The 72089-nt window shown below is 45.1% G+C and overlaps 1 protein-coding gene across 2 annotated transcripts; it reads right to left on the reverse strand.

The window, feature by feature from the left end:
* Positions 1–5207: 5207 nt before the first annotated feature.
* Positions 5208–49639, reverse strand: SYT16 (synaptotagmin 16). 2 transcript variants are annotated; one of them, XM_074149445.1, is made up of 6 exons: positions 49081–49639; positions 32757–32963; positions 25947–26203; positions 21214–21657; positions 20609–20798; positions 5208–5521 (listed from the first exon to the last, which is right to left on the reverse strand). In XM_074149445.1, the coding sequence occupies exons 1-6, from the start codon at positions 49637–49639 to the stop codon at positions 5208–5210; spliced, it is 1971 nt and encodes a 656-aa protein (XP_074005546.1). The 2 variants fall into 2 exon arrangements, with proteins under 2 accessions (XP_074005546.1, XP_074005547.1); XM_074149446.1 differs by lacking the exon at positions 32757–32963.
* Between the last annotated feature and the right edge of the window lie 22450 nt (positions 49640–72089).

A 72089-nucleotide genomic window follows, 5' to 3' on the forward strand; every position in this document is an offset into this window, starting at 1 on the left:
CCCAGCCAACAAGCTCCAGGAGCGGACTAGAGGGCAGGGAGGAAAGGTCTTGATAATGAGCACCATAACTTTAAGATGACCCCTCCAAGAGTCAGCTCCCCTTGAGCCCAGGGAGAATGCAATAGTGAAGGCAATATTCTCTGCTCAGGCTCCATCTCCACCTTTCATGGTGAAGGGCAGAAGGCTGCTGAGAGTCAGAGAGATGAAGTGCAGCGATCATACAGATTTAAGATGTTGATAAATACGGGAGTGGAAAGCTATCTGGGCAGGCATGCCAGCTCCAGGGTCATCACCAGCTTCAACGGAAGGAGAAAACGAGCTGCCACCAGAGGAAACGCCTGCTTCTCTGCCAAGCTGCCACCTTAGGCTTTATGCTGGAGAAATGATCAATAGCAGCTGGCAGCCTTTGGTTCTGTGCGTCCAAGAACATCTGAAGACATTCATGACTGACGACCAGTCAACTATGTAAAGCACTAAATAACTTATCGGGATCTGCAGTTGCTAAAAACATATGCACGTATTGTCCGTGGGCCTCAGGGGCTACACATCCCACCTCACCCTGCGAGGGAAACGCAGACAAGCCACAGTGGCCGGAGTGAGCAGGTGCCCTGGGTTGAGAGACACAGGACTAACTTTTCTTCTAATGCTGGGGAAAATTACACTTTTAGAAGACTCTAATGTCCGAATTTGTGAAAATATTTACTTTATAGCCAGCCGGGCTCTGTGGGATTCAAGGTTTTAGTGTTTTCCAGCCTTGCCAGGGGCAGGGACAAGGAGGAGCAAGGCCTGGGCATTTGACCCAGGCTGGCCAACAGGAGTATTTCATACCATGAACGTCACATCCAATATAAATTAGAAAAGTTTACTGCGTAGCTCTCTCCCCGATGGCGGTGGGTCCAGACAACTCCTTGCCCCGGTGCCGGAGCCCTGAGCCCTTCCCTTCCTCCTGAAGCCATTGCGCTCCCAGTGTCCCACATTTGCTGTCCCTGCTGGGAGTGCACAGCTTCCTGTATATCTTATATCTGTATCGGGGTTAATACTGGTTCTTTAGTATTATTGTTAATTATTTAGTCTTAGTCCATTAAATCTATTTATATTTCAACCCTTGTGTTTCTTTGTGTTCCCCGATTCCCCTTTCCGGGTGGGGAGGGGTCATCGGGTGATAGAATAATTGTCTAACGACAATAGATTGTTATGGGTTCTCTCAAACCATAACAGCAGGCCAAGCAGGGTCCAGGTAATTAAAGACACTGGTAAAAAGGAAACCCAAACAAACCAAAGGACACAGCAGATCATCCAGTTAGAGCCTTTACAAACGAGCACCTCAGTAAGCCATAGCTGTGGCTCAGTGGGGTAAAAGAGGTACTAATTTCTGTGGGCATCAGTTGAAAGTCAGCATTATTACAGGGAGTATAAACGCGGTGAGATCATTCTGTTCTGTTGTCGATACACATTAAAAACAGAAAATAAAAATAACAGCACAGAGCCTAGCAGGACTGGGACGTGCTGGTTGGAGAGAGACCAAGGAAGGAACAGACTGCAACGAGCTGAACGACGCTGTATGAGATACAGAGATGTATCCAGACAACCTGCCCACAATATTCTGGGCTTATGCCAGTGCAGTTAGCTCCTTCCCACACAATGGTTTTGTGGGTTTTCAGACTCCCCCTCCCCCCCCCCCCCAAGAGAAGAAAATTCAAATAAACTACAAGGGGACTCCAGACAGTGGTGTCAAAAGGGGATGAATTATCTTAGAAAACGTGAGTGTCTTAGGAAACCTCCAAGCATCAGGATTTGCAAGCATCCAAGCACTCCCAGAACCAGGTTGGCCATTGCTTTCCAGCTCGCTGAACTCCTCATGGCCCTCCCATGATTCTTCTCTGTTCCTGGAGCCCCACAGAAGCAGAGATGGGGCATCAGCATCCATGTGGATGGAGGCCAGCAGAGCACAGGGCCCAAGTCTGCTGACAACCACTGAGAGCTAAGTATGAGTCAAGATTCCCAAGGGATGGAAATTTTTCTGGAATTTAGTCTTGTCAGCCACCTCCACAGGAAACAAGGGGTTAAAGCAGTGACTGAAAGGGCAGTGGTATTTACATAACAACAACCATGAGCTCAAGCCCAGCCTGTATCAACATTAGCAATGACTAATTCAATCTTCATTGAATTCAATTCAATGGGAAGAATTAGGGGAACACTGGAATACAGGGGAGCTGCTGCAAAACCTTCATTTCACAGACAGTTGATACTGAACAGAAAAATAAACCACAAAAGCAACAAAAATCCCAAAGTACAGCTAGCAAGTATGAACACCCCCAGCACTGTGTTCATCCCAAGATTCCTAAATTCCTCCATTGCTTCAGGAGGAACTTAATGAACCTCACAAACGCATTGCTCAAGGCAAGGATGTCTCAACAGCTTCAGCAGCAGCTCCAAAACCCCAATGCTCCCCTTGCCTCATCCCTTTTCCCTTCTCTCCAAATTTCTCGTAAAACATCAGGCCAAAATGCTGTTGTGAGGGTGCAGCAACCTGCTTCCATTTGTGAGCAAAGTTTTAACTTAGAGTTAGTTAAAAAGCTATTTTCACTTGCTTTCCTCTGTCTCCCAATACTCTACACAGAAACTATATATTAGAATTCAATTCCCTTAATGCTGTTTCTTCAGAAAAGATCTTGATGTCAAAATGGCATGGAAGTCCAAAAGCTGTTTACTGCATTATCTCCAGGTTCACCACTGAAACATATTATCAACTTATACTTTTCCTTAGCTAATCATTAAGCGTAAGCAACACTTTGCAAGTCCAAGAAGATATGAAGAGAATCTCAACAGGTTTATTATACATACACATCCCAGATAATAAAATAACTTACAAACACTTGTATATACATTTTAAGCAGTTCAGGAAACAAGATGCAGAGATTGGAAAACAACTGGAATCAGCAAATGCACCTTTTGAATCGGGCTGTTTCCTCTACTTTTTTTCCAGAAGAAAATTACATGATAAAAAAACCCCAAACATTTCTATTCTTCTGGTTACCACTCAAATGCTCATTTTCTCTTGCATTGGTAGTATATCAGCATTAACAGTGCAGTCAAAAACGTATTTGTTTGCTGAGCTGTATTTGGGTTTGCTCATGCTTTGTGATACAAGCCCCAGAAGTGCAAAGCAGGTATTATACCATCTTATCTAGGCAATGGAGGACAACCCTCCTGCATAGGATACTCACCAGTCTCACCAGAAAAATGATGCTCAGACAGGTAAGTTATAAGAATATATAAAACCACGGCCTGTAGGATAATTTGTCTCACCTCTACCAGAAGTCCTTCCACACGCAGATTACTCTGTCTGCCTCATGAGGACAGACAAAGCCTGTGTGTATCACACCAAGTGATAACCGGCATGCATCACGCTATTGCCCTGCAGCGCCTGGCCAGCCTGGAGGTGATGCAAACCAGCACCGAGGCTCAATTTTGGTCAAACAGCCAGTGCCAAAATTTGCATTAGTTAGATTCGCACAGCACCGTTGAAGGGAAGGAGATGGTTGTGGTGCAGTAGGAGGCAGAATTTGGTGCCAGGTCTCAGTAAATGACAAAACCAAAACATGCAGTGATTCAGTACAGACAAACCTTTTCAGCAAAATATTTCCTGTGTCTTGCTATCATCAGCAGGAATGGAGAAATGCCAGTCCTCCCCTAGAGAGCACAGAGAACGGGAGATTGGGCAGCTGACAGTATTTGAAGATATTTGAAGATCTCAGCACCTTACTACCTACATACCATCACTACACTAGAGGATGAACATCCTCTGCTGTGGCACACAGCATGGCAACAGCTAACAACCACTGAACTTTCAATAGTCAGGTAGCAGACTAAGACGTGTCCCCTTAACCATTGTCTCCATGACTTCAACTCACAGAAACCGGAAAAAAGATTAAAATGGAAAATGACAATACAGTCTGAAAAGTAACCACATAGAAGTGCCATCACCAGCAAGCCCGCCCCTTGCATTGTTTTCAGTTAGAGGCAGGAAGCATAATCGTAATACTTTTCTTGGGCATTAGCTCAGCAGAGCCAGAGGGGTCCTCTGGATCCTATTCCTTGCCTGCAGGAGAGCTCGCTCTGAAGATGAGACGACATGGTCTGGCATCCTCTACTGCTCAGCGTGCCAAAAACAGTCCACTTTCAGACCCCAAGAAGATATTACAGGGTAGCACATTTGAAGGAGAGCCCTCGGCAAACTGAGGTGTGCTCAACTGAATCGCAGAGAAATCATGGACCTGAAGCCTTCCTGTGTGACGCTGACAGAAACGCTCTTCTGTTTTTTAAAACTGAGGTTCATTCAAAGTAACACATGGGCAAAACAGTGATGCAGAAAAGAGCGATTCAGGCACAAAGGTGGATGTGCAGCTCGTTCTGGTCTTTTTTGGTACTCATGATGACAGAAGCCATGAACTTCAAGTAAGCATTTAAACATGCATTGCACAACTGCAATATAAAACTGATTCTAGTTATCTCTCGTGGAAACCTATGGCAATGCAGGCTAACAAGTGTACAGGATGCCTAATTAAAAATACTGCTAGTGTTTAGTCCTAATATCAGTTGTTAGTACAGGAGAACAGTAGTAATACGTCTAGGCACTTAAAAGTTGACAGAGAATTCAAGAGTGCTTTCCCATGCTTCCTGAAAAATGTATCATCCAGTCTACAGTGGTATCAAATGCTTATTTCTAGGACTTAGGAACACAATAATAAGAGGGAGAGAATGTGATCTGCATGCAGGTTAGCCTTTCTGTGAGCTATCTGCGTGTCAAGAATATTTGCAAAATTCATTATTATAAAAAAGGGGAGAGAGGGAAAAGAGAGTTTACTCCAGAAGAAACCAGCATCAAAATGATTAAGTCTATGACAAAATGAACAGGACAATGACCAAGGAAAAGATTTTGTAGGTATTCCCATTGCTTCTCCCTAGGGTTAATTATTTGGATGTAGAAAATGCAAGACAACCTGGAAAGACAAGAACTAAACTTGCTTCCCAGGCCTTGCCACCTCTAATAGCCATGACTGCTGACACTGAAAAGGTGAAAGGTGAAGGTGAAAGTGTAGGTGCACTGTCAGAGCATGGTGCTTGCCATGGAATAGCTGTTTTATGCTGACTGAGAACAAGGGAAGACAGCCCGTAGTCCCAGGACCTGCAGGCTGCCATGTCCACTAGGACTCCAGCAGTGTGTGCCACCTGCAGACCTGTGTCCCCTTTGACTCCTTCATTTCCTGCCAATGACTTTGCTCTTCTTCTCCGCTGCTGTTCTGACCCATAGAAATCCAGCCGATCATCTCTTTGCGCTTCATGCTGCGTCTGTTGTATATGGAGATCATTAGCGTGACATCAGAGAGCTGGAAGAGGGCAACCTGGAAGATGAAAGTCTCCTTGTAGACAGGGTTGGGCTGTCCTTGACGGATGGAGGTCTTGCAGCGAGACATCTCCTGGCCTACAGAGTTGAGCAGGCAGAGCTTTCCGTAGGTGTCTAGGACAATAAGAAAGAAAACAATATGTTTGCCACAGGACACAGACAAAATGAAAGCCCCAGGTAGTGAAAAACACCCAAAACACCTCCAAGTGCAGCAGCTTTGTCCACAGTGAATAACAGAGTGGGGCTGGACTGTTCTCCTTAGTAAAATCCATGGGATGAGAAGCAGCAGGTGAAAGCACCTCTTAGATTTCCTCATGTTCAGCTGGGGAGAAGAAAGGAAAGAAACTGATGCATGTTTCAGCCCTACTCTCTTGGGAAGAGCAGGAAATCTGGTTCTCAAGCTTGGCAAGCCTGTCTTAAGACCAACAGAAACTATGAGCAACTCTATGGATTCTCCACACGTAATGGTGTGTCTGCACCTTCCTTTCCTCTCCCTCATAACCGCTTCATTTGGAGCTGTCTTACCAGGGCTTCCCTTGGCTGCATTTGCCTCTCCACCACTTTCCTTTGGAAGAATGTTTCTATGACCTATTATTTGAGATAGCAAATGAAAAGGGTCCTGAAAAAGAAGGAAAGGAAACCTGCATACACAGTGAAATTGTTTGATCTTGCATGATAGTTTCAAGGCTTTTTTCCACATTCTCATCTTACTTTTTTGGTGAGCTCAAGGTCAATTTTGTTCACTATTTAAGTCAATACCGCCTAGTAGATAGATGGAAGGGATGGTCCAAGTCAGTGGTCCTGTAAACCCACCCTTAAAACTCCTGCTGCCTCCTGTATTAATCAGTTCACCTCTGTTATGTGGTCCCTAATACTGTGTGTGGTCTCAGGCAGTGCTCTGTGGTCCCAATGGTCCACAGACCTAGCTCAAATTTTCACCTCATTCCGCACGTGATGATAACAGATCACTTGGCTTGAAAAGTCCCCTCCTAACCCCTTTTATAATCTGTCCCCGGGTTTCTGCAAGTGAGTATTATTTCAGAGTGTGCTGAAGATAGGAAATAAACAACAAGCCTCCGTCTCTTGTCTACAGCATGTCTATCCTCTTCTGTTCCCGTTTGATGTGCTATTTTACGCACTTATCTACTGAGCAACACAAGGTGTGAAATTACACTTCAGGTGTGAAAACACTTCTGCATCTCCAAAGCAAGGCTCTCCACTCCTCTCAAACTGTTCCACTGAAAAAGCTGTCAGGAGACTGACAATCGAGGAGCAAATTGTGAGCCTGCACAGCTGTACAGCTACCGAGTTACCGTGGGGAAAGTTCAGTCCGATCATTAGCTGGGGGTGCTAGCTTGGCTCCCAGCTGGAGACAAAGTAGACCTTGCCAACAAAGAACCACTCGTTAGACAGAAAAGCAGATCTCCGATATGAAATAGCCTCCTGGTTGTATCTGGGAAGGAAAGAACTGCTTTATCAAGAGGTGGACTAATTCCCACAGTAACATTCAATTTTGGTGGCTGTTGAGGGACTGAACTCAGCAGCAACTTCAGACCCATCAGAAACACAATAGCCCAAAAGAGGACTCTCTTCTGGCTCGCCTCAATGCCAAACCACACAGGATAACTACCAGACACGATCTCTTACAGTACTCATAGAGATGTCACTTTGCTTTGTGCTGCCAGACCATAACGTGCGCTGAAGCATTCCTCATGTGGAAGTCCTTGTTGCTGGTCTGAGGCTGCAGGGAACTCCCTGGAAATAAAAATAGCTGGGCAGTAGGGGTTTTATGGATTTTTTTTTATGTGTTCACCCTCTTTTTTGTGAGGAGAGGATTTCAAAATACTGAAAAATCTCCACCAGGCTGATTTTTAAATACAAAAAAGGGGCTAATTTGTACAATTCCCTGTTCAAATTTTAGAATTTTTCTTTGTTTCAAATTGAAAGCTTACATTTTCTACGTAATTTCAGTGCATTTTCCAAACCAATTCCATTTACAGGCAGAAAGTTGAAGGGGCTTCTTTCTGCTGACATACAAGAGAGGTGAATGCTGAAACCCAAGAATTCATGGAGATGAGACCCTCTCTATTTGCTCCTGGGTCAATACCTCCATTTTTCTCTAGATATGTCCCTGGCATCGTATCACTTTCCCCACTACCCTCTGTGTTTTGCTGAGGGTGAGGGTGTTTGATGGGGGTCACAGTAGGGGCTGGGAATGGTCAGCAAGGGCAGAGCTTTTGTATGGAGCAGCACTGGAAAGGTCCTGCCCCTGGACCCCTGGCAGCTCCTGGGAGGGTTTCCCCAGCTGTGCCATGGCAGGGGACGGGCTGAGTAGAGAAGCAGGATGCAGCCAAGGACAAGGACTGCTACAAACACCTCGCTGCTATCCCATTTGAGCATGGCAATGTGCACCTAACAGCAAACAAAGTACTTTTTTAGCTTGTCTTCCCATGCTACTTCAAGGAAAGGTCACCCACGTATGCCTGTACCAGGTTTTCTGAAGAGATGGGAAGAGAACTGAGGTCTAGATTTTCCTCTCAGTAAATCTTGCTATCATCCTTCCTCCCGATTGCTGCCAGTATTGACAGCTCAGGTGCGATTCATCACACCTAACCACAGGTATGTATGTTTAAGCAGTCCCCTACAGAGACAATCAACTTATAGTCAATACCATCAAAGCAGCATATGACATAATTCAACAAAGATCAAGTAGACAATGTCACTATTACAGATGATTTAGATTTGAACACTAAAGCAAGTGCCACAGCTAAAACACCTCATAGGGTGCTGTTTCATAGAATCATAGAATGGTTAGAGTTAGAAGGGCCTTAAAGACCATGTAGTTCCAACCCCTCTGCCATGGGCAGGGACACCTCCCACTAGACCAGGGTGCTCCAAGCCCCCTCCAACCTGGCCTTGAACCCCTCCAGGGATGGGGCATCCACAGCTTCTCTGGGCAACCTGGGCCAGGGTCTCACCACCCTCACAGTAAAGAATTTCTTCCTAATATCTAATCTAAATCTCCCCTCTTTTCAGTTTAAAACTGTTACCCCTTGTCCTAGTGCTACACTCCCTGATAAAGAGTCCCTCCCCATCTCTCCTGTAGCCCCCTTCAGGTACTGGAAGGCTGCTACAAGGTCTCCCTGGAGCCTTCTCTTCTCAGCCCCAACTCTCTCAGCCTGTCCTCATAGGAGAGGTGCTCCAGCCTCTGATCATCTTCATGGCCTCCTCTGGACCCGTTCCAACATTTCAGGATGTCCCAGTTAATTTTCCAGGCAATGAATGGATTCATTCCTTGCAGTCATAAACTCTAAGATATCACATCCCCAACTGAGGCCTCAACTTTTGAAAGCAAGAAGTGATGTAGCTGGCTTTAAACAAAACCAAGCATCACACGACCAATGACTTAAATCCAACAGAGGTCAACGTCAGAAAATTAGATTTTTTCTTTAGTATACTGTACAGATCTGCTACATAATTCTGCACCAAAGCCCTATAAAAAAGCCCCAAAGTCTATATAGTACCAAAGTCAGTGGGGATTCTGCAGGTATCATCTGGATTAGGCAAGAATGTGCAGGATGGAAGGAGCCTACACGTTGGGCAGAGCTAATACCAGGAGCCCTATTCATCCCCATGTAAGCACAGGCACAAAACAGTGCAAGTGACAACTAAACCAGGCTGCTAATTCTTCTCAAATGTATTCCACTGGGTGTATTTTACCAGCCGAAAGCATCAAACTTGCCTGAACAGAAATAAAAGAGTAGGTGTGGATAATATATTTAGCATCTGAAATTTGCTTTGCAGAGCTGGTATGTATGAGGCTGAGCTGTTATCCTGCTTCACTAAGCTACATTTTAAGATTGTGGTTTGCCCTTACTGCATTGTGTTCCTTGCAGCATCTTTTTAGGTGTCTTATCAGGAAACACTTCCTAGTTCTCCTTGTCCAGGCTGGAGCTCTGAGATGAAAAGCTCTCGCCTCCGGTTGGCTTTGCCAAAGAAAATCCATCCCCAGATACAAGGTGAAATTAGTGGAACTACAGCAAGGATGAACTTGAATATTTACTGAGGAATGTATGCGTGAGAGCATCTATTCATTAGGAAGGCAAACATTTTCCAGCTAATTACATGCTCAGATTCCGTAATGGCCTCATTACTGTGGTATCTCAGCACTTTACGCTCTTCAGTGTATTTACTTTCATGCCACCTCTGTCAAGCACAAAAGGAGAAGAGAAATTAAGGCTTACATTCTTTAAAATGTCTAAGCACTCACCTTCTATTTAGGCACCTATCTCACTGACATGAAGAAGGGCAAGATCTCTTAATATCTGGGAGTGTCTGAGGCTGCAGCTTGCCCACGGTTACACAAAAGTCTGTTAAGAAGCAAGAACAAAGTCTTATTTTGCCAAGACCAATTTTAGCACTGCATCCACCAAGCTCTCTGTTCCATATAGGCTCTGGAACAGAAGTTGTTGCTACGGATCATTTTTACTCTAAACTCATCTTTCATCTCTGGTATGAGTGGATTGAACAATGTGCACGTATACATAAAAGATCAACACCTCTGCATTCAATACCAGAGTGAAAAGCACTAAATGAAGGAATGCTGCAAGAAGACAGACACATTTTGGGCTGGTACTGTATGATCTTACTCGAAGCTTGGCCAAACCTCTCCTCGTGCAGACTGCTCTGCCTCCACCAACACTGGCCCAACCATAAAACACTTCTCGAGAGCTCATCTGCAAAGGCAATCAGTTTATCTGCAGTTCTTCTAATGACCCATTTCTGTCATCATCCTTCTAAGGGAACTAACTGATAATGACAACTCAGGGGAATAATCAACCATAATTTATATGTTCTCGGTTTTGGACCATAGTGTGCATTCTGCTTTCAGTTACCCTGAGCTCCACCATTACTAATAAAGCTGACTCATGAACAAAAACACTGCAATACAAAAGCGTCCAACCCCCTCCTTGAATTTATATTTAAAAAGGAAATAGAAAACTGAAGACTTCTGACTGCTGGGATCTGTGGACTGTAGGGTACGACACAGCGCTGTACGGACCTTCCCACCATCACTCCGGGCAAGCCAGCTCATTTCCCAAAGTGGTGTAACCATGTCAGCGTGCTGCAAACCAGACCAATAACACCCGTGGTGAAATAAAGACTTGGGCCTAGAGCTTAACTTTCTTATCATAGAATCATAGAATCGTCTAGATTGGAAGGGACCTTTAAGATCATCTAGTCCAACCATCAACCTAACTCTGATAAAACAAACAAACAAACAAACAAAAACAAAACCAAAATAAAAGAACCCCCCACATTACTATACTATGTCTCTAAGCACCATGTCAACCCGTTTTTTTAATACCTCCAGGGATGGTGCCTCAATCCCTTCCCTAGGCAGCCTATTCCAATGCTTAATAACCCTTTCATTGCAAAAATTTTTCCTAATATCCAATCTGAACCTCCCCTGGCACAACTTGAGGCCGTTTCCTCTTGTCCCATCGCCTGTGACTTGGGAGAAGAGACCGACCCCCCCTGGCTACACCCTCCTTTCAGGGAGTTGTAGAGAGCGAGAAGGTCTCCCCTCAGCCTCCTTTTCTCCAGGCTGAACACCCCCAGCTCCCTCAGCCTCTCCTCATAAGACTTGTGCTCCAGACCCCTCACCAGCTTCATTGCCCTTCTCTGGACCCGCTCCAGCCCCTCAATGTCTTTTTTGTGGTAGGGGGCCCAAAACTGGACACAGCAGTTGAGGTGGGGCCTCACCAGTGCCCAGTACAGGAGGATGATCACCTCCCGAGTCCTACTCACCATGCTGTTCCTGATACAGGCCGGGATGCTGTTGGCCTTCTTGGCCACCTGGGCACACTGCTGGCTTCACCCAGCTTCACTCAGCTGGCATGCCCACACTCCTAGCCTACATAATAAATGGCGGCATTGTGTGGCAAAGCAGCCCCAGAGCTCAACTCTGTGCTACTCTGTACCATGCAGCTCCACACGATGTCTTAGTTTGAGACCCAGAAGACTGCTGCTCCGTTAGTCATGGTTTCGCCTCCCCATTGCCAGCAGTCTGGCTTCACCATGGCTTCACCTCCCCATTGCCAGCAGTGTGCCCAGGTGGCCAAGAAAGCCAATGGCATCCTGGCTTGCATTAGAAATAGTGTGACCAGCAGAAGTAGGGAGGTGATTGACCCCCTGTACTCAGCACTGGTGAGGACACACCTGGAGGATCGTGTCCAGTTTTGGGCACCTCAATATAAGAGAGATATCGAGGTGCTGGAGCGGGCGCAGAAGAGGGCAACAAAGCTGTGAAGGGCCTGGAGAATAAGTCTTATGAAGGGCAATTGAGGGAGCTGGGACTGTTCAGTTTGAGGAAGAGGCGGCTGAGGGGAGACCTCATCACTCTCTACAACTACTTGAAAGGACATTGTAGAGAGGTTGGTGCTGGTCTCTTCTCACAGGTCATCAGCGACAGAACAAGAGGGAATGGCTTCAAGCTGCAACAGGGTGGGTTTAGACTGGACATTAGGAAACAATTCTTCACAGAAAGAGTGGTCAGACACTGGAAGAGGCTGCCCAGGGAGGTGGCTGAGTCACCATCCCTGAATGTGTTTAAGAGTCGCTTAGATGTGGTGTTGGGGGATATGGTGTAGGGGAGAACTTTGTAGAGTGGGGTTGATGGTTGGACTTGATGATCCCAAGGGTCTTTTCCAACCGGAATGATTCTATGATACTATGATTAAACCAGCGGCGGGGCAGGAATGCTCTAAACCTGGTTCACTGCAGCTGGATTGAGAAAAAAAGCAGGAAGGAGAATTAGACCCAAGCTTTCGTCCCCAAATCCACATCATGAAAGTCCGGATTGGACCAGAGGTAGCTTGTGACCTATTCTATAAAACATACAAGAGCCGAGAGCTGCCTACTAAGTTGCTGAGGAGCCAGCTTTCCTTCCCCTATTCCACCAAGTCCCTGTTGCTCAGATCCCCTCTCCCGCAGCTGGCAGCGATCACACAAGGGAGAGGCTGGGATCTGGCAGCCTTCACGACACATGAGTCATCAGAGAACAGATCAGCAGTACCTTTAACTTAAAAGGCAGCAGAAAGCAGCGCACTGCTCCCTGGAAGCACTGTTTGGCCTGAGGAGAGGGAATTTGCCAGCATCAATGACTTGTTTTGCACAAGGAGATGTTGCTGTAGAGGGGCAGGAGACCACGGTTCCCTGGAAGCAATGCCCTGGTCTCTTTGGAAGGAAGGCTGCTTCCAGAGAGCCTCTGAGCTCAGCTGGTTGGTGATCCTTCTCTGCTGCCATATTTCCAGCCCATTTCACAGTGCCAGCCCTTGCCTGGGACACTGGCTGGGCTGCGGAGCCTGTTTACCACTTCCCTGCATGAGGTGCCCTGAGGAGGTGCAGCTTCAGTCTGGGCTTACACAGCTAAAGCAGAGCATAGACACCTCTCCAGGTGCACAAGGTGACTCTCCTCTAATAAGGGCATTTCAACACTTCACACAACATACACTGGGGTTTATGCATTGATGCTGCCTTGCAAAAGAGGGAATCTTATCAATGCTTATCAATATCTAAAGGGTGAGTGTCAAAATGATGGGGTCAGGCTCTTCCCAGTGGCGCCTGGTGATGGGACAAGGGGTAACAGACACAAGCTGGAACACAGGAAGTTCCATCTGAACATGCAGAAAAACTTCTTTACTTTGAGGGTGGCAGAGCCTTGGAACAGGCTGCCCAGAGAAGGTGTGGAGTCTCCTTCTCTGGAGACATTCAAAATCCACCTGGATGCGTTCCTGTCCAGCCTGCTCTGGATGACCCCTGCTCTGGCAGGGGGGTTGGACTCGATGATCTCTGAAGGTCCCTTCCAACTCCTACCCTTCTGTGATTCCGCCTCAGAGTGGAGATTGCAGCTTTAACCGAGAGCGTATCAGAGCGCATGAACGCACACTTGAGCCACAGCAACAATAGCACCTGATGCTTAAGCCTGGCTTTTCTCACCTCCAGCAGTGGTGATCGCAGGCATAGCTTTATTATAGAGCCTCTCATCAGATCTCCTGCAAACACTGCTCAGTAGAGTCACTGCAGATTTGCACTAAACATTCAGCTCCAACTGGAATTTGGAATTAGGAGATTTCTACCCTGGAAGAAATGGCTTTGTCTCCTGCTTGTTTTGGGAGGGGAAAAAAAAATTATTTCTTTTTCTTGTTGACAGCTATGGGATCACCATACATTCTACTTCAAATGCACTCCTTTGATGCAGAAATACCTTCGTTTTTATACCCAGCAAGTGTAACATGGATTATACCTTTCATAGACCTGTTAGAAATATAAAACTATTGAAAACATTACTGGATAACTGCATACTATCACTGGATGTCTAATTATCATGAAACATCCTCCACAAAAATCTCACAATCACTCCTGGAAAGTCCCTTATTCTGCATCTTGCTTCTCTGAGCCTCATCAGTTCCAGGCCTCACAGGGGGTGGGAAGAGCTGTACCAAGCCAGTCCATCCACCCAACAGTACCCAATACCACATGCCGAAGTCTACAAAAATATGGCAAATATGCTGATTCTCTCCCAAATATTCTCCCAGTCTCCAGCAATTTGTGACTCAAGAACTTCCTCAGTCAGAGGCAGTGTCTTCATATTTAATTGGAACAAAGTGGAACTTTCTTCATGAATTTGTCCTGTGTTGTACCGAACTCAAGCAGACTTCTAGCACCCACGACGCTCTGTAGCGAGGAACCCGACCGTGTAACTGCAGAGCTGCCTCCTCTTCAGGATGTGCTACCTTTTACGCTTCATTTTATTATCCTTTGGTTTTGTATCGGGAGAGACAATGAACAACTGTTGCCAACTCACTTTCTCAACACCACTTATGATTCCATAGACCTCTGTGAAATCCCTCTGCCCGTCTCCCTTTGCCATAGCATCATAGGAGGTGCAGTCTATTCAGCTGCAGCTTGCTGGAAACTGTTCCCATACCCCTGTTTCTCTCGGATACTCCTCACCACATCTTTCCAGTTCTACCATAATTGACTTGAATAGAGGGAGCCAGGACTGTACACAGTATTCACTACACTCGTGACTGTATATTTACAGTCAAATATCAATTTTTCATTTCATTTTTCAACCCTTAATTTGTTTTTTTCACTACTACTGCTGATCCTTGCGTGGACGTTTTCCTGGAGCTCTTTGCTATAAGCATTAGACATTTCACTCACTAGTGGCTCTTAGTCTGTCCAGATTAAGTTTGAATTCCACCCCTGCCCCCATGCAATACCTTCTGCTCATCCACACTTCATCTTCCACCTCACTGCCCAGCCACTTGTTACGGTGACACCCTTCTGGGGCTCTTTGCAGCTGGCCTCATCTTTACTACCCTGAACAAAACTTTCTTAGCTGATCTTACTGTAAGTTTATTCAAGCTATATTTAAGGACAGGCAATAAAAAGGTGCAGAAGGAGGAGTGGTCTTGTACAAGCTTACTGTGACCGATTGGCAAGTGCTTGGCAGCAAGTAGCTGCCCAGCATCTCTACTGTTCTGTTAACCAAGCTCCCTGGAGGACTTGCCCTGGTACAGATCCCCCTTCTATTACTGGTGAGATGGAAACATGAATTACAAAGCTTTAGGAGCTCAAGCAAGTTCAGAGCAAAATACACAGGTTAAAAGTTATTTATTTTTTTTAATTCAGCTTCCTGGCCTGATTGGGAGTAATTAAAGAAATCAACCTGTGCCTTTGTTCTCCAGGAATGAAACAGGGATAATAACTTTCCTTCCCTCCCAAACAAGTTGATAAAATAAAATCCACTAATGGCTTTCAAGCACTCTGATACCACAGCAACAAACACCATGTAAGGATCCTAATTCTTCTATGGGAGCACCTTCTGTACTTCTCGGCGTTGTTATCTGTGGCTCAGGTAGGTGTTTGTTTTCAGACAAGTCTTTACTCCAAGAGTTTCTCCTGTTCCCAACAGAAATCCCGATAGCTTATTCTCTCCCTCCTGTCTTTTCCAGCATTAATGCTATTGTATTTGTTTAATGGGGTTAATATGCTGCTGGTATACTAATGATCATGTACAGATGTAATTATTATGTGTGACTAATTCTGCAGCTGCTGAAAAGCTTGGAGGACTTTTCTTAGGCAAGAGAGTATCTTTACAACAGTCCTTCCCAAACGGCATTACACGTAGCCATAAACCCCAGAAGAAACACAGAAGAGGAAAGAACAGAGGCTGGATTAGAGGAGAGAGAGCTGCACCCAGCAGAGCAAATGATGACGACTAAACAATATGTGGGCAGAGACCACCTCTCTGTTGCGTGTTTATACACTGACTAGCACAAATTATTCCTGGTCCTTCACTACAATCCCAAGGTACTACTGCCATGACATAGTATGTAACTGGTTATAAATTTTTAAAGATATGCCTGCCAGTGGTGTAGGCTTCTCTTGTTACTTTTTGTATAATAAACATCCTTTAAAGGAAGACTTTGGGTTTTGTTATAAGAAGACACAATACTCCAGACCAAAATATGAACGCCTACAAAATGCTAGCACAGGTGAATGATTTTTATAAGAACCAAAGAGAAAGAGGTGTACAGCAGACAAGCCATTAGCACTAAAATACTGAGGGTATCCACATCTAACAAAACTGTAGATGCTTTTCTGCGTGAGGCTTTTTGGCACACACTGATAATTTACGGTCTGATGCTGCAGCCCTACTCTTGAGTGCTCTTAAGTGCTCTGAGCGATAATAGATCTATTTGCTTGATAGGGCATTGTAGACTCAGGCCTATAACTCAGCATGTTCCCCAGAACAATACCCGGACACTTATCCTTGACCAAAATATCCTTAAATCCCACATATGTGACGTGAAGAGAAGACACTGCCTGCAAGATTTACGTCTCTGTAAGCTGTCCAGCTGTTTTCTAGCGCAGCTATTACCCATGTAAGCACCCATGACTTTGATATTTACCTGACTCACTTTAAAGGTTTAAGTGAAGGAGAAGATGTGCCTAGGAAAAAGAGAGATGTACACAATCTTCCTTTCCTTCTCCAGAAAACCATTTGTTTTAGCCTCTAGAGTCTTTAACACCTAAAATCACCCATGCCCAGTCCTTCTGCACACAGTGAAGTCCCTGTGCAAGGATGCCAAGGAGGGAGCCAGCACGCTGCAGGAGACGCTGAGCTCACCTGTGCAGGACTGCAGGTGGCAGAGAAGAGGGTTGAGGTGGGCAGAAAGCATAGCTGGAGAATTTGCTGTCGTGCAAGACTCTCCTGTCATTCCCCAGAGCTGCAGCTGTCAGCGGCAGGCAATACTCAAGCCACTGGGCTGCAACAAGACCACATGTGGGTAATGTACAGGCTCTGTGCACGAAGAGCTGGGAATGGAGATGATTCTGCCCGTTGACTTCTCTCAGTCTTAGCATAAATGGCTGCCCTGAATAACAGTTTGGGCTTGGTATTTAAGTGTCCCAAAGTGCTATTGTATCTGAAATCCCCATGATACTTTAAAGAAATACACCGCTCCCTGTGAGCCTCAAACAACAGAACCGCAGATAGGACTTACTTGAGAAAACACAAGAGCTGTTTGCTCACTCTCCAGAAAGGGAGATAGCAGTTCAGTTTTCATCTAGTGAAGGACTTATCGAGCATCTCATTCAGCCACCAGCAGGCTTCAGACAGTGATGGTCAGCCCTCACAGCACTCCTCTGCAGGAGTTATCTGTGAAATGCTACTCCAGCACCTGAGACAACTGCTGGTTTTCTTCTTTCTTTTTAACTTCTTTCAGTCTCTGCTTCACCGGGTTTTCCTTTTCTCCCCACACTACTGGGAACTTTATAGGCACAGAAGAACAATGCAGAATGCAGAACTAACACTGTGGCTTGGAGTAAAAGAAGCAGATTGTGATGGGTTCACAACTCGACTGTAATCATTTACGAATTTCTGTGTTTCACCTAAAAACTGATCTAACCCTGAGAGATACCAGTCTGACAATGCTAAAGTTGCTCTAGATACAGAAAGGATGTGAAGAAACAATTCAGGATAGCCTTCACAGCGAAGACAGAAGAACTGTTATGAAAAAATGTCAGGACTACTAGTTTGAGCGGCTGACAGAAGACTTTGGCCATCTTATCAAACCACTTAAACTAGGTTTATCTGAAGCCCTACAAACACAGAAATGGAAAATTCCGGCAGAATTTAAAAATAAAAGTCCCTCCAGGAACGCCTCCTTTTCTCACATCCTGCTCCTTTCCTCATCTCAACAATAAAACCAAAATGCTTATCAGGTTTGAAGATGCTGCCAACCAAGCTACTGCACTCCTGTGCGCCCACCAGCTAAAAAGCTGAATGGGATGTCTAATCAAGGCAGCTAAACTTTCCCATGCTGAAACCTAACCTGTGCACACATGGCTGATCTGCCAAATCCCACCCCACCACAGGGCCCAGGACACAACTCCCCAGCACTCACAGACGATGAGTTATACGGTTGCTCAGGTTGCTGCAACACATGGAGCTATACAACATGCACCCGGAAAGACATTTGTTGGAAGAATACCAAAAATGTCAGTTATTTGGTCGTGATATTGCAGGTAGTAAACTGAAAGGCAATTATTTGAGTTCTGTGCAGTGAAGACACTTCATTTACGGGAAAAGAGTGGGCATTACAGACACCTGACCCAGCCAGATACAAGACAACTTGTGCAGGGCCTGATTGAAGAACAGAAGTGCTGCATAATCCACATCTTCAGGCAGCTAAGAGACAAAACTCCAATACCACAGGTAGATACATGGAAACATGCCAGAAAAAACTGCAGAAAATTAACATGGACCTATACTGGGACTACTTTAATGTCATTTCTGAGAATAAAACTTTTGAATACAGCTGCACTGCAACATATATAAACAAAGGCGAGCTTTCTTGCTAGAGCATGTGGTAAGACTCTTGCCTTAGTCTAACTTTGCTTTAAATTATTAAAAAGGCCCTAACTTGAAACCTTTTAATAAAACACGGACATGCAAACAAGAACATGTTTTTAAGTAACCCACATGGAGACCTGTGCTGCCACAGCTAATCCAAGACCAGCTAGGGCTACGCAGACTGGGGTCATGTGTTTCACTGTTGCATAGACTTGCCCTTAATTCTCGAGGGACTGACTGATGACACAGATTATTTCTGTAATATATGGAAGTACAGTTTAGTGGAAACGTTAAATTTACATGTCCATATACTGAAATATGGTTGGAAGGCTCTACAGAGGGATCTGGACAGGTTGGATCAATGGGCCAAGGCCAATGGGATGAGGTTCAATAAGGCCAAATGCTGGGTCCTGCATTTCGGTCACAACAACCCCAGGCAACGCTACAGGCTTAGGGAAGAGTGGCTGGAAAGCTGCCCAGCAGAAAAGGACCTGGGGGTATTGGTGGACAGCCGGCTTAACATGAGCCAGCCGTGTGCCCAGATGGCCAAGAAGGCCAACGGCATCCTGGCCTGTATCAGGAACAGCGTGGCCAGCAGGAGTAGGGAGGTGATGGTGCCTCTGTACTGGACACTGGTGAGGCCTCACCTTGAGTGCTGTGTTCAGTTCTGGGCCCCTCACTACAGGAAGGACATTGAGCTGCTGGAGCGTGTCCAGAGGAGAGCCACCAAGCTGGTGAGGGGTCTGGAGAACAAGTCATATGAGGAGAGGCTGAGGGAACTGGGCATGTTTAGTTTGGAGAAGAGGAGGCTGAGGGGGGACCTCATTGCCCTCTACAACTCCCTGAAAGGAGGTTGTAGAGAGGTGGGTGTTGGCCTCTTCTCCCAAGGGAATAATGGACAGGACCAGAGGAAATGGTCTGAAGTTGGGGCAGGGGAGGTTCAGATTAGATATTAGGAAGAATGACTTTCCTGAGAGAGTGGTCAGGCACTGGAACAGCCTGCCCAGGGAGGTGGTGGAGTCACCATCCCTGAAGGTATTTAAGAAACGTGTAGACGTAGCTCTTCAGGGCATGCTCTAGTGCCCGAGATTGTTGGTTTGTGTCCGTTTGTGGGTTTTTTTGGTTTGTTTTTTTTTTGTTTGTTTTGGTTTTTTTGGTTTTGGTTTGGTTTGGTTTTGGTTTTGTTTCTGTTTTTTTTTTTTGGTGGTTGGACTCAATGATCTCAAAGGTCCCTTCCAACCATGAGAGTTTGTGATTCTGTGATATTACATAAATATTTTGCTAGCATTGGGCCAAAGAGCACAGCATCTTGCAAAAGCAGTCTTAGCATTTCACCAGCTGGAGACACTATGTCCAATCCACTGAATGCAAGGAACTGTCAAGGGTTATTACCTTTGACAGTCAGGCAACCACATCACAAAAAGCAAACACAGCAACAAAGAAACAAAAAAAATGTTATTTCACATTGTCATTAGGTGCTGGTTTCAGCCAGGAGGCAAAAGGACAATAGGAGATGAATACAGCACTGCCATCCAACCCCTGAAAGAGGCACCCCAGCACCAAAGCAGATAACACCGTGCACTATGGCTGCCCATCTATATCATGGACATTAGCACCATCCATCCACTACCCTTCTCAAGGACTAACTACGGCTCAAGCACTAACTAAACCTACCACAAGGCAATTTCCGTTTTTTTCCTTTAGGTATCGGAGGAAGGGAATTCAACTGCTGCGACCCAGAAGAACAACTTTCAAATCTTCTTTCTGCAGAAGATTTTCTTGTGCAGGAGAGGAGGAATCACAGCAGCTGGATCCCCAAGGGGCCCAAAGCACCAGGTCCCCTAGTGCTCAGCAGCACAGCAAGGGGACTAAAGAAAGTATGGTTCTGGGAAACACATTATGGCACTAGGCAGGGCCTCTGTAGGTCACACAGTAATATATTATCACTTGAGAAGCACTCCTTTCTTTTTATGGATCTGCTGAGAATTACTCTGTGCTTTGGGTATAATAGTACTTTTGCCATAATCAGCTGTTGCAAAAGTATTGATGGGAGAGGGTAGTTTCTTTGTTTCAGTATATGCAATAGCAGAGACACTCAGGGATTACTGTCCCATCAGCTCTGTCTTCATAATGATTGCCTCCAATTCCACTGTAAAATTTACCAGCAAGGAAACCCATCTCAGACATGACATAACTGAATATCTTGAGGAAGAAAATAAAAAGCAAATTTTGACTCAACGGTGTTATTTAATAGCAGTGAACGTACTTACCAGGTGGCCTATTAACTGCGAGGTTTCGGAAATGACTGCCTTTGATCATCTCCACCGACAGCCGCCCCGTAGTGGCATTGTACGACAATCCCACAAGCAGCTCTGGCACCCCTCCATGCGACAGGGACTGTGTTGAAGAAGCGCTATCACTGTGAGAGACTGCTGACAGACTAAGCTGAGAGTCTGCACTCTGCAGGGAAAGAGCACTGAAAGTCTCATCAGGACATTCACCACCACCCTCCCTTAATTTATCTTGTAGCCTTGTTTGGTAAGATCTCACTTAAGAGATGACAATGACTAAGAATTCATTATGATGGGGCACCAGAAGAATAAGAGCATCACTTTTACAAAAACACATCTCTCAACTTTTTCACCCACGTGATTTTGTGTAAGCTTGCTAGCTCAGCCTTTGTTAATAAGGCACAGCTTTGTGTAGGGAAGACATGCCCTGTGCTTCCCCTTACCGATAACTTTTTTTAAGTGACAGTAGGACAGATCCACCAGCTGCATTCTAACAGCCCTGAATGAAAGATATTGGGTACAGCTTGTCCCCATTCACTAGGAGAACAACTTTAGGAACTCTGTATTTCTTCCATCAAACTTACACTCAAATTACTCCTTGGCTCCAAGACCAACGTCACCCTCGCTTCCCCTTCCCGGCTGATGTTACTCAGGTAGAACAACTGCTCTCCCATCATCTTCTCTCCAATCATCTTGTGCACCGCATAGAGGCGGAAACGAATGGCGTGGCTGCTTAGCTCCTCTGGCTCCAGCTTACTGAAGGTAATTTTATCCTTGAAAATGGGGATGGGTCCTCTCTGAACACTTGTCTTACCCCTCTGTTTCTTGCTAGGCATCAGGACTGTGTGCACTTTCCAGGTGTTCACACCACTGCGATCTTTGTCTGGGATATCCTTGGCCTCCAAGATAGTAACTACTAGCTTTTGACTTGAGGCTTTATAGTTGAAGATGACATCTAGATCACCACATTTACAGATGGGCTCATGAGCACCAGGATGAGCTGGTACACTGCTCACTTCATCATGTTCCTGCAAAGAGAACAAACAAGTAAAACCTCCATTGGTGTTCAACTGCTCCTGCAAGCCCAACCATATTTAAAAAAAAATATTCTCCTCACTTGTGCTTTCAAGCGTAGGCAGTCACTCTGCAAAATAAGGACACCACTGTTTCTTGAAGTGTTAACTTCAAGAAGTCAAGTGTTAAGCTAGTTAATCGCCTGGTCTTGTGTAATATTCCCCATACAATCTAGTAAGCAACAACACTTGTTGAAACGTTTCCAACAAAAAGTTTCATCCCTGTTTAAGTGTGTTACAGGAGGCTGTTAATTTGCAAAAATTCTCCATAGGGGAAAACTAAACAAAGGGTTTGTATTTTTTTAATTTCATTCATGTAAATTTTGAGGCATTAATAAAACTTTTTGGTTTGATTTGATTTAAAAAAACCCAACCTATTACTTTGAAGACAATTCAGTGAAATCTGCTGACTTTTTGGATATTTTGTTCTGTTGGAAAATAAAAAAAAAATAAGCACTGTGTTCAACTTGATGGGAAGGGAAATCACCATGTCAGAATTTCTTGCAGGATGGAAATTTCATTTCTAGATGCTACCCTATAATTCCATACTTTTCCTACAGCTAAAGCAACGATAATCAAGAAAAACAGTCTGATTAAATACATATTGATTCTTTATTCTCTTTTTAAATCTCCCAAGAGAAGCATCTGTTCCTTCTGTTCAGTTGGGACACTAATACTTTCAGAATAAAAATCCAGAATAAACAACCAAAACATGTGCAGACCAATTCACACACAATCTTTTACCTATTTTTAAAACAAATCATCTTGATAAAACAAGATAAAACCCATGGATGTTCACCTTACCTTTTGATGAGTGGGTGTGTGCGTTTCTGTTCAAAAGTGCTTTTTTATCTTAGAGCTAGAACGTGCTTCATGTGATAAAGGGGTTGCTATAGTGATCGATGATTTGTATTTAAACATGAGTATACACTGTACTAGGGAAAGATTTTCAGTTAATAGCCAGAAGGTGAATTAAGGCCTGTCACTAGAAGTCTGAGTCACCCTCCTCCTCAAACATTTATCTTCTTTCGCATTTCAAGTAACACTTCTTTTCAACATGGGAATCTCGTTGCTCAGAGCACAGATGATAGGCCACAGGACTTCTGATGTAATTCCCTTCAGAAGGGTCTAAGGTGCTTTGTGTCTCAAATAAGACCTCGGAGAAACCTGGAAATTTATATCTCCTTCCTGTCAATCTACTTTTCAAGTGCTCGGATTCATCTGCCGTGATGTGCAAAGCTCCTGCTTTTCATATTTTCCTAACCGTTTAAGGAATTTTTGCGCATGAGTACAAAAGTCCATGTGTGCCCATTAGGGATGGAGGCCTGCTGTCATACATCTTGCAGAAGTAACGTCAAAGAGAGAAAAATCAGCGCTCGGACAGCACACAAAATGACTTGGTTGCCCATAAAAATGCCTTTCTGTATGAACAGCAGGCTGCAAAGACAAAAATGCAAGGCAGGCCAGGTTGCCTGGAGAGAACGTGATGTTATGCAAATGTTAAGTGCTGCTGTGTAGCTGTGAAGTTATTTCTGTCTGGTTGATGAAATAATATTTGAGAGGGAAACGCAAGGGATTGTGCTTGATTCATGTTTCCCTCCACATGTTCATCCCTTCCCACTTTCATCTGCGTATTTGCTATTGAGAAGATGGAATCAAGGAACGTTTGAGAACTGCTGCTAAAGTGTGAAGACAACTGTGCTTGTGGCATAATGTTGCTTTCATCTTCATGCCTGAGCTGGAGAATGCAAACTCCTGTGTGTCACCATAGACCCACAGGTAAGAAGATCCAAGAGGCACTTTTCTGCCCCAACACAGCTGAGCATCTCATCTTCTGGCAGCATGTAGGGCAGACTGAAGGTCAGCTATCTGGTTTTTGACAGGACAGCTAGAAAGGGTCCAAATTTCAGGAAATCTCAAATTGTGCTGTGGCCACATCCACTGCAGAGAAAACTGCATGAACTGGAGGCAGAGAGGGAAAGAGAAATGTCAAACTCCATGGCAGTGACCTTTCCGTGGTGGGCAACCAAGCTTTAAGAGACCTCATGGGCTGGCCCTTCCAGAGAGCACTGTGCTATCTGGGACTCACCCCTGCCCAGGTTTCCAGCACACAAAGCTTACGTACGCTCAGTCCTCTTTCTGTGGAAGTCATTGACAGAATTTCCCTTGGCTTTCAGAGCTCGGCTGGGGCTATGAGCCCCTTTTGAACACACTGGTTATACAGACACTTAAGCCAGAATCCAAAGAAAGTGTGGGTTTCAGATGCTTCATCTGAATTTCTTTCTTTTCCTCTTCCCAGTAGTTGTTGAGATGTCAAGCCAAGTATGCTGATTGATACTGTATGTCTAACCCGGTTGTTCAGGACAGCCAATATCCACTTCACTAGGTAAAATAAGTCCATTTCTGCCAGAGAAACCTGAAAGAGCAGCTAATTATGGACAAGGCTTAAAATGGTACTTGTGTTTCCACTGCAGGGGCATAAAATTATCATTTTTGTCTCTAAAGAGAGTTCCTTTGAGTGGAACATAATAGCACTTGGACATTTCTGGCATTTCGGAACATTTAGTTCCTGCAATAAAAAGTCTTTCATTAATCCACACATTACCTTTGGATGAGAAGCTGCTTGTAGTAGATAAACTGGGACTTGGGCATATCTGCCCCCTGATGGTATAGCCATTCTTTGCATTTTTAAAATGTAGATACCAGGAGCAAAACGAGAGACATATTCCAAAGAAATATAAGAGGACACTGGAGCCATCGCGACACGTGAAGCGTGGCAATGTACATCAAATGTGGAAAGGAGAAATGAGCCTCAGATGGGCAGACAAACAGCGTCTGTCAGAGGCAAACAGCAAAGAGAGGTCATGGCTGCTGCCGCGCAGAGTTCCCATGTGTCGTGCCGTTATTTTGTGGGACTGGTTTGTGCAGCAAACCAAAATGCTGTTCAAAACACCCCTTAGGGCTGGAGCACATGCACCGAGGATCTTTTCCATCTTTTTAACCGGCTGCAGGCAGCATGCTCTAATGAAAGGAACCTTTCCCTCAAAACCTTGCTGCTCAGAGTGTGATGGAGGTATTAATTTCCACAGCTGGAGAACAGTCTCTTTTAACTCAGGCAGGAGATGTGACCTTTGTGCTGTTCTTTTAACGTGTCTGATGCAAGCTGGTATTTTTTCAAAAATTTAATCTTATGGTAAGATAATACTGAAAACCAACACATCACACAGAAAGATTGCAAGAGAAAAGCGGGATGCTAAGTCATCAGATGTTTATAATGCCTTAAAACCTGTAATGTTTTCTTGAGGCTTCATAATAAAGGTAGAGAACTAAGGGAAAGCAGAGGATCTCTCAGGCTCTCTCCTCCCCTGGAAGGATCCCTGGTATCGATGGGGACCAGAGTGATGGTCATCGGCCAAGTCACAGGCCACCCCTACTAGTTGCCTCCAGCTTTCCAGACGCTTCCCATTGTCTAAGCCATAGAAATCACCTTCAGGGGAGGTTCAGATTAGATATTAGGAAGAATTACTTTACTGAGAGGGTGGCCAGGCACTGGAACAGCCTGCCCAGGGAGGTGGTGGAGTCACCATCCCTGGAGGTATTCAAGAAACGTGTAGACGTGGCACTTCAGGGCATGCTCTAGTGCCCGAGATTGTTGGTTTGTGTCTGTTTGTGGGTGGGTGGGGTGTGTGGTTGTGGGTGTTTGTTTTGTTTTGGTTTTGGTGCTTGGTGTTGGTGGGGTTTTTTTTGGTTTTGGTTTTGGTTTTTTTGTGTTGTTTTGGTTTTTTTTTTTCGGTTGGTTGGACTCGATGATCTCAAAGATCCCTTCCAACCAAGAAGATTCTGTGATTCTGTGAAAAAGAGGCACAGATCTAACCCAGTGACCACACACCATCTCCCTGGAAACACAACCTGCACATACAGCCAGTAACAAAGCCCTGGGCCATTGCTAAATGATAGCAAATGCTGTCAGGCAGCTAATGGCTCCAATTGGAGTTCAAAGATTGCTGTCAGAAATCAAGCAATAAAACAGCTTCTCTGAATGAGTGTTAGTAGCAAGAGGTAAAGTGCAAGAAAAAGGGGAAACACATAGCGAGAGGCGTATGTTCATGCCCACCTGCACACAGGAGCACCATTAGCTTGTGCTGTGCTGATCAATTTTCCCCTTCGTTTCTTCACTAACATTATTAGCCCCCGCTACCCTTCAAAAGTTTACACCTTGTGTAATAAAAGACAATTCCCCATACCTCAGGGCTCCAGGCCGATGAGCTGTCAGTAGCATCGTTTACTTCAAATCCCTGGCTGGTAACTGCTGTCTCCATTTCCAAATGTCCTTCTGTAGCTTGCTGGCCAATGCCTTCAGCAGCGCTGGAGCCCATCCTAGGCCCTTTAGGCTGCCCAGTGCCCCTACTCTCAATTGTTGTTCTTGAATAGACACATACACGGTCATCTTCACAATAGGATAGGTTGTCTTGGTAACTCAGTTGGCTTAGTCCATCCAGATCTACAATTTTCAGCAAGAAAATAATTTCAGAGGGATTAGAATAAATTCCTCCCCCTCTACCTCCCAAAATGTGCCTTTCTCTCCTTTCTTTCCCCGTCCCCTCCCCCCGCTTCATCTCCAGTGTACATGCAAGAGAGTTTTTCATTCTGAGTACTGCAACACTGAACTTATAGAATAACAAACCCTGTATAAATCAGCGTTTGATGGAATGGACGTGGCTGTTTCTCTCCCCATCCTGAACTGAGAAATTGGTTGCCTTCACTTGAAGAAGTTAACCACCAAATGCAGTTATCAATGGAGTGTTTGGGATATTCAAGTGCCTTGGGGTTGCTTCCATGAAAACACAGATCAGAGAAATTACAGAAAAGCACACCATAGGCCTGATGAACAGGCATCAGCAACTTCCTTCTATGCAGGAGGAACTGGAGGAAGAGAAGAACAGGAGTTAGCATTGCCCTCAAGGGGAGGGTGCTGGTATGGGAAGGAGTTTCACTGAGGTAAGAGTGCCACCATGACCCTATCACCTGTCCCTGAGAGCTTGGGTGCACATGACCAGCCCCACAAGCCAACTAGGAATCTCCAAATCCCATGTTTGGGCTTAACTGTCCCAAGAGCAACTGAGGGAAGACGCATTCCCTAATTTCCTGCCTGCTTTTACTAGTTTTAATTCATCTGATCCTACACACTAACTCCATGGGCTAAGGTAAGGTTCATTAATGAACTGGAATGTCATGGAACACTTTTCTAGAAGAAAGGTTGAGAGAGTTGGGATTGTTCAGCCTGGAGAAGAGAAGGAGAGAAGGTGTCAGGAAGACCTTATTGCTGCTTTTCAATACTTTAAGGGGCCTTACAAGAAAGATGGAGAGAGACTTTTTATCAGGGCCTGTAGGGATAGGGCAAGGGGTAATGGTTTTAAACAGAAAGAGGGTAGATTTAGATTGGATAAGGAAGAAATTCTTTACTATGAGGTGGTGAGACACTGGAAGAGGTTGCCCTGAGAAGTTGTGGATGCCCCATTATTGGAAATGTTCAAGTCAGGTTGCGCAGGGCTTTGAGCAACCTGATTGTGGCAGGGAGGTTGGACTAGATGATCTTTAAAGGTTCCTTCCAACCCAAGTAATTCTATGATTCTCTACACGTCCTTCTGTCTAGAACAGAAAGCCCAAATCTTTCTGAGAAGAAGAAATTCCATGTGTGGCCTTGGCAGCAAATATACAGTTTCTGATTCCTACCTGCTCCACAAAAAAAAAAACAAACCCAAAACAAACAACAAGGGAAATCGGGATTATACTCAGGAAATATTTCCTGAAGGTGTACAGAAGTTCTTGACCCTCTCCTTGGCTGCTCTTTCAATGTAACAGCTCAGAGATTAAGAGAACAACCTGATGCCCTTTCTTCAACTACGAATTGTCTCACATTCTCCCTCCCAGTAAAACGCTTCAAGCATAGGCACTTCAACAGACAAGTCTGAGAGCACCTCACAGCTTTGTAATTTTGGTCCTCTTCTGAGAGTGGGAGATGATCCTTCAGGAGGAGAGAGGGATCCAAATTCACATCTCTCAAATTTCAGGTGAGTGCTGTTCTCACCCCCTTCTGAAATGCAAAACCCACCTCTTCTCCTCCTCATCCTCCCATCTGGCAGACCTAGTCCTGAAACTAAGAGCTGTCACTGTCTTGCCTCTGCCCTGAGGTGAAACCCTTGAGTGAGGGTAGAAAGTAATTAGATTTTTTGCTTTTACTCCCATTCTTCTCTACAAAGTCAGAAAACAGAAAGAAGTAAGCATAAGAAAGTAAGCAAGAAATAGAACAACAGAAATTCCACAAATACACTGAGACTGAATGGGTACAGGTGCTCCTTAAGGCATTTAATTAGCAAGCCAATATCTAATGCGCACTTTAAACAGTGGGTCATCCATCAAAGCAAACACCACACAGCAGGCTTTCAGAATAAAATGCTACTGTAGTAAGAAATTATCCCTATACAATTGTCTTGTGGTTTTGACTCCAGCTGGGATATCTAGATCAGTAATAGAGGAATTTTCAAAAACTACATTAAAGCTATAAAAGGCTATTCAGAACAGGAGAACTCCAGAAATATATTAATAGAGCAAGTCGTCTCTTTAAGACTCAGGGAAAAAATGAATGCGTTAGGAAAGCAAATATAATATTCAGGGAAAGGAAGGGGAAAGGTGATTCACCAAAACCATTTAGTGAAACAGTCTGGCTTTTTCTTTCAATTGAAAGTAGCTTGGTGAGAGATAATCAGCTATAAATACCAACATTAGAGAATCATTACAGGTAATAGCCAAACTATACAGACTAGAACAACTACATCTCTCCAATTACATCCGTTCTAACATTATATTCACACAAAAAAATGGTCAAAACAAAAGTTCTCATGTAAAAGAGCAGCAAAATGCCTGTAATTTACCTGAGGGATCTTTACAGAAGAAAACGTCAGCTGTCTTATGTATACCTGACATGAATGAACAGCACAGCATCAGGGCTATACATTGAGACAGCATCATCTAACTATTTGAACTTAATTAGTCAAGAGTCCTGCAGAGCAATAGCAGCCAATTCTAAAATTAAGGGCAGATAGCACTGTACAGTAGAAGAGTACTGTTTTTTCCAGTCCTCTCCGCAGCCTTTCCCTGTTGTGTCACATGTGCCCACAAGCCAAGGAGGAGGCAAAGGCAATACTGGGGAACAGAAATTACCAACAAATCAGGAAAGTCTGTATTCAAGGTTAGAGAACTAGCTATGAAGAAACTGTGACTTTTGTCAGATGGAAGGATAAGCATCACCTCCAAATAGAACTCTAACAGGTACTGGGATATGGAAGCATCTCTCCGAAGATACAGGGAAAGCTCAGCACATAAAACACTGAAAACCAGGCTGGAAAATACTGTGAAATCCTCCATCACATTGGCAGGTAAACGCCTTGGTTAACCTACACCTACAGTGTATTTCTTCTTTTTCAGTGATGCACAATCTCTCAGTTGTGTGAAGCATTACAAAATGTCCTGAGATGCCTCATCAGTTCCTAAAACACACAGCCAGAATCAAAAGATGGAGCCTACTAGATCTTGCTAAATTAACGCTACATAGTTCATTGACTAGAAGAAACACTGAGATGAAGAGTTTAATGTGTGCTTGTTACATGTGCTGACCACGGCAACATTTGCTCTGTGGACGGCAGCGAATCGCTGTGCTTTTCCAAGAAAAAGCGTGTCTTTTCTTTGTGATTCTCCGAAACGAAAGAAATTTGATCCCTTCTTCTAGACTGCATATAAACGCTTGCTGAAAATTAAGAATCTGTTTAAATATGGGCCAGAGGACAAAAGGATTTCTGTATGGCTATAGACACTTCTGGACTTGAAATCCTCCTGGCTACTAGGAGTGATTTTCAAACCCCTCTTCCTGAAGGACAGTTACAGCAGCAGAGATAAAAGTTAGGGGGACTGAGGCATATTTGTCCTCGTAGAGCAGTATGCCTGGCCCTTGAGACAGCCACAGTTCCAAATCACTGCAGTACCCCAGCACCCCAGCGTGCTCCTTCACACTGAACCAAACCAAGATGCAGGGAGACCAAGCGGTGCTGGTTCTTTTGAGATTAGCTTCCAAAAAGTGCTTAAAAAACTTCCTAGAAGAGCCTCACAGGAGCAGAACCATTATCTAATTACAATAAATCTAAACAAAAATGGTTTGTAAATTTTAGGGGTTAAAGAGAAAAAGAATCTTAAATTTCAAGTGACATTATGCAATCAGGCCGGGATTGTTTAATTTACCACATGCTGGGTAACAGCCTAAGAAGACTCCATGTTTCCAGAACTAAAATAGGCTCTTTATTAAGAGGGTGATTTGTAGAGAGGCTGTGGGCAGAGCTGGCATTCAAGCCATTCAGCTCCCCAGAGCACCCTCCAAACCCTCCCTTCCTGCAGCGCACACTCCTCTTCCCAAGATCTATTCAGGTTACTATAAAGAATTTTAAAAGGTGAAAAGCTAAAGCTAGACAAGTCCTAAGTGCAGACTGTCATGGCATTGATAGCAGAAACACAGGGTCAAAGAAAAATCTCATGTAAGAGCATGATGTGAGAATAGTTTGCCGTATGTCAAGGCTGAGTGGGAGAGAAGCTATTCAGGGCCCTCTGAGATGTTCAACTTCACTCTGTGCCTAAGTTTGTTATACTTTTCTGATTCTATAAGAAAAGAAAACTACTAGCTATAAGAGTAAAAGATCTGTTAAAGAGAACACAAGGAGAATAGAAGCCTTGGGCAGAGTCTAAAGAAAGTCTGAAAGTACCACAATCCCAATCTGGACTCAGCACTTCTGAAAGATCCTTCATCCCTCTCACTCAGAAAGGTCCAGAGAACCTGCCCAGCTGAAAGTGTTGGATACGCCGTCAGGGCACAATGATGGCTCTACATGCACAAACCTTTCTGTGTTTTGTGATCATGGCACCAGCTAGGGGCCAAAATGGACTCACACACATGGAGTTCTTGGACCAGAGAATGCTCCCATTCCCTGAGGGAGCATGAGCTTGACCACAGAATCACAGAATCTTCATGGTTGGAAAGGACCTCCGAGATCACCGAGTCCAACCATACACACACAAAAGACCCCCACAATCTTGGCCACTAGAGCATGCCCTGAAGTGCCACATCTACACTTTTCTTAAATACCTTCAGGGATGGGGACTCCACCACCTCCCTGGGCAGGCTGTTCCAGTGCCTGACCACTCTCTCAGTAAAGTAGTGCTTTCTAATATCTAATCTAAACCTCCCCTGCCCCAACTTCAGATTTATTTCCTCTGGTCCTGTCCATTATTCCCTTGGGAGAAGAGGCCAACACCCACCTCTCTACAACCTCCTTTCAGGGAGGGCAGTGAGGTCCCCCCTCAGCCTCCTCTTCTCCAAACTAAACATGCCCAGTTCCCTCAGCCTCTCCTCATATGACTTGTTCTCCAGACCCCTCACCAGCTTGGTGGCTCTCCTCTGGACACGCTCCAGCAGCTCAATGTCCTTCCTGTAGTGAGAGGCCCAGAACTGAACACAGCACTTGAGGTGAGGCCTCACCAGTGCCCAGTACAGAGGCACCATCGCTGCCCTACTCCTGCTGGCCACGCTGTTCCTGATACAGGCCAGGATGCCGTTGGCCTTCTTGGCCATCTGGGCACACCAATGGCTCATGTTCAGCCGGCTGTCCACCAATACCCCCAGGTCCTTTTCTGCTGGGCAGCTTTCCAGCCACTCTTCCCTAAGCCTGTAGCGTTGCCTGGGGTTGTTGTGACCGAAATGCAGGACCCAGCATTTGGCCTTATTGAACCTCATCCCATTGGCCTTGGCCCGTTGATCCAACCTGTCCAGATCCCTCTGTAGAGCCTTCCGACCCTCAAGCAGATCAACACTCCCACCTAGCTTGGTGTCATCCGCAAACTTACTGAGGGTGCATTTAATCCCCTCATCCAGATCATCGATAAAGATATTAAATGTCTCATATTGGGAGCTGTGGGTATGTATAGCTATCGCTGTACACCCAGTAACAGCAGCTTTACATGCCTTGGAAGCTTCTCTGGGTTTGAAGGGAATCTGACATACCTAAGGATTAGTTCATAGGCATTTTTTTATAAGGATCTAGTCTTGAGCTTAGTGAGGAATGGGGCTGAGAACCAAGCGTCTTAGTGAAAGCAGGCTTCAACATCTAGTTTCATCTAGTGTCTGAACAGCTATTTAAACAATATTAATGTTATCTCTAAAAAGAAAACTAAGAGCAACTCTGCACCATGTTGTGCCAGAAGAAGAGTTTGATGGAGAGCTGTATCTTGAAACAGTCACTCTAATCAAGCATCAAAATCAAGCAACTGTATTTCAAAATTAAAGCATTCTATGCGAGGAAAAACAAGGGGCACTTTCACAGCTCTTCCCTCTAATGAACTGCTCCAGATTTTATAATGTGTTCACGTCAATCTTCTAACTAACTACATTTTTAAATGCATTTCATCTCTGTTTGTATGAAAGAGTCATTACATTAGTCCATAAAAGATCACACAATTCTTGCCTTCTGTAGCATAATTTTTTAGTTTCTGTCATTGCCTGACATTTGGTGTATGTGCTGGCAAACGATACAGCGTAATTCCTTCACTGTTCACCTTGTGTTTGCAAAGCTGTTACAAAAGGAGACATTCAACTTCTGCTGAAAGGCTTGCTAAACAAATGACTTAAGTGGCACAGACCAAAAAAGATCACAGCAAAGTCCTGCAGTCTTTACTCTGGCAAAACTGGCAATAAAATCCATGAAAATCCCTGTGGATTAGGAGCCAGAATTCAAAAGCCATATACAGGTAGTGGAAAGATCTTCATGGACTTCAGCAGGGCTCGGATCCAGACTCTTCCCTCTAAGTATTTTAGAAATGAGCTGCAGGCAACCAGTAAGTGAACCAACTTTAGTAAGAGAGAAAGAAAGATTCAGGACTTGTTTTCCACAACAAAAGAACCTCTCCATGATCTTGAAGCCTCCAACTTCTTTAATCTTATTTCATGCAAACAGTACCTTTGCCTTGGGATACCTCTGCACTGTACTCCTCACGGCTGGAGGGCAAACGGCTGAACTTGGGTCTATGCTCCACGCTTGCTGGCATTCCAGATACTTCTGATCGCAAACTTTGTGAGCGTGACACAGAGATCTCAAACTGCTTAATCACCTCACCATCGCTTCCTGAAGATGCTGTCTGTTCTTCATCCTCCACGTAACTGTTTACTGGGAGAAAAACACAACTCAGGCTTTAGACAGTCTGCTGCCCTTGGCCAAGAAGCCAGATGACACGGAATACTTCTATCTCTCAGATGGACCTTCTGGGGAGAAAAAGGGGACCAAGGGCTTAGGGATGACTGGGGATTGAACCTGAGAATCACCTGCTTCTTCAGTCTCTGGAAAGCCTGTGAATATCATATTGTATCAGCAAAATTTATGTATTATTAGACCTTGCCCAACTCTGCATGTTACCCTCTTTTAAAAAAAAAAAAAAAAAAGAAGATATTTAACAGAGCAGAACGCAAAGTAAGACACAACACACATAGAGAACCACTAGTAAAATCATTAGGATGTGCAAAGAAAAAGTAATAAGCAAAGGACTTGAAGACTTGGTCATGCTTCCGTTCCCCTTCAGCTCCGGCTGAAGTGGAGAGGGAACTTCTTTTGCGGAGAAAAAGCAACTCAGACATCACCTGCTCTGGATAATACCATGAACGCATAAATGCGGCACGTGGCTAACAGGCATCACCGACTTCATCTGCCAGCAGCAGAGGAACTCAGGAGACCAATGTAAATTGTGACCTTTAAAAGTGAAGATATGCATTTGAGGACATCCCTGTGAGTGCCCTTCCCCTCCTGCTACCGACACCTGCTTTGAATATGAGGTGACTGCACCCTCATTAGCGCGTGAATATCCGCCAGATGGGGGAAGGAGGGTTCAATACATGCTATATACACTTGGCCTTGCTTTGTCAGGATGAAAATACAGAGCCATTTTGCTCATAGGCCAAGAGGAAATGGCCTCAAGTTGTGCCAGGGGAGGTTCAGATTGGATATTAGGGAAAAATGTTTACACTGCAAGGGTTATTAAGCCTTGGAATGGGCTGCCCAGGGAAGGGGTTGAGGCACCATCCCTGGAAGGACTTAAAAGACGGGTTGACATAGTGCTTAGAGACATGGTTCAGTGATGGGTTTTTTTATCAGAGTTAGGTTGATGGTTGGACTAGATGATCTTAAAGGTCCCTTCCAACCTGGACGATTCTATGATTCTATGATTTAATCCTAGCCCCACTGAAGCAGAGCTCCCACAGACTTGTGTGCTGCTAAGATCTTACCCAGTGTGAAATTTCTATCTCACTGCCATCAGCATCAAGGAAGCACAACAGCAGGACGTTTTGACCCATCGGCGCGCATAGAGGAGGGAGTCACGGGGGCGACGGGCAGTCGGTGTGTACGTGCATGTTTGTGCACACGCGTGTGACTAAGCCAGCTGTCAACCGTGGCCGGTCCACTGCTTTCCCTTGACCATGAAGCACACGATACGGTTGCCAAGACTGGCTTTGATTATCACTATGGCAGCCGAACAAACGAGCACCGCAGGCAAGCAGGTGGAGGGCAGCTTTCTCAGCAGCACTGCCTGGTTTGGGGGGGAAAGCACCTTTTTTCACCTCAAATCTCACATCAACCACACAGCTACAGGTGGGGAAACCGGATCCTGCTTTTACACGCCGTGTTCGGTCGATTAAAAACGTGCAGTATAAACTTAAGGACAACTGCTCCATAAATTCACCCGCTGCTGCACAGAAGATGGCACTCGCCTCCTCGGGCAGCGAGGACGGAGCGGGGAAGCTGGCAGGATTCAAGCAAACTGCTTCCACCACCAGCCCAGCAGAAGCTGGCTTTTTCCACTGGTAGATTTTACTCTCTGGTCTGATTTGCCACAGTCTGACAATAAGCCTGCTGTTCCTTCTAGAAAATTGCTCTCAAATGGAGGAAAAAGCTAAGTGTTCCCATTCTGATAAAAATTAAAAAGGTTTTAGACATTAGTTTGTAAATGTTCGGTGACCAGCTACCGTAAAAATTGATTATTTTTATGTAAACTGTTAAAAATAATTGTCTTGGAATTTTTTTTAAATAACAATTATTTCAAGATGTATCAATCTTATGGCCTAAATGTGCTATGATCTATTCAAATAATCAAAACACATAAAACTAAACACTTCTTTTCAGCCCACTGTGTTGTCAATTCACTACCTGCAGCTCATGTAATATCTACAAAATTAATTTAAATGCTTGGCAATTGCTGGCAGGCTATTTTTGTGTGTGTATATCTTTGGGGTATTTAAGATAAAAAATAAAAGTGATCCCAGTATAAACAAAAGTCCACTTTTCACTCCAACAGCTTGCCAAAACTCTGGAGTAAAATATCATCTTTAGTAATTAAGCCACATCTTTCACCATTTTCTAAAACAACTGTAATAATAAAATCCCAGGTCCATGATGGTCCAGACATCACGGGCATGAGACTGTATACTTAAATAAATGCACATTAATGCTGTGTACAATTCTGGTTACTACAGGAAATATCACAAAGGCCATGGAGATACAGCACTCCTGGACTGCTCCTGTAAGGGTCCCTGGGGTGACAGGTGTGCAACTCCCTGCAAAACAGAGCACAGCCCTTTTTCTAGGACAGAAAGGGAAGGGGGAAAGGATGGAGGGGAGGAGTTTGCCCCGGTTTCGCACATTATTGGCCTCTTGACTTCGACTTCAACTTCACAAAGCCCCAAACCATGACTGCATCCCTTGTTACGACGCACTGGATGCTATTTCTTACTAGCATTCGGAAGCATACAGGCGAATTAACTGGTGGCACTGGGGAATCTGTAGCAAATGCCTGATATGTCTGCTGCTGAATCTCTGCCTGAGCAGCAGACAGGTCCGTGTCAACTTAATATCTCTGTATTAATAAAACTAACTTTACCCAGGGGAGAGAAAAACGTTACCCATTCAAATATACAAGTGTCCTGATTAGGAAAGGACAAGGAGGAAACATTTTTTATATCACCACGGAAACTTAAATAAAGGACCCATAATTACCATCTAAATTCTGGAAAGATAATGAATACATCTTGAAAAGTGCAGATGTTGTGCAGCACATACATATTTCTAGCAACTTCAACACAATTACTTCTATGCAGCATCTGTTTTAGAAATCAACTTCCCACCACTCATAAGGAGCTATGGGGGATTTTTATTTATTTTTTTTTTTCCCAGAGGACACTAGGGGGGAGGAAGGAGGGTAACCTCCTTTTCTGGCAAGGTATTTCAAACTACCACTATTTATTCAGAAATTTCAAACACCCTATCAGTTTCAAAGTTAGCTTACAGGCATCCAAATCCACTAAGCTAAAATGCATGAAATAAATAATTCAAGAATCCTCTGCAGTGTTACCAAGTATAAAGAATAACTTATAATTTGCTCAGAGCTTATCCAAGAAAAAAAATAAATTATTGAATAAAATACATAGTGTAGGTGTAAAATATAGATGTACTGCATGGATCCTGTCTGCCTGCACGTTAAAAAACCAAAACAACAAACAACAGTCATTTTGGCTGAACAATGGAAAGCTCGCAAGTGCCAAATTTCTGCTTTCTTCTTAAAGATTTTGCTTCTGCTTTATGGAAGTCAGTCAGAGTTTCTATAGGAGCATCACCAAGCCCTGAAGGAAGCAGAAGTACTATACAAAAAAAATGTATTTGATCATATAACCGAAGATAATATCAGTACATCTATGCATAATGCATATCCTCAGAGGATCCCAGGAGTGCTCTGTGCCATGTTCTTTGCTATCATAGAAGCAGTCACATAGACCTGGCCTTAAAATTTTCATGATCAGGATGACATAGAGAAACAGTGATCTGCAACAGCTCCTAACTCAGCAAAACCCAGAACCGCACACAGGAAGAAAAGGGCTTTTATTTTGGAAAACTGGAAAGGCCTGCTGCAAACCACGGCCATGGATATGTTAAAGCTGCTTAGCAAAAAAACGTGGAGCTGCTACTACCAATTCCCATGCAACCACAGCTCTGATTTGCAATGTCTTCAATCTGGAGTCACCTCCTCCCTCTTGCTGTCAACCATTTGAACTGGGAGTCTGTCCTGGTTTGAAGTAAAACAGAACCAACTTTCTGTTCTGTAATTTTACATCTTAGCCAGGCCTCTTCCAACTCTCTGAAATTAAGGGCGTGTTGTGGAGCAAACTGCTCGTTCCCAGAGTGATAAGACCGATGTTTGTGCTCCATGCCAAGGGATGGTGGGCAGAGAGGCTCCTGCTTATACTTTTTTTACTATTGCTGTAACAACCAAGGTCAGCCAATTTCCTTATTTGCCCCGTTAGAGGGTCGGAAGCGGAAAAGCGTAGAGGGGTCACATCTGTGGGGAGGAGGGGACAGGAGAGGTGACCTCAAACCTGACCAACTGGGGTGTTCCATCCCATCTGCCCCATGATCCGTGTAAAAGCTGAGGGATCAAAGGATCAACTCTTTTTCCTCAATGGCCAACGTCCGAGGACTCTGTCTGTCCATCTGCCTTTGATCCCGATCCGTGTGTTCCTGACTCCAGAGCTGGAACCCAGTTCCCATCCCTCGCTGAGTCCAGTCTGGGACTTCCCCAGTGCCTGTCGGTGACGTGACTGTCATCCTGGGAGCTTGATATGGTTTTGTATATATCTATTTCTTTTTTTTTTTTTTTTATATTAATTCTTCATTAAAGTAGTTTAGTTCATTCTAAACTCATGAATCTCCTTATCTCTTCCTCTCCTCTCTTTTGGGGCCGGGGGGGAGAGGGGGAGAAGGGCCATCTGTCAGTCCGGTTTTGGTAAATTAGGCCGAAACCACGACAGAGTTCAAACGAAAGTATGAAGTAACGCAACTACCTGATTTATGGGTTTGACTAGGGAGCAGAGTAGCCCATTTATGCTCAAAACTATTTGGAGATACAATCCGTTCACCAAAAATCCTTCCTTTTACGAAACAGAAACAAAATCCAAACCACCGACCTAGACCTCGAATGTACTTACAACTGACAGAGCATGCGCTGCAAAACAGTAAACCCATATTTCTACACATGCCATTATGGACATAGGGGCTGTGCATAGTGACTGTGCACCATTGACTAACACCAGCTGGTCGTTTACTAATGAACAGAAGGCAGTCTTCATCTGGGCTTTCTCCTTCCAGCCAGGCCAGTGTGGTTTTGTCCCTTTCTGGTAGGTATACCAACCAGGGAGCCGTGGTGGTAAACGTAAGATCAACCCCTCTTTGCTGAGTGACAAGTGTACTGTACTCAGCACTGTTGAGGTCCCATCTCAAGTTCCGTGTCCAGTTTTGGGCCCCTCACTACAAGAAAGCCATTGAGGGGCTGGAGCGGGTCCAGAGAAGGGCAACGGAGCTGGTGAAGGGTCTGGAGAGTAAGTCTTATGAGAAGCGGCTGAGGGAGCTGGGGGTGTTCAGCCTGGAGAAAAGGAGGATGAGGATGACCTTATCACTCTCTACAACTCCCTGAAAGGAGTGTGTAGAGAGGTGGGGGTCGGTCCCTTCTCCCAAGTAACAAGTGATAGGACAAGAGGAAATGGCCTCAAGTTGCATCAGGGGAGGTTAAGGATGGATATTAGGAAGAATTTCTACACCGAAAGGGTTACCATGCATTGGAACAGGCTGCCCAGGGAAGTGGTTGAATCACCATCCCTGGAGGTATTTAAAAGACAGGTAGACGTAGTGCTTAGGGACAGGATTTAGAGCTGGTTTTGTCACTGTTAGGTTGATTGTTGGACTCGATCTTAAAAGGTCCCTTCCAACCTAGACGCTTCTATGATTCTAAGTGACAGCGTCCTGCTTCTGCAACACGTACATTTCTACCTCTTCATCTGTCCTCACCCCATGACCAAACCAACCGGGACCTCTCCAAGGCAAACGCACTTGGGCATTTGCATGTGATGCAGTCAGAAAGAATTACAACTTGGCAGCCTTCATACCAGGCAACACTTCCAACAAAAAGAGAAAAAAAAAAAAAAGCAAACAAGAAAAAGTCAGAGACTAATCAGAAACAAGTCATTACTTGGCTCTGACCATCAAGCACCTCCATAGCCAAACACCACAGCAGTCAGAGCAATCAAGTCCAATTCTGCACACTGCTGTGCAAAGAAATAGAGAACTGCCCACAGCAAACAGATTTTAAAAAGAGGAACATGGGATTTGGCTTCAGACTGACTCTCGCTTTGCTGCCTGAGGTTCTTCCACAGCTAAAGGAAATGGCAGCCAAGATGCAGAAGCACAATTACCCCTGATTTTCCCAATCACCTACTTTACATTCTACATGTGGAGTAAACATGAGTCAGGCTTCATTTGTGCTACTGGGTTTTATTAGCACAGGCCCAGGATTTGTGGAGAAGTGGAAGATAAAAAGAGACTGCACACTGTAGGAGACACTGCTGAGGCAGGAAAACCCCTGGTGTGGATGCAGTTACATCTGTGAGTCAGCCCACACCCCTTTGGCAGCCCAGGTTAGGTTGCTTGAAGACAAGCAGAAAAGCACCTTCTGTCAGCAGATGCTGTGTCTGTGCTGGGCACGAGAGTAGCCATGTGTGCTCTGGGGTGTAAATGCTCATGGACTCGGAAACTAAACAAACTGCTGGATCCCTATGGGCAACGAGTTAGAAAAAGCTGTCCTTTCCTTCCAACAAATAAGAACTTTCACTTTACAAGCATTCAGCACTGGTGAGGCCTCACCTTGAGTGCTGTGTTCAGTTCTGGGCCCCTCACTACAGGAAGGACATTGAGCTGCTGGAGCGTGTCCAGAGGAGAGCCACCAAGCTGGTGAGGGGTCTAGAGAACAAGTCATATGAGGAGAGGCTGAAGGAACTGGGCATGTTTAGTTTGGAGAAGAGGAGGCTGAGGGGGAACCTTATTGTCCTCTACAACTACCTGAAAGGAGGTTGTAGAGAGGTGGGTGTTGGCCTCTTCTCCTAAGGGAATCATGACAGGACCAGAGGAAATGGTCTGAAGTTGGGGCAGGGGAGGTTTAGATTAGATATTAGGAAGAATGACTTTACTGAGAGGGTGGTCAGGCACTGGAACAGCCTGCCCAGGGAGGTGGTGGAGTCCCCATCCCTGGAGGTATTTAAGAAGCGTGTGGATGTGGCACTTCAGGGCATGCTCTACCAGCCGAGATTTTGTGTGTGTATGGTTGGACTCGGTGATCTCGGAGGTCCATTCCAACCATGAAGATTCTGTGATTATTTTTACAGCAGTTTTCCTGGTAGCTTTTACAGCACAATGGGTCGAATTCCGTCAGGTTGCCCATCAATGGCCTCTTCTACTTGTTTGCTTGGGTCGGATACTCACTTGTTGTAGTGCAAGGGAGTCACTATGTAAGCTCTCCCCACTACATTTAAGGAAGTTTCTCTGAATTGGCACTAGTGAATTAAGGAATAGGGCTGAGTATGGCTTGAAGGTTTGCTTGACACAACTAAGCCGCTCTTAGCATAAACAATGAGTTTGAAAATACTGTGAGTCTTTGTTTTTCTAACTTTTCTAACTTGGCTAAATGCAAACAAGGGCCTAAGCATGTTCAACTAGCCATTGTATAGGTCAGCACCTTGTTATCTTTCAAGAGGAAACTATCTCTGAGAACAGGATGTATCAAGACCACCAAAGCATGACCAGCCCAAACCAGCCTTGCAGCTTCGTCAGCAAGAACAGAGAGGTAGATGACTGCAGTTGACCAAAAGGACACAGTGATGAAGAGGAATGGCTGAAGTAAATGACCACCAGAGGTCTTTGAAGACAACCAAGAGACTGAAATACGCCTCTGGGAGTGGGTGGCAATGCATGATAAAGTTCTCAGAAGAATAATGAATATGTATGTTTAACTTTTATATAAGCTGTGTAACTAATCGCTTTCGGCGCGCACATTTGGAGGAGTGATCCCCTCTGCGTCCAGCGCTGCAACAAAGAATACCTGCTTAATAGTCATCCCAACCATTGAGTCCTGATTTCGGCTTTCACGGCATCACTAGCTTCTTCCAGAAAATGGCCTTTGCCCTAGCAGAATTTGAACTGGCTGAGGAAATGCCCAGGAAACCCAGGCCATTGACTCTTGCTCCTCTTTAAAGTGGAGTTGTGCTACGCTGCACTCCCAACCTGCTAGACTCAGCAGATGCACGCCGACTACGTACTGTTCATAGCACCCACAGCTAAAACCATTAGCTTCACATCCACAAGTCTTTGTTTGCCGATTAGCAGGGTGGAAATCAACTCCCTCGCAAAGATATTTGTTTGGAGTTGCTACGGATATCAACTGCATTGCAACGAGGCAGATATTTATTTTCCCCACTGATTTTTCTAATTGAAACTTTCTGTTTGCTACCAGAGGATTGATTTACCACAGCCCCCCCTTTGCCACCGCTATAACACCAGTGTTTCCGCGGCACTGCGGGGAAAATCACAGGCTTCAGCAGCAGCAATGGGTGAGGATGTGGTACAACAAGATTCGCATGTGTTCAGGACCAAAGCTGTCAACCCAAAAGGGACAACTGACTGTCCTCCTTCCCTTCCCCTCTTCCCCTTGTTTCAGTTTTAGCAATCACAGAATCACAGAATCTTCATGGTTGGAAGGGACCTCTGAGATCATTGAGTCCAACCATACACACACAAAAAAAACAACAAAACCAAACCAAACCAAAAAACACACACAAAACAAAACACCCAACCCAACAATCTCAGGCACTAGAGCATGCCCTGAAGTGCCATGTCAACACGTTTCTTAAATACCTCCAGGGATGGTGACTCCACCACCTCCCTGGGCAGGCTGTTCCAGTGCCTGACCACTCTCTCAGTAAAGTAATTCTTCCTAATATCTAATCTAAACCTCCCCTGCCCCAATTTCAGACCATTTCCTCTGGCCGACTCACCTGATTCAAAAAGAATAGGCAAGGGGCTGGTAACTCTCAACTGGAGCAATGAGCTGGTCTAGTTCACCACACAGTGGTACGCTTGTGAGGCCAGACATGGAAAGCAGCACAACTACGTGATCGGGAAAGGACAATATATCTCAGCTCCAGTTTTACATCAGCTAATTGCAATTGCAATTGACAATTACAAAACTGCACCCTCAGGCCCAATGGTTTTATAGCTACAGAATTTATGGCAATGAGTCTAGACCCCAAAATTGACCCTGTGACACAGAGCTTCAGCAAACCTCAGAGCTCCCATTAATCCAAACTCAGAGCTTTCTTCTCCAGCAACACCACTCTCATACTATTTGCTGGAAAATACTCCCACACAGATTATGCTGTTACGTATGACTGTATGGCTCTCAGCCTGAGGAGAGAAACGTCTCCAAGTGAGACTCACGCCCAGTGCAATGAGTCCCTCCAGGAATGCTGCACCTCATTGGGATACTGAGCTCTCTAGACAGGGGACCACCTGCCTGAACGTCAGCGAACTTTTAGGTAGGGTGATGAAGCAATGAGAGCATCAGCTATTTTCATGCTCATTAAAAGAGATTTTCTGCAGATTTTTCTATGGACTGGTTTAAGATTCAACCTGTCATTCATGTTGGTCTACAAATAAGTGCTGATGAAGCCTTCCTTCAGGAGAAGGAGACCGCATGAGAATCACGCAAACAGCATCTGCAGAGGTACAGCCCTACCACACCTTCCTCGTTACCTGGAAGACCCACACAGCCCAACAATTCCGGTCACTGCCGTTAAAACCGCACTTTTTTTCCTCCATTACTCTAATGTCCTTATTTTCTTTCATTGCAGTCTTTCCCCTTGGTTACTAAAAGTGCTTCGTGAGTCCATGAGGCCACTTAAAACCATTGCTGCTGCCAACAGGTCATTACAACAGCCAAAAATGGACTGGGCACAAGGAAGTCCTACCCACACCCCTGTCTGGGAAGAGGTGAGCACGAACACCAGCTCACCTTTTGGCAGAGTGATCCCTTCTCATATAAGCTTACATCAGTGGAGTTCGTGCTGTTAAGCAATGCAAAGAGGCTAGAAGAAGCAGAAATGGGTTACCCATGCTTCCAAAAGTCCTAATATTCATTCCCTTCTGCAAGCATTTGCCTGCCATCATGGGTTTGCATAAGTAGCTTCCTACCATATGGGTCAAGATAACAACAACTAGGGGAAAAAAATTAAAAAATTAAAAATACTATTGTTTGTATCGGCACACAGAAATACTACGTTCCAGCTCTGCGCAGAATGCTGCTAGTATTCCTGCACGTAACCTCAACCACAACACAATGAGATCATTCACACCTGCCTTGCCTGTAGTAGGAGATGGAAGGTGAGGAGGCAGGGTTTCTAGGAGAGAGGCAGCACTTCCCAGATGCTGCCAAGATGCTGTTTATTGGTAAATGAAGCCTCTCGAGTCCTAAACAACCTTCCCAGAGGAAGACAGAGTCGCAATTGCCATATGGGGAGTGGGAAGAGGATGCCACTTAGCTAAAGTGGATCAGAAAATACATGAACGAACACACACGCTCACACACACAATTTGTTCTGTAGCTGCACTGAATGGCAAAATCCATTTCTTCCTCTCAAATACATCCTTCTCCACACAGTCTATGGCAAGAACAGATGACAAGCACTTCTGAACAGAGCAGCCTTCCTCATGTTCCTTAGGGAGCTAGGCACAAGGAAGCTCTGCCCACCAGACAAGGAACTTGGTGAAAGCTCAAACTCCTGATCTACTGTGGGCTTACAAAGATTCTCTGTCTAAAATGACCAACTGAGGATGAACTGCAATGTTGACAGGCCCACCTTTGAAAATTTGTAGTTTGAACCACTCTTCGGCTTCATTCCCCCAGCTATAAAGCTGCCATACCACAATCCATCTTCCTTTCAGGGCTATTGTGTACTCTCAGCACCACTTACTTTTGGCATCATGGATGAGGATCCTTTATAACTTGAAACTTTGAAAAGACAGAACTGCAAAGGGGGACTTTAATATAAGAAGGGACATGGTACCACCTTCACAAAGATAAAAGCCTGTGCACAAGCACTTTATGAGTGGTTCTGAATTTCCCAGAGAGAAATATTCAATACAAATCCACGTCCACACTTCATTTCAGAAAGCTGAGACTCATACCGCATTCTTCAGAGACCAAATGCGTACCCCGAGTCACGTTAGCGCTTTCTTCCACTCAAGCAGCCAGGAGTATTTTCTGTGAAGTGCTTTTGTCTGCTGTCTGTCTTCGCTTTCCTTCACTCAGTCCTAGTGGTGCTATTGATTCAGTGTAGCCTCTTTAAATGTCCTGGTTTCAGCACAGACACTGATTTTTATAGGGCTGCATTCTGACTAGAGCACTGGCTGGCTCCATAGCTAGACAGCTGATAAAATTCATCAGCACTTAGGATCTTTCCATGGAAACTGGCCATCTATCTATTTCAGTCTCAGGTTCAAGCAGAAGTTTTATTTATCACACAAGCAACATCTTTCTATTTTGCTATATGGGTTTATAGGACCTAATGAAAACTCTCTTCTTGCCTAGGAATTCCTGGCCGTATGAAGGGTCATTTATTGAGCTCAAGATTGTTCATATACAGTAGAAAGAATAATTTCCTCTACTACAGCAATTACTGGCAAAAATCAATGACCCCTGTTAAGCTGGAGGCCAAGGTAAGTAAATGCAATAGTGCTTTCTAGTTTTAAAAACTCCCAGAGCATGAGAGGCATGCCTCCCCTTACACATGTATTGAGGACAACTATCTAGCCATCTAGACAAGATTCCTCTTAGGACATCAAACCTCCTAGTACTCCAAGGTCAAAAAAATTATTTTAGTGCAAATGAAATGCAATCTTCAGCCAGCACTGAGATTGTCTCATTGATGGAAAAAAATTCCAAAGACTTCATGTAGTCTAAGTCTAGTGCTCACCTATAAATGACACTGGTGGTATGAACACAGCATCAGACAGCTTGGGAGACTCTTCAGTCACAGAACTTGTCATGCAAAACCAGTCCAGCTCTGATTCAGAAGATTCAGCTCTGCTGGTGTGTCTGTCCCCACACCTTTTCAGAGCAATGTCTGCTGAAACTGCTAACTTAATGGTCACTTTGACTTTTTGTTTGCAAAGGGCATGGGTCCTGAGGACGAAGTGAGCTAAAGCCATTGCACTCACGGCACAGTAATTGCTGCTCTTCAGCTTTTTCATTATTACTTTTTTTTTTTTTTTTCCTCTGTAGATTCAGGCCGGGAAGCAGACGGCCTGGCCAGCCCTACCCCCTCTGCTTGCAGTGCACTACTTTTAGAAGTGGCTTATTGCTCTACTGCCTTTTTTTTTTCCAATTCCTAAGCCAAATGTGCAATGATGGATTTGGCAGCCACACTCTCGCCAGCCACCCCCAGCCAGCTGATCAGCAGTATCTGAGCCGCAGGGGGATGCAAAGGCTGCTCTCTCCCCGTTCTGCAACGGGAGACAGTTCCTCTATCAGGACCACTGAGGTTAGACAATGAAGGAGGGTCTCAAGGAAGCTGCAAGAGCAAGTTCATCTGTATTTGCAAAATTTACAGCTACATGACGTGCAACTGGTGGCAGGGATCTGCATGCATGGAAGGGTCTGCCTTCCCATCATTAACCTCTTAACCAAAACACCTGGTGTTGCAGTATTTCCTACCGAATTACCTCTTCATTTTTAAACTGTGGATCAAAACCATCCAAAGTGAAAAACTTTTCCCCGCATTTGTTTGAAACCCTGGCACAACATTACTAGCATCATTTAAGTACAGACCAGGGCTCAGCGGCAGCCAAACCTGCACGCTGCTGATTAGCATGCCTCACAGTGTCTAACAGACATTTGACTTCAGAACCCAAGGATTTCATTGCTCAAGCACTTTATTAGATCCCTGAGCCTAAAAATGGCTTTCAATAATGTGAGCGCCGCTTTGGGGCCTCAGAAAAGCTACTCTGTGAGCTAGGAAACATTTCCTAGGAGGCAAAAACGTGTTCAAAAACATATTTGATAAAAAGGAGAAGGGGTAGTGATGGTTTTTAACTGCAGTTTTATTTTATTTCATCTCAGAAGTGCGCTCTAAGTTTAGGGGAGGGGAACAACTACTGGACTTTGGTTTGCATCTTTTTAAAAACAAAATGGTTTTCATCTAGTGTTGGTGGGTTTTTTCCCCCTAAACCCAATAAACTATATATTGGAATGACCTTGTAACAGGTTTCTGTGGCTCTTTAATCACCAGTGGCTGCTAAATGAAGCATATCTATTTTCTCTGTTACATTACTATTGGCAACCAGGTCTTCAGTAAGTGCCCAGAAATATTTCCATGGCAACAAAAAGCATTCAGCATTGCTGCTGTTTTGTGCCAATTTAGCTTTAAAATATTCTATTGTGGAGAGAAATATGGTACATTAAGCGAAATAAAGTCAAGATGCAATGTTCTGAAAAGAATATAAGGATAAACAGGAAACGTATTTTGCAGAAATGGTGAAAAAATGCCAAACGGAAGAAAAAAAAATGTTCAAAGCTAATATTGATGCTACTGAACGCCTTCGCTGAATGTCAGCAAGTCCATATGCTCGCTTACATTGTCACTTAGGGTTAGGTAACAAAGCTAACAGAAATAAGGATACCTCAAACACCTTCTCTTGATCATTTTAATCCGTGACTGAAATTTTAAGTTTAAGCCAGTGTATTACAGCCTCTCTGCATGTCTAGGTTACCAGCGGAAGAGTTCATACCCTTGATGTTAGAGAGTGAATCTAAAGGAAAAAGAGGAAACAAAGAGTTGAAAAATGGAATACGAAGAGCATGTGTGTGTTTTGGAAGTGAAGGGTCACTTAGAAGAGCAAAATGAGCTCTTCCACATCAAAAATCTTGTGGAAGACATTTTCAAATCACAGTTTAGCACTTTCTCTCCTATTATACAACTTAGTTCTGAGAAAAAAGGCATCAGCTCCCAGCCCTCCAACTCTCAAACAGCCAATTTCATGACTATAATAAAGTCTTGAGACCACTGGATGGCCCTTTGTGCAGTGCATCGCGGAGATAAAAAGACAAAAACTATTTGAAAGCATTTGGTGTGACATTCCCTCTGGTGTAAAAAACTATGCAATGCCCTCTGAAGTGCTTTGTGTGGAAGTAGAGAGCTCTAGGCAGAAGCAGTGTAGGTGCTGGGGAGCTCCGTAAGGCCAGCCTTCCAGTCCACAATGGCCCCAGACAGCTTACTGAGAAGGAAAGCCAATAAACATTAAGAGAGAGTCCAACAGCAACTTCTCTTATCTGGGAGAGAGGTTCAGAGTGACCCTCTCCGTTAGCTGCAGTGGAACTAGATGATCTTTAAGGTCCCTTCCAACCCAAACCATTCTATGATAGGTTACTCTGCCATCTGACTGCCACTCTATGCATCTCTCACCAGGAAAATTCATCTGGTCCATCATACGCTCCTAAGGACCCTCTTTCTCAGACTTCCCTGCCGACAAGACTACAGGTGAGAAACTGCTCTGACAGTGACAGCAGCCCATTCCTGGCCCCCATTTCCCTGAGAGCTCACCACCTTTTCTCCCATCCACTTTGAGCACGGGCTGCAGTCCAGAGACAGGACCAAATCTGAAGACCACCATCGGAATAACGCATTTGGCACAAGGCTGCTCCCCAGCCGACTCTGAGGAGCCCCAGGTTTTGCCATGACTCGCTCCCACAGCCCCTCTTGGGGGTACAGGCTCTGCAAAAGACAAAGTTGTGCCCTGGATAGCACTTGTCCAGGAGGATCCATCGCCCCAGCACTTCCTGGAAGGACACTACACGCCCTGCTCCATGGCATCTGTGCACACACCGGACACATACTCCAAGCACACACAGTAAATCCAGCCCTACAGCATTGACTTGGTGCCTGTGAACAAACCCTGTGGGAAGGATATGGCACAGGCAATCCATAGGGGTACCAGAAGGTAGGGGATCTGTACAGGTTAGAGGCTGGGCTCCAAGAGATCCAGCTCTGGGGTGTTTAACCTGATAAGTGGCAATCATTCATTTGGAATATGAAACCAGCAGTCCCAGCTGGGGAGACAGAACAGCTAGACCAAAAGCTCTTTTTAATTATTTACTCCCTGGCCATAACAGTGTGAGGAATAGTGATAAAGAAAAGAGCTAATTTTAACATTCATTAAAGAACACTGTCAAGGTTTATACCATCTCAGTCTGATATTCCTATTAAATACAAAAACAAACAGGCTGATCTTCTGCAGCCTGCACAGAAAAGGCTAAATATGTAAGACTTCCCTAGAAGCCAAGAGTGATGAAAATCTCTTGGTCATTGTAAAACAAACCTTTTTCAATAGCATCTACTGCCTGCTTCAAAAAAAAAAAAAAAATTCTGAAGGTCCTCGGTGAGTCTCGAGTTCTTCATCAGCTCCACATCGTAGACCCCTCCCGCCCTCCCTTTCCTCCCTTATCCCTCTTCCTAGGATATTCGTAAAGAGCGGCTTTAACCCAGCAAGACCCAAGGGTGGTGTCAGCAGGACTGCTTCCCTGCTTGCAGATGGGACATACATTTCCATCAGCCCTCTGTGACCCAGGTAACTTCCAGCCACATTTACGTGATATTTAGTGAATAGAAATGAAGTGGCTGAAATTCAGGCCTGAACACAATTGCCTGAAACGCTGTTCATGTCACTTAATGATCAGAAGTCACAGTTAGGCCTATTTAAAACTGAAAACATCAAATTTGGTTCTCCTTCCCATAATCTCCTGCCTGCTGTCCTCTTCAGTCTTATTTGAAAAGCCTGTGGGGGTGGTGGGAGGGGAGGAAAGCGATTTGGGAGCCTTTCATCCATAAAATCATGAGATATGGCTGGCTTTTTAGTACAGCATTTCAAAGCACATGGCATAGTAACATCTTGAGATTTCTGGCACAAAAAAACCCAAGGTTTGAGATTATATATATCTTTAATAGCAATGACGCAAAGGCAGATGGTTCTCAAAAGCTAAACGCTCCCTTTGAAGGGTCCTGCTACCAGAAACAAAACATGGGGGGAACAAAATACTCCTTGTTACAGCAACAGGGGCTGGTTGCCTTCTAATACACAGCATTTCACACGGGAGATTTCCACTTATTTCAATGAGATTAGTCTCACAAATGAGAGAAGAATTGAAAACAGAAGAGGAAAGGTTAGATATTTCTTCGGGATTTGGAGAGTTTTATTTTAGCTGTGGGAAACAAAGACAACACAGAACATAATGAGCAGATTAGCAACTAAATCAAATCAATGCTAGAAAAGAGAGATCTGGATAATACTGTCAGCGCGCGTGCTAGCTGCTTACCTGCAAAACTTGCCTTGCCATTATTACATTTTAAGGAGCCACCCAAGCTGATGTTGTGCTCACGACTTCCCATCCTCATTGAGGGCTCACCTTCTTCCTCAGAAATGGGAGGAAGCTGATCGAGCGGCTGGAGATCTTCATTCATCCAGTAGGATCCATTGGCTGCTGAAGACCCGGTGCTTTCAACACACTGCTCTGGTAAACTGATGGTATTTTTAACCCATTTTTGCCTCTGCGGACCCATGTCAGAGCCATGAGGGAGGTCTTGTGAAGCAAGATCAGGACCCCCAATGTGACCGCCTTCTCTAGGGTATAAGTATTCCCCACCGGAATACTGGTCCAGGTGACGTTCATCATCTGATTCCTCAGAATAATCCTCATAAACGCCACCATTATTCTCCAAGTCCTGGTTCCTCTCTTCTTCTGACTTACGACCCACTCCACTCAAATTCAGCAGTGAAGCAGATATAGAGTCTCCTGCTTGTTGGATAGCTTCATATATTTGAGACATCCAAGAAGACAGTGGCTGAAGGAAATTCTGAGCAGCCTCAGAAGCCATGTTTAACACTATGCCAGTATCTGATGATCAGTTGTTCAGCTTTGCCCGCATGTCACTTATAATTCAGGGAGCTACAGAATAAGCACCATAAGAGATTACTGTAAATTGCTTGTCCATCAACACCTGTCGACACACTATCTACATAAGATGTCTAGAACTGAGAGGAGAAATGGAAAAAGCACTTCTACCCATTGAGAATACCACTAAAAATCCAAATATGATGGACAAATTACACATATTCCTGCAGAGATCTGGAAAGCTTTCATTCAATTGCTAATTTTATAAAAATAAAAACATAGAACATTGTAACACAAGTACCTTTTCTGAAGCACACACATTCTGGTTACAGCTGTCAACACACCTGGTAAAAAAAAAAAAAGTAGAAAACAACCTGCAGTCAAAAATCTCAAATAATCTCCCGGCCACTTCCACTATATCCTTAGCATTAACATGTCCAGATGGGAAAATTGAAGGGTGAAGAATTTGGGGAGAATTATATTTTGATTTATTAAAGTGACGGTCCTGAAGCATGCAGAACCAGCCCGTGGCAGACAATTATCTCAAATGCTTTGCTCCAGAAAGGCTCTGAAGAAGCTCTCTCTGCCCGCAGAGGGACACAAGCCAGAGTTGTTTTGCCCTTCACAGAAATGAAAAGAAAACACACAGGAGGTGAAATATTATAGGTATACAATTACTGGGAACAGAGGCAAGTTAACAAAAGCATTGCTATCATGTCAATATGATATGTTTTCCCAAAACTCATCTAAACCCCCAAATAAAACCATAGCTTGCAGAACGTTAAGGTGCCTTTTTGCCCGACATACATCTTCCCACGCTATCACAAGACAGATATTCTTTTAGGAACTCTGAGAAGGAGAAACCTCCAAGTAGGATGATGGGTTTAGGAAGAAAGAATTAAATAGTTGCAGATTTTAGGCTAGAAGACAACTGAAAAGAAGCTTCAAAAATTAATACCAGTCTCTTGCTGAATTTAGAGGTCTAGCAGCAATTAAACTATAAAAGGGTAAATACAGTATAAGCAGCAAGAAAATAAGCTCAGCAATGATGTGTATTACCTTGTGAAATGGCCTCCAGAGAAACGTAGTGGAAATCCTAATGCTTTAGGTTTTAAAATGGAGCATGTACTAAGGAGACCCCACCTTGCTTAGTGGGCAGCTTTTTTACAGATGACATCACTGACTGGAGAGTCTTTACCTTTTGAAACACCTGCGCTGAATAATTTGTTCAGTGATGTTGACTGACACTCCAGATATCTCCAACAAGTTTATTAGCAGCTTCAGTATGTACTAAGAATTACAGTCCTGACAAGGGCAGTAAATGAATGTAGGTTACTAAAGCCATTTTAAAAGCTGATGGCTGTTACCAGCTCACTGGGCTCGGGGCACACACTGTCCCAGTATCCGCATGTCAACCGCTGGGACCCAGGTATCGCTCCCTGCCACGCATTAAACCTTTGTGAAGAACAGACAACGTTTGCAACAGCAAATGAATCTCTGATTTCTGATGAAAGGAGAACTTCACAATGCTCTGCCTCCATCTCAGCGGCAAGATACACGCCAGCAGTAGCCCTCGGAGGGATGCTGGCATCCAGGAGTGATAGCTAACCAATGCAGATAAAACATATGGGTGCTAAAATGAAGCGCTGATCTGTTCTAAAAATCAACAGAACATAAGACTTGTGATATTTGCACAGGCAATAATTAGCTCCTCTTGTTATTAGATTTCAGAGCTAACATCCAATTGGTCCAACAGAGCCATCCCACTTCTCCTGGATGCTGTCGCTGACTGCGCCATGGCTCAGGTGAACATCGTGGTTCTGCAGGAGAGACTCCGCATCAGGGAGGTTGGTATCACAACCATACAGACGGAGGCAGTTTTTCAAGGCGAGATTTCCTTTACTCATGGAATTAAAGCAGTGATCTACAGTCACCTGCAGGGCTTGGATGTGGTCACCCAGTCATCCAAGGAGGCAGATAAGACTTGAACATGCATCTTACATATACCAAGTGGTTGCCCCGATCATCTTGCTGGGGGCTGGGAGAAAACATAATGCATACACATATGTACATACACGTCCACAACACTACCCAGACCTGGAAATTTGTTTGGATTCAAGCCGGAGAACCCCAACAAACGGTTTGATTTCAGTTTATAGACAATGGATAGACACTGAAGAATATTTCACCCCAAAAATCTGAACCACTTTGCAGTAACACCCGCAACATACCTGTACAACTTGGCATTTCTTTGGTCTGTAGGGATTATGTAGGCACTGGATTGCCATTTCCATGCTGCCTGACTCTGTTTAGCCTTTGCTTGGCTTTTCCTCTCATCCTTATCCTCTTACCGAAAACTCGTCAGTGACACACCGAACAACTGGAGTTCAACTGAATTATAAATTGCTTATTTTTGGTCTTGTAGCAGATGGAGAAAATGTGTAACAAGCTGCAGACAAGTTTAGGCAGGCAACGTTTTCACAAACTTAACAGAGGAGCAAAGGGGGCTGAGCTCTGTTATAGGCTTGCTGTTTCCCAGGAGCTCTCTCCCTTAATTAGCAGGCAATGCTCTAATGGGGTGTTTATGATGTATTCCACAACAAGGCCTTTTCAACATAACGGATTTTTACTTTTGAATTCTCTAAGAATTTTGACTTGCATTAGAAAAAAAAAAAAAAAAGAACCGAGAAGAGCATTTAAAATGCGTGGGAAAGAAAAATCCATTTCTTTTTAAAAGCATTCATCGAAAAAGAGAGAGAAAAAAAAAAACAACGGTTTAGCAAGTTCACTTCAAGTTCCATCTTCTAAAACTAACCACAAGATTTTCACACTGAATCGCCTGCCTAACTCAAAAGTTGGTTGTTTTTTTTTTTTCCTCTTAGAAAATCAGATTGCTAAACGGATCAATGTTAAGCCTCTCAGAAACCATCACAAACTTTACTACAATCTATATTCCCTTGTCTTGATAGGATCATTATTCCTGAGTAGCGTTCCCATTGAGAGGTAAAATTACTGTATGGCTAAAAAAGAAGACTATTAGCAGAATTTCAAACGCTACCACAATGCAGAGGTTTGTAATATTAGCAAAGTGTCTTTCAATCTTCTTGATATGCAGGCTCCTAAAAAACTGCCATCAGACGTGCATTTCTTACAACGATATCCCTTATTCAAGCTGTTGTAGAGCGTAGGCACAAACTTCCTTTTCTTCGGTCACTTTTTGTGCGACCCTCGCAAAAGTTTTCTACCAAACTCCTCCCTTGTAGGGAGGCCTGTAGACCACAGGTTGAAAACAGTGCCCCAGCATATAATAACTGAACAATTTTCAAATGACTGCTTACTTCTGAAACACTAGATGAGGAAGAAATCTCAGCTCTCTGCCTGGGAATGTACTGTCCCATGTAGAGACACAAGAAGAGGAAATCAGCTCCCAGCTTCCGAAGATCAGAAGACATCTTTGTCACATCACTGTTTTAGAAAGATGCACTCCTTTTGCCACTGCCAAGAAACATTTTTAGCAGTTTGGGCAAGTTGCTGAATCCATCTGTCCACAACTGAAACTCTGAGCACTGTGATGGGTCACCAGTTTAGACAGCCACACTACATGTACCCAAAGGAACAATTCCTGCCTTCCCCACTTCTCAGAAATTAAGACATTGATAATAATTTACCTTCATATTGAGAGCAGCCCTGAGGAGAAGGACTTGTGGGTGCTGGTGCATGAGAATCTCAACATGAGCCGGCAATGTGCGCTGGCAGCCCAGAAAGTCAACTGTATCCTGGGCTGCATCAAAAGAAGTGTGGCCAGCAGGTCAAGGGAGGTGATTCTACCTCTCTACTCCACTCCACTCCACACTGGTGAGACCCCAACCTGGAGTACTGCATCCAGCTTTGGAGTCCTCAGCACAGGAAGGACAAGGACCTGTTGGAATGAGTCCAGAGGAGGACCGTGAAGATGATAATCAGAGGGCTGGAGCACCCCTCCTATGAGGACAGGCTGGGAGAGTTGGAATTGTTCAGCCTGGAGAAGAGAAGGCTCCAAGGAGACCTTGTAGCAACCTTCCAGTATCTGAAGGGGGCTACAGGAGAGATGGGGAGGGATTCTTTGTCAGGGAGTGTAGCAATAGGACAAGGGGTAATGGTTTTAAACTGAAAGAGGGAAGATTTAGACTAGATATTAGGAAGAAATTCTAAGAGTGAGAGTGGTGAGGCACTGGAACAGGTTGCCCAGAGAAGTTGTGGATGCCCCTTCCTTGGAGGTGTTCAAGGCCAGGCTGGATGGGGCTTTGAGCAACCTGGTCTGGTGGGAGGTGTCCCTGCCCATGGCAGGGGGGTTGGAACTCAATGATCTTTAAGGTCCCTTCCAACTCTAACCATTCTGTGATTCTATGATTTCCTGACAGCATCAGCCCCTCACGCCCACCTGGCATGCCATGGATCATATCCATGAACACAAGCTTTATTTGTGTGGACAGCTAGGAATAGTGTTACAGACCTACCATGAAGGGACAACCTAAACCAAGGTGTGAACCTAAGCTGATGCCCAGAGCATCAAGGGTCTGTGCAAAAAGCAAGGTCATTTTGCTGTTCATGAAAGGAGGAAGTTAAGGAAGGCTTAGAGGGGTAAGATATTAAATAACTCTTTTTAAGCTATTGAAAACTATAATGAGCCTGATCCTCCTTTCGGACTAGAGCCCAATTAGCACACGCGTGAAATAGCAGGGAGGAGATTAGAAACGTACTCCACTGAAGGCAGGCAGCAGCAGCACTGGCCAAGAAATCCCCTATCCTGGTTCTGGGAACAATCTGGACTCTTCTCTCCTCCTGTAGTTGCCAGAATCATGTTTAACAAGATGCTAGCAAAGCCCTTCCATGCTCGCAGTGAAGAATAAGCAAACATTGCTACGATGAAACTGTATTTCCAGTTAAAATTGTCACAGTGCCAAAACCAGGCTGTGCACTTGAAGCTGTTCAGTTGATTGGAGCCTCTTGCAGAAGCGTTATGAGGAAAGTTCACAAACAGTGCCCAAGGTTCACATCAACCATGAGTCTCACTGATGCCTAAGTTTCCCTAAGGTAAAACAAAACAGAAATACAGAACATCTTGGTACCATTTTGGCCTACGCATTATAAAAATGCACTTAGGCAGCTGAATTTAACACACACACACACACACGAAGACAGAGGAACTTTCCAAGTGATTAAGTGCTCTGTAATAATAGTTTTCAGGTGGTGATTCAGAAACTCCAGAGCATTCAAGGAAGATCTAATGGTTTATGCCAATAAATTACACACATCTCATTGGAAACAAGCCCTAAAAGGGTGAAGTGAAAACACAGATGAGATCAGACAAACCGGGATGCACACTGCTGCATGGGGTTCAGCCTAGGCAGAGGAAGCCTGCAGACTTATTCCTCGCTCCCAAATCATATGTCTTTGCGGGCAAGCTCGTTATTAGTGATGCTGTGCCAAATTAGATGTAAAAAAAAAAAAAATCGGTACCCAAATGACTGAAGTGGTTTTGATCAGAATATTTAGCTCCATGATGACTCCTCCTTTCATCCCATTCCTTTGTTGCATGCTCTCCTTTTGGCAAAAATAAAGGCGACAATTACTGACTCTCACAGTCTGAGTGGGACGGGGAGAAGAGGAAAAGGACAGAAGAAAAAATGAGTTATGCAAATATGACATTCATTCATTCAAAACTGTGGAACCTTTTTCAAAAAAACCTCAGGTCTCTCCACCATATAGAGTCTATAGTGATAAATTCAGGCAAAAAAATACTCATGGAAGACCAGCATCCAAGTATTATCCTCAGAAGCTCCACCAGCTACAGGGCTGAGGAGCTGACGGTGATTTCCTATGCTGACTACTTCACACCTTTGTTTTCGGTGAGACTGCAAGACCTCCTGAACTGAGAAGCATGTTGGTTTCACGTCCAGAGTGTCCACAAAACAGGGAATCTGTGACTGTACAGATAGATACTACTGCCATCAAAATATTAATACAAAACTTGAGGGAATTTTCAGGAGGGAGAAAACAGAAACACCTCCTTTGACCGTAATATTTGGCCTGGGTATACCGGAGAGTCTGATTCTGCCTCAGCACTGGTGTTAAATCCAGAGTCACTCCTTTGAAGCCAGGCACATCCTCCAAATCAAACTAAGGCCCTTTGCATTTAAGGAGCCACTTGTCACTGTAGGCTCAAAAAAAAAAATAACAGTTCTGTGCCTGGCGGTAGTACAAAAAGCAACAACAGGTAGCTTTAATTATTTAAACTTCTCAAACTGATGGTTACAGAAAGGGCATAAAGAAAGTCACAGATCGTTGGAGTATTAGGAAAGTGGTATTAGTAGTGGCAACAGTGCTCTTTCAAGGTGGAGGAGTGAGAAACATCTGTAATTACTGGATTAGGGGAATGAAAGAAGAAACCTGCAGTCAGAAATTACAGCACATACTGTAATTGAGCTGCTGTCATTCATCGGCTTGCATGAAGACAGAAGAGCCAGAAGGAAATCACAAGTTCAAAAGGCTGGAGAAACACCAATTTACAGCACCGCTCGAACCCACCCACCTGTGCTGCCAAGCTGTTGCATAGAGCAGACCCAATAGACCCAGTCTCCACCCCGCCTGCAATCACGCCACCCAGCCTGCAGCAACTGAACAAGCCAGGGTCAATCAGAGCAACTACTTGCATGGAAATTAGCAGTGGGAGGGCACGTCTAGCTGTTTAACACAATGAAGATATTTTAGAAAAAAATTGAGGAGTCACCCAGTTACTGTTACTCCTTCTTCCCCCACACACGCTCCATCGTTACAGAGCCTATGGGAATTGCTCCGTATGGACCACCATCGAGCAGTGCAGACACTGCTGCTTGGGAACCACAGCCTGAAGTGGAAAATGCAGTGGATGAGGCTCTACAGAGAGACTTGGACAGGTTGGATCGATGGGCCAACGTTAACAGTACGAGCTTCAACAAGGCCAAGTGCCAGGTCCTGCACTTGGGCCACACCAACCCCACGCAGCGCTACAGGCTTGGGGAAGTGTGGCTGGAGCTGCCTGGAAGAAAAGGACCTGGGGGTTCTAATTGACAAGCGGCTGAATATGAGCCAGCAGTGTGCCCAGGTGGCCAAGAAAGCCAATGGCATCCTGGCTTGTATTAGAAATAGCGTGACCAGCAGAAGTAGGGAGGTGATTGTCCCCCTGTACTCAGCACTGGTGAGGCCACACCTGGAGGATCGTGTCCAGTTTTGGGCACCTCAATACAAGAGAGATATCGAGGTGCTGGAGCGGGTGCAGAGGAGGGCAACGAAGCTGGTGAAGGGCCTGGAGAATAAATCGTATGAAGAGCGATTGAGGGAGCTGGGACTGTTCAGTTTGAGGAAGAGGAGGCTGAGGGGAGACCTCATCACTCTCTACAACTACTTGAGAGGACATTGTAGAGAGGTTGGTGCTGGTCTCTTCTCACAAGCAAACAGCGATAGAACAAGAGGGAATGGCTTCAAGCTCCAACAGGGTAGGTTTATACTGGACATTAGGAAACAATTCTTCACAGAAAGAGTGGTCAGACACTGGAAGAGGCTGCCCAGGGAGGTGGTTGAGTCACCATCCCTGAATGTGTTTAAGAGTCGCTTAGATGTGGTGTTGGGGGATATGGTGTAGGGGAGAACTTTGTAGAGTGGGGTTTATGGTTGGACTTGATGATCCCAAGGGACTTTTCCAACCGGAATGATTCTATGATTCTATGATTACCCATTCCTGGTTACCCACCTTTGTGTGTGCACATGGCAGTCTGTAGCTCCCACCTCCTTTTGCTTCTGCCAAGCCACCCACCAGTCCAGCCAGACACGCTGGGAGGCTGAAAGGTGACTGGGACAATCAGACCTACTTTCAAATGATTTTAAAGTATTCAGAGCCACAGATCTGAGCAGGCAGTTGTCCCTACCAACTTTGGAACTGCCCCCTCAGCTACTCTTATCTTTCATTTAATTCAGCATTGTTACAAACCAGGGTCTCTAATGTCATCAATGGCAACAGTCACCCTGTCCCACGTCCAGCCACTCTTCCTAGGAGCCTCCATAGAAGCAATTGAGAGAAAAAGCAATTCAGAAAAGCGGCTTCACTTCCCTTTCAAGAGCTCCTCTGCCTCCTGCCTACCGGTTGGTGAAGGAACCTAACACCCTGGCTGAGCTATGTACTTCAACTAGGTGACATGAATAACCCCGGACTCATTTTCAGTTTGCACCTTGCTGAGGACAACAGGGCTACTGGGTACGCAGCATCAGGGTTACAAAGACCGACCGCAATTGTATTTCTTAGGAGAAGGACATTCCTGGGCTTTCCACGCTGTTGGAGGAAGCCGGTCTACTGAGTATGCCCAACTGGTCCTGTCACGCTCACCCACATCACTCGTTTCTGAAGATGAAGCTAAGCCTCTGCTAGCACATGACGGTCCCACACGCTGCCCATGATGGGTCCCCAGTGCCGCTAACATTCCTGCCTTTGTTGAGCGTTTCAGGTGTCGATGCTTTCCTTAAAGCCTCAGCTCCAGGACGTGACTGCCTTACATAAGAACCGTGTCTCCATTAATTTATTTCAAGTGTGTTGCTAGCCCCAGAGCCTAGAGCAGCGGCTGTGCGGAAAAGCTTGAGAACATAAACTGAAAGCAATCTCAAGGCTGATGCGATAGAAAGGAAAAGTAGGAAAAACAAATGTTTCTTCAAACCTCATGATGTTTAAGCTGATTTCACCTATCAGGAGTACATGCTTAACATCATAACAAGTGTTCAAGGCAAGGCACAACTGGAATGTTTTTGTATAAAGCACAGTCAGGAAACCACAATTTCTTTCCTGGTCTCAGGTCCCATGATTATAAAAAGATTAAGGTAGAGACCAAAGAGGACCCTTTTCTTTTTGGAGTCACAGCACCGAAGCACACAGTTAGATACAGCTCTTTATACAAGGGTTCACCCAGCACTGTCGCATTTCTGTGAAGTGCATTTCATCCATGAACTTTTGAAGCAAAGGGCTCAGCAACATTACAAACACCATACATCAGAACACCATCACCACCTCTTGGTCCTGATATTCACACTACAGGAAGGGACAGCAAACCATGACAGCATCTGAAGGTCTCACACAATACCCCACTTCCCTGTTTGAGGGAAGGTCCTCCCTCCTTGCATGGGGGGGATGCTCCAAGCAGAAATTTCACACACACACACACACACACACTCTCCCCCACCACCTGCAAGATTACCAATGCTGTGAGGAACCACTCCAGCTGACTCCATTGAGGCCCAAGGTATGGTGGTTAATCTTTCTCTCGCTCAGGAATTTGGCACGTGACCTACAGCAAGGCTCTACATCGCTCCAGTCAGCTCAGGACTGCTTCATGCCACCATCACTTCCTTCTGCACATGCTTGGGCATAGCCAAGCAAGATTGCTTTGCGTGAAGTTAACTCTGTGCTACCCTCCTACCGGTGACATGTTTACCAGCTTCTCTATCAAGCTTTGCAGCCTTGCAGTGCCAAGTCCATCCTAAATACAGGCTGGCTATGTCCAGATGAGCTCCAGCCCCTGCAGTGAATACACTCCTGCAGCGGGGTGCCAGGCAATCAGGGCAGCGTGTCCTCGCTCAAGAGATGGGCTCATCACTGAGGTCAATGAAGCAGCCAAGAATAGGATCCACAAAAGCCTCAAGTACCAAAAACATTATCCATTGTGTCCCAGTAATTAAGAGGCTTTGTCCTGGAGTCTCCTGAAAGGTTTTCAATTAATTCTTCACTTTCACAAATATCTTTCCCTTATCTTGTTCCTTTCATAAGGACACAAACTGTGCAATTAAAATTAAATTAGGAACAAGCCAGCCAGATGTATCCTAGAGCCATGGCGGTGGAAACACCTATTTATTCTGTCACTTGCCTCATTCTGAGGTCAGGCTCTGTACAGAAGAGAAAACAAAAAACAAAACAAAACAAAAAAAAGACTTTGACACTTTACAGAACATTTTCTGAATGTTAGCTGGTGCACCTGCAAAGTGCACAGATTTGCTTATGTTTCTATACCAACTCTCTTTTTTATCAGTAGATAACTCAAAACTCAGCTAGATCCAAGGACAAGAGAAACATCTCATGCACTGAACCCGTACGTGCCTTCTCAAGCTACAGCCTTCATTTACCTACACTGGTGCAAATTGGGGTTTATCCTATTGCAGATGTTATAGTCATGCCAAGGGGAAGAAAATACAAAATGCCTTCTCTCCTATTCAGACAGTTATAAAGCTGATAGTCATAGCAGACAGAATTGTAGGGGTTGGAAGGGACCTTCAGAGATCATCTAGTTCAACCCCCCTTCCCAAAGCAGAGTCATCTACAGCAGGCTGGACAGGACCTGCATCCGGGAGGGTTTGAGTATCTCCAGAGAAGGAGACTCCACACCCTCTCTGGGCAGCCTGTTCCAGGGCTCTGCCACCCTCAAAGAAGTTTTTCCTCATGTTGAGATGGAATTTCTTGTGTTCCAGCTTGTGTCCGTTGCCCCTTGTCCTATCAGGCTGATTTGTTCTAATGACTCTTAATTCCAGATGTGGGAAAGCAAAAAGATTTCCCCAATTTGAGAGTTTAGAAATGAGAAGAACAATCATTAGTGGAATCACGGAATTGTCAGAGCTGGAAGGGACCTCTAGAGACCATCTAGTCCAACTCTCCTGCTACAGCAGGATTGCCCAGAGCACATCACTCAGGACTGCATCCAGGTGGGGCTTGAAGATCTCCAGAGAAGGAGACTCCACACCCTCTCTGGGCAGCCTGTTCCAGGGCTCTGCCACCCTCACCGGAAAGTTTTTCCTCATATTTGAATGGAACTTCCCATGTTCCAGCTTGTGCCCGTTGCCCCTCATCCTGCCACTGGGAACCACTGAAAAGAGTCTGGCTCCATCCTCCTTCAACCCACCCTTTAGGTACTTGTAAACATAGATAAGGTCTCCCCTCAGCCTTCTCTTCTCCAGGCTAAAGATCCCCAGCTCTCTCAGCCTTTCCTTGTAAAGAAGGTGCTCTAATCCCTCCATCATCTTTGTTTCCCTACGCTGGACTCTCTCCAGTAGTTCCCTGTCTCTCTTGAACTGGGGAGCCCAGAACTGGATGCAGTATTCCAGTTGTGGCCTCACCAGTGCAGAGTAGAGGGGGAGAATGACCTCCCTCGACCTACTGGCCACACTCTTCCCTATGCAGCCCAGGATCCCATTGGCCCTCTTGGCCACAAGGGCACATTGCTGGCTCATGGATAGTTTGCTATCCACCAGGACCCTCAGATCCTTCTCCTCAGAAGTGCTTTCCAGAAGATCCATTCCTAACCTATGTTGGTGCCTGGAGTTCTTCCTCCCCAGGTGGAGGACCCTACATTTGCCCTTGTGGAACCTCATTAGGTTCTTCTCTGCCCAGCTCTCCAGCCTGTCCAGGTCACGCTGGATGGCGGCACAGCCCTCTGGAGTGTTGGCCACCCCTCCCAGTTTGGTATCATCAGTGAACTTGCTGAGGATACACTCTGTCCCCTCGTTCAGGTCATTGATGAATATGTTGAACAGGACTGGGCCGAGTATTGACCCCTGGAGGACACCGCTGGTTACAGGCCTCCAACTTGCTCCATTAATTACAACCCTCTGAGTTCTGTCACACAGCCAGCTCTCAATCCACCTCACTGCCCCCTCATCTAGTCCACACTTCCTTAATTTTCTAATGAGGATGTTGTGGGAGACAGTGTCAAAAGCCTTGCTGAAGTCAAGGTAGATGACATCTGCTGCTCTGCCCTCATCCAGCCATCCAGTTATAACATCATAGAAGGCTATCAGATTGGTCAAGCATGATTTACCCTTGGTAAATTTGTGTTGACCACTTCCAATAACTTCAATGTGTTTGGAGATGACATTTAGAACAAGTCGCTCCATTATTTTTCCAGGGACAGAGGTGAGACTAATCGGCCTGTAGTTCCCTGGGTCCTCCTTCTTGCCCCTTTTTGTAGACTGGAGTGATATTGGCCTTCCACCAGTCCTCAGGCACCTCTCCTGTTCTCCAAGACCTCTCAAAAATGATGGAGTGGCTCAGCAATAACATCTGCCAGTTCTCTCAGCATTCGTGGGTCCATCCCATCAGGGCCCCTGGATTTATGTATGTCTAGTTTGGCCAAGTGGTCTCTAACCCAGTCCTCCCCAAGAGAGGGAAAGTCTTCCTCTCTCCAGACCTTCCCCCTTGCCTCCAGGGTCTGGGATTCATGAGGGGCACACTTTGGCAGTGAAGACCGAACCAAAGAAGGCATTCAGCAACTCCGCCTTCTCTGTGTCTTCCACCACCAAGGCATGGTTCCATGGGTTCCATGTTAACGAACAGCTGAGTTTTTAGAATCAGGATCTCCTTGCAACAAACACAGCTCACCAGAAGAAGTTGAGAAGAGGAAAAGTGAATGCCAACCAGTAAGTTACAGGTTACAAACACTCCTATCCTGCTCCTTTCTACCCAGCAAAGTCAGATTCTGAATTTGAAACAAACTCTTCCTTGTCAACACTCCTCTTGGGAGAGCTCCCTCACCAGGCAACTGCAGCCTTTCCTGGCTTCCCAGTCCAAGCTCAGGCTCCAGGTTTCTACATTCACCATATGACATGCTACGTTAGCCCAGGGTTCATTCTATTCTCTCATGCTGCTGCCCTTTAAAAGCATTAGCATTTCCTACACGCATATTCCATATTGGCCTTACAAGTATCAAAACACTACGGTGAAATTTAAACTAAAAATAGAGATGATATTTTTAAATAGCTCTTAGCTGCAACTCACCAAGCTGATTTAGTTTCAATGCAAAAAGCAGGCTCCAACTTCAAGCTTCCATTGTAATTAATGATTACAACACATTCCTTTGCCGTACCAGATTTAGCACCTCATTAATGTGTGTGGTATTTTACTTGTACGGCACAGCTGTAGTTAAAGTTGAATTAGTGTTTCCATTATAAACTCATGTTTTCAAAGCTTTATTGCTCAGACACATACGATTTAGTCTGAAATGAAAATTGCCATCGAGTGTGTCAGCCGGGAAGCAAATTTTCTTCCTTCAAAATTTGGAAGGGACAAAACACAAAAAAAGCAAGACACCCTGTTTATTAATAATTCACATTTTAAAAAGCATTGTAAATACATGTTTACATGATAGCCTGTGACAGCTCCATAGAATGTCAATGCCCACACACTCCTGGGAGATGTGTCATCTTAAAAACTGAAATAAAAGCCACGTTTTTATGCCACTTGATGGGAGGCAAAGAGAAGGAAAGAAAGACTTCAAAATAATATTGATGAAGGAAACATTAAAAAAACCACATAGTCTTTGTTTAGAAACATTAAAGTTAGGACTTTCAATGGAGAGGGGAGTGGGTGGGAATAACCTCCAAGTACCATTTGCACTTTCAAATTTTTGGTGCGTGTTGCTGGCATCAATGCATTTAGCAAGAAGCAGTCAGTCCCACTGGCTTCCTGTCACATATGGCATCCGAGCCTTTGACTGTCCATAAATCCTCGTCTCTTAAGGTATGACCGGATCATTGCCCTTTGCAACAGCAAAGCTGAACTCAGTGTACAAGGCAAAACGTAGAACAGAAAAACCTGCAGGGGCTCCACGCTTTGTGATTGTGCCCTTCTACAATTAGCTTTAAGACTGAAACATTGAGAAGCAGAGCTTTTAATTGGGAGGCTTCTGAGGCCTCTTCTTGGCTGATAATTTCAATGATTATGAACTTATGACATGCAAAATTACAAACAAACACATGATGAAATTAACAAATTCTCAGTTACTACCATTACCAGAATGGATGCTTTTTTGATGGCTGAGAAACATTAAAAAGTTATTTTTGTAACACAGTAAAATTCCCGGTTATTTTGACTCCAGGACTCATGGGTTTACTCAAAACATAATGTTTTGAGACAAGAACAAATGCATGAAAGAACGCATATTAGCTGCCGCAAGGAAACCAGGACAGGCACATCCTTCATGAGCAGAAAGGCAGTGCTGTTACTCAGAATTGTTCACATTTTGCTCTTCACTACATTAACAAAACACTCTCACAACAGACAGAGTGGGGAGTGTGCTTGTGTGCTTTTTCCCCAGTGTTGCCCTTCATTTTTCAAGGGATTACTCCCGACAACGAAGATAATGAGAGCGTGGTAGCAATTGCATATCCGTTTGACCAAGTTTTGGAGGTTACGAGAGTCTATCCAAAACCCTGCTGCTTTCCCACACAGATAACCCAAGAGAGAGCAAATGGGTCTAACTCTGTCCTCCCAGCAATCAAAGCCTCAAGAAGATTCTATATATCAAAGATGGTATAATACTGTGATACTTACCAAGGCCCATGAGAACCCTGGACTTTTCTTTGCAGCATTTTCTTCTCCTGTGTTGTTCCAGGCATGGGAGCCCCCCTCTCTTTTCAAAGCAGAGCTTCTTGTTGATGGAGTGGAAGAGGACTGCAGGGAGGATAATGAAGACTCCAGACAGACAAACGCGGACAAAACCCCAAAGGCCTCAGGAGTAACTAGGAACAGAAAGTCAGAAAGAAAATATCAGAGCAAGTGGGGAAAAAACTGCCCAGAAAAAGATGCGTTTTAACCACATCTGCAGCCATGGCTCTGCCTCCCCATCCGCTCCCCGGAAGAAATGACAATGAAATTCAGCAGGACTTGGACTTGCATTAAATGGATACAATTAGACTCGGTAATCTCAGAGGTCCTTTCCAACCATGAAGATTCTGTGATCTGCATTGGGCCAGTCTACTGAGGACATCGACAACAGGGTATATTACACACCAAACCCGGTCCCGATTAAGGTCTTAACTTCTGTCACATGATGAACTCCAACACAGGAAAGAGTCTAACCAATTTTATCAAACTTTCATATCAATGCACGATTCCACCAGCTTCAAGCGGGACACTCTCAACCTCCCCTGCAACAAGGGTCCAGCCAGGAAAGGGCACTTGGTCATAAACGATTTCTGCACAGTTTGCAGTAAATTCCCTAGGGAGGCTGCAGGGAGGATTAGCTTGGAGGAGGAAAGGCCCCAACATCTCCTTTACAATTTGTGGATTTTCTCTAAAACCGTCATATTACACCATAACGGTACTCACTAACTTCACTACGTTTACGAAGAACTGTTACTTTACCCTTAAGTAAGCAGCATATTACTGCACTGCATAATTACCATTCTTTGCTGCAAAAGACCAGCCTCCAGCTCAGGTAATTCAGTTTAGCTCCTTTGGTGTCAGGTCTGGCCACCCGTAACGAGCGCAGTGGTTTTGCAGCAGCTGACGACCTAGCCCTATATGTCAACGTTCCTACGTCAAACTGTAGAGAAACAGTCTTATTTCAGTTTATCACGTTCAGCCTGTACCACCGGGTCTGCAACAAACCGCAGGCGCCAGCAAAAAGCTTTTAAAGCCATTTCACCTCTCTCACACATATCAAAATGCCAGAAGAAGGGACAAATGCTACATACATCATCCGATGTGGATGGCAAGGGCACACACATCAAAAACTGTAAGTGCCATCTGAAAAAAAAAATAAATGGCTTGTTATTCTGGTATTTACTTCACCAGGAAGGGGTGAAGTTCAGTTATTCAATTCAAGTCAAAGACCCCATAAAAATGAAACATCAGCAGCATCAGTGGCACACCAGAGATGCCTGTGATTGCAGAGCTGCTGCTCACAGATGAGATGAGCAGGAAGAACGGATGCAAACAGAGCCAGCCTTGCCTGCGAAACATCCCACTGGGAGTTCACAAGACTTGACTCAGCAACAGACTTCGGCTAGAAGGTCTACACTGACTCCAGTCACAGCCTTGACAGTGCACAGCAGGACTACAATATAGAGAACTAAAAAATCCTAAATTAATACAAGCCAATGTGCCTCAATTTGAAACAAAAATCCCCAACGCAGAGCAGCAGCCTACATGCAAAAAAGACAAGTGTTTGGGACTGAACTCAGAGAAATATGGGTTACACAAACTCCAGAGGCGGCTCTGACCTTCCTCACTCCAGCCTAAGCACGGGACAGAAACAGGCACTGAATTACAGTCTCTTAATTGACAATAAGATCAAGTACACGTTTCCACTGCTCTCTTCTGCATTGGCACAGTCACTTGTCTGGTGATTACTTCTGTGCTGCCCTTGTGCCACACCAACACTAAGCAGGGTCCATGAAGACAGTGGGTCTCCCTGACAGCACTGAAATTTGGTGCCCCAGCTTCCCTGGATAATTTGGCAGGCACATACCAGCCTTATCTTCCCCTCACACCTCGACCCAGGGCGTGGGATGGGAGAGTGGCCGAATGGTGCATCTACTCTGGCTATTTTCAGGTGGTGAAGTCACCATTAAGCGGCCACTGGAGCCAAGTATAAATCAAAGGAGCTGAGCATAAATCAAAGGAGCTGAGCATAAATCAAAGTAGCCATAACCCCAGAATATACGTGACATCCTGGCTGGGTCCCCATCACTGACTCCTCCTTTTCTTGAGGAAAAAGGATTATGCTCTATCTTACATAGAAAACACTTGGGATCACCAAATCTCAGCACACATGCCAGGGTTTCCCCTTCTCAGACAGGGCACAAGCAAGGCACCAGTATTTTTAAACACCAATTGTCCAACACGTGCTCCGATATGCTACACCCCAGCTGCAGAAATCCTCAAAGTGCCCCTTTCTCCAACAGACCTGCATGGTAACTTGCAAAATCCCAGAGGAATAAGCAGCCCCTTGACTAGACCACGCATCCTGAAATAAAGTTTGGAGACAAATTATCAGCTGCTATCCACTCGCTCCAAAGGATCTCAGACTGGCACAACAGCATTATTGCCTGTCTGTTCTTGTTTCCTGGCCAGCTACAGAGGAACAAGGAACTAGTAGCATGGTGGCATAGGACTCGGGACGACCATTTAGGCTTCCCCTGCTCCTTCGGGCAGAGATGTGAAAGGCACCTCCTGTCAGAGCTCACAAAAGATCCAGCAGCACTTTCTAGGAGTAAGCTTTCAAAGCCCAACTCTAACAACTGTGTCCACAGAGGCAGAGGTTTTGGGGACACAGCAGCAAAGACCAGCTGCCAACAAGGGCTGAGATCCCTCACCACCCCTCCTCCCATCACCCTGGGCACCAAGTAAAGAGGAAAGGTGCCCCAGAAAGACCACCACAGCTCTGGCAGGAACAGGCACCTCCTGCACAGATGGCTCCCACAGCAAACCAGAGTCTGTCTCCTAAAGAGGCTCTGCCCAACTGCAAGGAGGCGGCTGGGACTTCTGCAGCACAAAGCAAAGGAGCTTGTGCATCCTGTCCCACGGCTTTAAGCAGAAGTTTCCTCTCCTCTCCCCCACATTATCAGTGCCAGATACTAGAGGTTTGTGCCACAGCGTCTCTGAGGAAGGGCTGTGATTTTGCACCTGAGCACTGTCTCGCGTATGTGGGTAGAAACCTTACAGTCTGTGCACCTGGCTCCAGCTGAAAGCTCCTATTCCTCTGCTCTTCTGTCATCAAGAGGAAAACATGCTGTACCTGCGTAGGGTCCTGGCCACGTGGCCCAGCTCTCTTCTCAACCCTCAGCTGAAGGGCTTTCTCTGCAGACTTGAAGCTCTAGGCTAAGACTACACCTGGGAAATTATTGTAAAACTGATTTGGAGTAGAGCTCTGTTCTGGCTTGTGGTGGGATGTCTGGGCCTGGGAAAGCGTAGGAGGAGGAAGAGCAGCGTGAAAGGCACACGTGTCACTTGCATTACAGCATTGCTGGAGCGTGTCAGAGTTTCTCACACAAGTAAAAGGTCCAGCCTTACAGCGACAGATGACAGACTGTACCTGGGGGCAAGAAGAGGAGACATAGCGAGGCATTCAGCTGCTGGTTCAAACAGTGGGCGCCCAAGTCCAGGGAAGGAGCTGGCCACTATGTGCTTTGGGACATGAACAGTCCATCCTCCCATTTGCTTACCCATTTTTAAGCTAAGAAATTAATGCTATAGACGCCTTTGTGCAATGCCACAGCAGGTCCACCCATCCTGTTGCCCCAGGTGACAGCGCAAGCCAAGGTACAGTGTTTGTGGTGCTGGCAAGTTGAAGGCATGCATAACCGCCCACACTCCTTTGTGTACACTGCTTAAGAACAAACAAGAGGCCCCAAGATAGGAAAGCGGAGATCAGAGATGGAAGCGAGATCAACAGAAGACATCTGACAGAGGACACAGGGTGCACAAGACATTGCAGTGCTGTTCCTGCTCCAGCCTCTCCCTCAGAGCTGCCTCCGCACTACAAGATGACTTCAGGGGAGAGCCAGGGAAGAGAGGAGGGAAGTACTGCCCACGCCGTTACACACACTGAATTCGACTGGGTATTTGGCTTGTAGCAGGTTTCACAGCAGCTCTGCTAGCGGACTTGGCCCATCCAGACAGACCAGGACCAGGAGAATGAATGGAAGAAGTGCCGCAATAGATTCAATTGGAGGGTCTGCAATTAAGAAAAACTTAATCCATTCAGCTTCGCAAGGGTTAAAATTTGCATTAAATCCTATTCCTAGCTCTTTTATTCTGTTTGATACCAAGCTTCCTGCAAAAGGAATGTTTACTGGTACTTTTTAATTACAAAAAAAACCCATAAATTGTCTGTTTTACTGTCTGTGCTAATTACGTTTCATTATATATTTGGAGTAAGCTATGATTTTCCTGCTGGTTCCCATGACATTTTTCATTATCAGCCACTAATTGTCTAGTGTGCGCACTGCATTGTGAACCAAGTAGGCTGATGCGTGGGCAGAAGTTCTAGCAAAAGCTGCAAGGCAGTGGAAGTGCACGTTATTATTATTACTATTATGATGTATTAGAAAGTTTCCACCTACTTGCATACCTACATATCCTCATCCCTATCAGCAGTGTCACAGCGCAGCAAAGCACAGCAGCCCATCTGTAACAAGCCCAGCGCTCAGCAAGGCTCAGCAACAACCGAAGGAAAGTTGTGTGGGGTGAAACGAAGACAGCAGACCCAACCCAAGGGCAAGTTCCCTGCTGGGTGCAACGGCAACACCAAGTTGCCATTGGTGCAGTGGTGGTACCATGGTCCCAGTGTTGGGACCATTTCTGTTTAACATCTTCATTGATGATCTTGATGAGGACATAGAGTGTATCATCAGTAAGTTCACAGATGACACGAAGTTAAGCGGGAGTGTTGATCTGCATGAGGACAGGGAGGATCTGCAGAGAGACTTGGACAGGTTGGATCGATGGGCCAACGTTAACAGTACGAGCTTCAACAAGGCCAAGTGCCAGGTCCTGCACTTGGGCCACACCAACCCCACGCAGCGCTACAGGCTTGGGGAAGTGTGGCTGGAGCTGCCTGGAAGAAAAGGACCTGGGGGTTCTAATTGACAAGCGGCTGAATATGAGCCAGCAGTGTGCCCAGGTGGCCAAGAAAGCCAATGGCATCCTGGCTTGTATTAGAAATAGTGTGACCAGCAAATGTAGGGAGGTGATTGTCCCCCTGTACTCAGCACTGGTGAGGCCACACCTGGAGGATCATGTCCAGTTTTGGGCACCTCAATACAAGAGAGATATCGAGGTGCTGGAGCGGGTGCAGAGGAGGGCAACGAAGCTGGTGAAGGGCCTGGAGAATAAATCTTATGAAGAGTGATTGAGGGAGCTGGGACTGTTTAGTTTGAGGAAGAGGAGGCTGAGGGGAGACCTCATCACTCTCTACAACTACTTGAAAGGACATTGTAGAGAGGTTGGTGCTGGTCTCTTCTCACAGGTCATCAGCGACAGAACAAGAGGGAATGGCTTCAAGCTGCAACAAGGTAGGTTTAGACTGGACATTAGGAAACAATTCCTCTGGAAGAGGCTGCCCAGGGAGGTGGTTGAGTCACCATCCTTGGATGAGTTTAAGAGTCGCTTAGATGTGGTGTTGGGGGATATGGTGTAGGGGAGAACTTTGTAGAGTAGGGTTTATGGTTGGACTTGATGATCCCAAGGGTCTTTTTCAACCTGAATGATTTTACGATTCTAAGAAGGTTTCTCAGTCACTTCCTCTCCTCAGTGTCCAAAGCACGTGGGTACCAGGATCTTGTCACTTTTCCCCACTCACAAGCTGAGGCCAAGGTTACAAAGAAAAATAGTGTCATTCCTAAAGGAGCAGGATAGCTAATAGGATCTTTCTCAGAGAGCAAGACAGCAAAAAGGTAAAGCGTTTTCATGAGCCACAGCTAACGCTGTTTCCATTATAGCAAAACCTCTAACGAATCCATATCTATGCAAGCCCAGAAAGTGCCACAAAGGGTAAAGCAACTCCTTGCATGCAGCATTTCATAAATTCAGACCAAGGGAAGCTGTAGGCGCCGGCTCTTCATATGGCAAACTGCTAGAATAAGGAGCGCATGACCACTGCTCCCCAGATCATCAGCAGCAGCCTCGGACAGGTGGCAATTCTATTCATGTGCACCACACACACAATACACAAACACTTCAGAAATAAATGTGTGTTTTCACAGGATTGCAGCTCTCTCCTGATATCTATTTCAAAGGAGATAAAGCCCGACCCTTCCTAACAGCACTGTGAGGGAACAGTTGTATAACTCCTCCTCTTCTCCTCAAGGTGATCCACAAATACATTATCAGAAATCGCAATCAGACCACATTCAGCGCTGTAGCAGAAGGGTGAAATTCCCACCCAAGGCAGGAGGACTTGCCCTTCATCGAGACTCAGTTTCACACACTTTATTTTTATGTGCTGATTTACAGATAGCAAGAATGAGGAAGTTCTCCAGTCCTTTTATATAAGGAATATGAAGTACTGAAAGGCACTTTTAACCTTCCTATACTTCTATGAACTTTGGCTGCGAAATTTGATTGATCAAAGGCTGGAAAAAAGGGCCCATTCACAGCTGCCAATGATGTATTTGCGGGTCACGTTTAAAGATGTAAGCTGCCCTTATGGCCTATGACATGGGCATGCAATCTCTAAGGTCTCAGAGACAGTACAGCAACTTCATCTCCCTTTCTTCTGCAACCCACATAACCACAGTACCCAAACACCTTGCAGGCTTCAATGTGTTCATCCCCCCAGAAACTCTGTGAAGCAGGGAAACGCTAACATATCTGCTCCACAGAAGGGGAGCCACGGCACAGACACAACCCAAAATGATGGAAGTTAGACCCAAAAGAACAATCAAGAAAAGTCCCTTCCAACTACACAGACATTTCAGTGTCTAGAAATACCTCACTTTTCACGCCAAGGCTCAGGCTCCCAAACAGAACACCTACAGCAGCTGCCTCGAGATGACACCACAGCAACAGCCGCAGGCCTTCAAGCATCTCCTCAGTCACCTCAGGTCACCTGAAAGCCACAGGACTGCCATTTCTTCCCCCAAAACCAGATTCTCCTTAGTGACGCAATGCAGTAGAGGTGGCCAACACCTCCTGGCAACGTTGAGTTCAAGGGAAGGCACATCAGCTGCAACAGGGGACATGGAGGCAGTGGCATCAAGAAAGGACACTCGGCTAAGAAATGGAAGGCCTGAGATAAATTCTTTGTTAAACCCACAAATACAGATGAAACAAGGAAACAGAAGTGTGTCCTAACAGACAAGGGAGCATTCACGCTAACGGAGGTGACTCAAGTAACAACCTAGGCCTCCAAAGGATGATTCACAATAATTGTCAATCTTAGTAATAATCTTAGAAAAGGCTCCAATTAAGCATGGTATTTAAAATTCATTGAAGTTAACAGGGCCAGGGAGACTAAGAATTTGAGCTGCACAGCACCGGAATTGGCATTCACAAACTGAAACCTGGTCCCCTTCATTTTCAGGCTGAAGATGTTTAACTCAGACAGCACGAGGAAGCCCGTGGTACCCATCCAAGCCTTGGTCCTCCTGTACCACCACCGGTCCCTGCCAGGATTTTCCTCGGAGTAGCGTCAACAGCTGAGATAATCACAGTGAAAACCACAGCATTCGCAACTGTGTCTCAGTCCTTCTCCAGACCAGTGAAGAAAAATTGGAACCACACAGAAGGTTGCCTTCCCAGTCCACAGTCTATGAGAAACCTTTACGCTCAAGTCTTTGCTCTGTCATTTCTTCTCTATCTCAATATTCACCCTCATCTCCGAGCTATGCTCAAATTCTCAGTTTCGCATGCTGGAACTATTTTGTATTGTAAAAACAGCCATCACACAAAGCAGTGAGGGGACTAACTTGGTGGTCAAAGCTTTCGCCTAAGATGTAGGAAAGCAAGAAAAAAGGCTGTAGTGCTAGCTACCTATATAATCTGTATTAGATCAAATGAGAGAAAGAAGATGTTCCCTAAAATATCTCCTGCTGCTGAGGGCTCTCATGTTAGACACGAGACCTGCGCTCAAATGCACGTCTGAACCAAGCAGGACACAGACTTG

The sequence above is a fragment of the Numenius arquata genome, chromosome 6 (genome assembly GCF_964106895.1).
Source record: "Numenius arquata chromosome 6, bNumArq3.hap1.1, whole genome shotgun sequence".
Classification (NCBI taxonomy): Eukaryota; Metazoa; Chordata; class Aves; order Charadriiformes; family Scolopacidae; genus Numenius; species Numenius arquata.

Excerpts from the sequence above, each read along its gene's own strand:
- SYT16 (XM_074149445.1), bottom strand. The coding sequence starts at position 49,639 with ATGGCTTCTGAGGCTGCTCAGAATTTCCTTCAGCCACTGTCTTCTTGG. Across the intron at positions 26,204-32,756 it reads AGAGGTATCCCAAGGCAAAG|ATCTGGATGGACTAAGCCAA; the intron begins GTACTGTTTGCA and ends TGAAAATTGTAG. Across the intron at positions 5,522-20,608 it reads CGCAGTTAATAGGCCACCTG|ACACCTACGGAAAGCTCTGC; the intron begins GTAAGTACGTTC and ends TTATTGTCCTAG.